At 44.5% G+C, this 72,089-nt stretch overlaps 2 protein-coding genes across 7 annotated transcripts in view; both read right to left on the bottom strand.

Moving 5' to 3' along the window:
* Nucleotides 1-8,117, bottom strand: part of LOC123772869 (neuronal-specific septin-3) — a 55,229-nt gene extending 47,112 nt beyond the window's left edge. The window contains exon 1 of the mRNA XM_069323323.1: nucleotides 7,858-8,117. The gene's annotated coding sequence lies outside the window, so the exon portion shown is untranslated. The remainder of the gene's footprint in view (nucleotides 1-7,857) is intronic.
* A 14,230-nt stretch (nucleotides 8,118-22,347) lies between these two features.
* On the bottom strand, nucleotides 22,348-67,762 carry p115 (General vesicular transport factor p115). 6 transcript variants are annotated; one of them, XM_045766236.2, is made up of 19 exons: nucleotides 67,494-67,762; nucleotides 65,497-65,631; nucleotides 64,267-64,363; nucleotides 62,717-62,888; nucleotides 58,778-58,874; nucleotides 58,403-58,604; nucleotides 58,114-58,214; nucleotides 57,290-57,519; nucleotides 55,804-55,958; nucleotides 49,644-49,667; nucleotides 45,048-45,166; nucleotides 42,563-42,772; nucleotides 38,089-38,380; nucleotides 34,621-34,842; nucleotides 33,271-33,491; nucleotides 32,701-32,802; nucleotides 29,733-29,954; nucleotides 24,710-24,916; nucleotides 22,348-23,314 (listed from the first exon to the last, which is right to left on the bottom strand). In XM_045766236.2, exons 1-19 carry the CDS (start codon nucleotides 67,569-67,571, stop codon nucleotides 23,117-23,119), a joined length of 3,084 nt encoding a protein of 1,027 aa, XP_045622192.2. In that variant the 5' UTR covers nucleotides 67,572-67,762; the 3' UTR covers nucleotides 22,348-23,116. The 6 variants fall into 6 exon arrangements, with proteins under 6 accessions (XP_045622192.2, XP_045622193.2, XP_045622194.2 ...); XM_045766237.2 differs by having other exon boundaries at nucleotides 33,280-33,491; XM_045766238.2 differs by having other exon boundaries at nucleotides 32,701-32,799; nucleotides 33,280-33,491.
* Nucleotides 67,763-72,089: the final 4,327 nt, after the last annotated feature.

Raw genomic sequence — 72,089 nt, 5'->3', positions numbered from 1 at the left:
CGCAGGGCGCCTGACGTGCTACGTCACGCCCAGGGCGCGACGCCATTGGTCAACCTGGCCAAGTCCCCCCGCCACCGACCAATCACGCCACACCTGATGCTGTACCCAGCATGCACTGGGGGTTCGCCCGGAGCGGGAAAGCTCTCCTCTCTCACAAGTTGCTCCGCCATATTTGATGATGGAGTCGTCTCCTAGCCTCACCCCAATTAAACTTAAAATCGATATTTCTTTTAACTGCAGCTTCTTACTTCCCTTCAAGTGTTATAAATATCACTAAACTACTTTTAGATATGTACAAATATGGAAATATGACTTATATGCGGGAATAGGGGAATGCAGGCTGAACTCTGTAACACCACACACACTACCATTTAACCAGTACTACCATCCACACACACTACCATTAACTATTACTACAGTCCACTAGCACTATCATTAACCAGTACTACCATCCACACACACTACCATTAACCAGTACTAGCGTCCACACATACTACCATTAACCATTACTACCATCCAGTAGCACTAACATTAACCACCACTGATGTACAGGCTGGGAGGTGTACCAGAGAGCTGGGGTGACCACAGGAGATAAGCATATCAAGAGTGGATATCCGGTGATGAACAGCCAGGAGCAGAAGCTGTGGACAGGGGCTCTGGGGGCACCCTCTTATATGGGCGGGCTAGGATGTTTATAATTGTTGTTCAAAGTAGGATAAGTTAGATCCTAGCTTATTTGAAACAGAAGTTGGAACCCGGCTTTATCTAACAGTAACCTTCCCTCTCTCTCCCCCTTCCTGTCCCTCTCCACCCTCCCCTTCCCTCTCCAACCTGTCCTGGAAGAAGTCAAGTAGAAGCGGAACTACGTAGCAACAGCATGAAGCTTCGGTAATCCTGTGAAAAGAACGAGTTTGTTTATGTCCAAGGCTAAGGGCCTCAGAGGGGAGGATGAAGAGGCCTTTGGTACCTGTTGTGGAAACTTCTGCACTGGAGGAGGAGTGCTTGAAGGGGAGGTCGCTGCTACCCTGACATTTGATACAGAGAACATTTCAAGCGTGGCTGCAGGAGGGTGGGTAAACGGTGAGGCTAAACAGGAAAGGTAGTAACATATTGGTTGTTGGGGATTCTCAGATAAGATGTGTAGATAGGGCTCTTGTTCCAGAGATACTCGTACACCTGGGGCTGGTGTATACCTGGATCTTATCTGCAGAGGATCTCGGGATTCCTTTTACTCCCCGTGTGGGTCACACGGCAGACAGGATAGACAACATGATGAACAAATCACACACCAGAAGGTGCAGAGACGACGACGTTTCGATCCGTCCTGGACCATTATCAAGTTGATTGATAATAAATAATGGTTCAGGGCGGACCGAAACGTCGTCGTCTCTTCATCTTCTGGTGTGGGGTTTGGTCATATCTTCAGCCACGTTACTGTGACTCACCGTCTGCAGATGTGGAACATTTAGGCCGTCAGTGGGAAGAAGCCTATCGTCAGCCTCTGTTGGAGGGAATAGTGTTGGCAAGGGGGCAGAAGTGAAGCACTTATAAATAGATTCAAGTTAGCACTAGATATGATTAGCAAAAGGGGAGAGAATTCTGTCGTATAAGGAGTTCTCCCGGGGCTCAGTACTGGTGCTGAATGGTTGTCAAAACAACTGGGATAAATTGCTAATTTGAAAAGCAGTTTGTTGTGAAATATCATTCAACAACTGGGACCTGTTCAATGGCCAGAACTGTGTGTGCAAGGGACGGGGTTTCACCTATCTAGGGACGGGGTGGGGGCGACCTTAGCAGACTTTGGAAGAAGTAATTAATTGGACTTTAAACTGTTAGGGTGTTAGAAGTGGGTGCGAATAGAACTAGAGCATCAGCAGAACAGGAAATCTTGGCCTCAGTACTCCCAATACAAAAGAGCGAGCTCTACTGGCTCTTAAATCTTCCAACAATGTATCAATACCAAAAAATATTGGACTAAGACCTGCACCTTCATTCGCCCCATTTTTAGTGGGAAATTTTAGGAGAGGATATTACTACATTTTACAGCTAATTTGCATACCTGATAATATATACATATGAATCAAACCAAATTATAGATAATGTGACAGCTACTTAAGTTATTCTCAAGATATTCCAAATTCTCAGTAATTCTATTGCAATCAATTAAGGCGCCCATTAATCTCATATGACGTCCACAAACTGTTTTGCCACTAATGACAGATAATATTGACAGAGCAAAGGTTGCTGTTGACCCAGTGTCACGACCCCCACCAGTGTGACGACCCCACCAGTGTGACGACCTCTTCAGCGTGACGACCCCACCAGTGTGACGACCCCTCCAGTGTGACGACCCGTCCAGTGTGACGACCCCACCAGTGTGACGACCCCTCCAGTGTGACGACCCCCACCAGTGTGACGACCCGTCCAGTGTGACGACCCGTCCAGTGTGACGACCTCTTCAGCGTGACGACCCCTCCAGTGTGACGACCCCCCGTGTGACGACCCCCCCAGTGTGACGACCCCCACCAGTGTGACGACCCCCACCAGTGTGACGACCCCCTCCAGTGTAACAGTATCATCGTTTACTGATGACACTAGGATTTTTATGAGAGTAGACACTATAAGGAGACACAGCTAACCTCCAATCTGATGTAAATCAGGTCTTACAATGGGTAATATAAAATAATATGATTAGTAAAGATATGTTCCAACTCCTGCGCTCCTTGGAAAATATATTGAAAATATAAAAATGGAAACCATATATAAAACGGAATCAAGTCACACTATAGAACGAAAAAGCAATGTAAAGGAACTAGAAGTAATAATGCCAGAAGACCTTACCTTTACAGACCACCATAAAGTAGCTGTCACGACTCAAAGATAAATGACAGGTTGGATAACAAGGACCTTTCCAAACAAGGGATGACATACCAATGATGACCTTTCAAGACAATTTGTGCTCTCTAGGGTGGAATATTGTTGCACACTAACAGCCCCATTCAGAGCCGGATAAATTGCGGATCTGAAGAGCACGGAGAGATCCTATATTGCTAGAATCCACTCTATAAAATATCTGAATTATTGGACCACTTAAAATGCCTAAATCTGTTTTCTTTGGAGCGCAGGGGTGGAGAGATAGATATTCATAATTTAGTATTAGAAGAAAGTATTAGAGGGCTTGGGACTGTGGCAATCCTTAGACTGTGGCAGTGTGAGGGGGAAGGTTGATGTGTGTGTTGGGGGTGGGAGGAGATAGGGGAGGGGGAGTCGGTGGAGGTTGTGGCGGCATTTCCTGACCTTCCATGATAGCTGTCAGCTTGTCCCTCTGACCTTAGCTACCCTTCTTTATCTGTCTCGTGTGGGCCCTGTCCAGCCAGTACTCACCTAGTTGTGCTTGCGGGGGTTGAGCTCTGGCTCTGGTCCCGCCTCTCAACTGGTGTACAGGTTCCTGAGCCTATTGGGCTCAATCATATCTACACTTGAAACTCTGTATGGAGTCAGCCTCCACCACATCACTTGCTAATGCATTCCACCTGTTAACTACTCTGACACTGAAAAAGTTCTTTCTAATGCCTCTGTGGCTCATTTGGGTACTCAGTTTCCACCTGTGTCCCCTAGTTCGTGTTCCACCCGTGCGAAATAGTTTGTCTTTGTCCACCCTGATAATTTTTTAGGTGGTTGGCATGTCTTCCCTTACTCCTCTGTCATCCAGGGACGTGAGGTTTAGCTCCAGTAGCCTTTCCTCGTAGCTGTGTGTGTGTGCCTGTGTGTGTGTGTACTCACCTAGTTGTGTTTGCGGGGGTTGAGCTCTGGCTCTTTGGTCCCGCCTCTCAACCGTCAAATCAACAGGTATACAGATTCCTGAGCCTATTGGGCTCTATCATATCTACACTTGAAACTGTGTATGGAGTCAGCCTCCACCACATCACCCCCTAATGCATTCCTAATAATTCCTAATGTGTGTGTGCGCGCGCGCGTGCGTGTGGTGGGGGGTCGGAGGCCTTTCGAGTATTAGAAAGTAGGGCGGCGAGTCCAAAAAAGGTTGAGAAGCACTTCCCTACAGGGAACCTTGAACCTAGGTTGAGAAGCACTTCCCTACAGGGAACCTTGAACCAAGTTTATAATAAAGTATAATTATTTCTATTATTATTTATTATAATTCATTGCGTTGAGGGACAGGCAGCCAGTGTATATATACATGTTTGGCTTATATCGAGTTCCGTCCCCCTATGGACGAACAACTGACCCGCCCCAGGATACCCCACACTGGGGCAGCTATTGACTGCTAGGTGAACAGATCCATAAGGTGATAGGAAACACGCCCAATCATTTCTGCCTCGCCCGGGATTCGAACACGCAGCTACCGATTGTATGTCAAGAACAACCCCGACTGTACTACAAGGATCCCCTATGAATATTATATGGAAGAAGCTGGGTACAAATGCAAGCAAAAGCAAGACTTCATTTGAATTATAAATTAGTCAAAGTTAATGCAGGCTGCAGGAAGAGCCACTAGCAGTCCTGTCCTGCGGCAGACCTGCAGGAAGAGCCACTAGCAGTCCTGTCCTGCGGCAGACCTGCAGGAAGAGCCACTAGCAGTCCTGTCCTGCGGCAGACCTGCAGGAAGAGCCACTAGCAGTCCTGTCCTGCGGCAGACCTGCGGGACGAGGACGGAGGAACAGAAGGGGGTGGGGGAGAGAGGGGGACGGAATGAGTGACGGGTGTAGAGAGGAGGCGCGACATGATAACGTAGGAATTACGGCCACCGCACCAAGCCTGGTATCTTAGGCTTGGCGGCTACTGTTACCATACTCGCCCAGTCTCCTCCTTTCCCTCAACCTTATACCTATTGGCTGACAACCGCCCCACACCCCTGTTCCTGGTCGCTCTTCATCCTAGTTGGTGGTCGCTCTCCACCCCAGCCTGGGGGATGAATGCCCCCCCACGACCCCCAGCTAGGGGGGTGGCTACCCCCACCACCAACCCCAGCTGGGGGGGGGCCTGGCCTCACACCCACCCCAGCTGGGGGTGGCTGCCCCCCTCCACCCACCCCAGCTGGGGGGTGACTGCCCTCCACCCCAGCTGGGGGGTGACTGCCCTCCACCCCAGCTGGGGGGTGACTGCCCTCCACCCCAGCTGGGGGGTGACTGCCCTCCACCCCAGCTGGGGGGTGACTGCCCTCCACCCCAGCTGGGGGGGGGGGGGGGACTGCCCCCCACCACCACCAACCCTAGCTGGGGGGAGGGTGGCTGCACCCCCACCACCAACCCCAGTTGGGAGGTGGCTGGCCCCCCACCAACCCCAGCTGGTGGCGGCCGCTCCTCAATTACCAAACCTGTTCCTTCCCGCCTCATACTGTTAACCCTAGCCTGCCGCCCTCCCTCACACTCCTGCTGCTGTTCTCATATTATATATATATTATATGTATATTATATATATATTTATATTACATAAATAGTGTGCGTGCGCATAATAACCACATGTTTTTGTCGACTCCCTTAATTCCACTACGTGAGAAAGGAATATTTGTGTTAACTTTATCCATATTTCAATCTTCCCTACTCCTCTGTCGTCCCCATTTTCCCCATATTTCATCCCCAATTCTTGGTGGTCAGGTGACCTGCCCCTTTCCTGAATTCAGCATCCCTGGAGGATAGTTATTAGGTCTGGCCACCAGGCTTCCCTCTCTCAAGTTACAGCACCGCTCCTGTGCCAGGTAAGTACACTACAGGCTCACCATAGCCCGTGCTACTTGCCCCGCTCCTGTGCCAGGTAAGTACACTACAGGCTCACCATAGCCCGTGCTACTTGCCCCGCTCCTGTGCCAGGTAAGTACACTACAGGCTCACCATAGCCCGTGCTACTTGCCCCGCTCCTGTGCCAGGTAAGTCCACTACGGGCTCACCATAGCCCGTGCTACTTGCCCCGCTCCTGTGCCAGGTAAGTACACTACAGGCTCACCATAGCCCGTGCTACTTGCCCCGCTCCTGTGCCAGGTAAGTACACTACAGGCTCACCATAGCCCGTGCTACTTGCCCCGCTCCTGTGCCAGGTAAGTCCACTACGGGCTCACCATAGCCCGTGCTACTTGCACCGCTCCTGTGCCAGGTAAGTACACTACAGGCTCACCATTGCCCGTGCTACTTGCCCCGCTCCTGTGCCAGGTAAGTACACTACAGGCTCACCATAGCCCGTGCTACTTGCCCCGCTCCTGTGCCAGGTAAGTACACTACAGGCTCACCATAGCCGGTGCTACTTGGAACTTTTTATTCCCAGTAGCTGAATCTACTCTTATCTTGCTCTGATGAAGGCGAATTAAGCAGAAAACGCGTTTATATAATATAATATATATATATATATATATATATATATATATATATATATATATATATATATATATATATATATATATAATGTGTGTGTGAGAAAGCTGCAGGAACACGCAAGCCATAGATCACTAAGAACTCTTAATTGACCCGGCCAGGATTCGAACCCATGCCATCCAGGATCACCCATAAACGTACACAGTACCGTGACCACCGCGCCAATGATCGTCTAGTGTACGTTTAGGGGGTGATCCTGGACGGCATGGGTTCGAATCCTGGCCGGGTTAATTAAGAGTTCTTAGTGATCTACGGCTTGCGTGTTCCTGCAGCTTTCTCATATATAGATTCTTCACACCGACAGTGAAGAAAAGCAAGAAATAATAAAAAAAAATCGTGTTAGAATTATTGATATTACTTTTTCGGTCATATTCACCATACACACACACACACATATATATATATATATATATATATATATATATATATATATATATGTGGTTTATATTAAAATATATAAACTATGGTTTATATATATAAACCACAGGGTTTATATATTATATAAACCCTGTGGTTGACGTGGTTTTATATATATTATATATAACACCATTACCACGTCAACCACAGGGTTGTCACCCATCACCACGTCAACCACAAGGTTGAGTCACCGACCACCACGTCAACAACAAGGTTGAGTCACCCATCACCACGTCAACCACAAGGTTGAGTCACCCACCACCACGTCAACAACAAGGTTGAGTCACCCATCACCACGTCAACCACAAGGTTGAGTCACCGACCACCACGTCAACAACAAGGTTGAGTCACCCACCACCACGTCAACCACAGGGTTGAGTCACCCACCACCACGTCAACCACAGTGTTGAGTCACCCACCACCACGTCAACCACAGGGTTGAGTCACCCACCACCACGTCAACCACAGGGTTGAGTCACCCACCACCACGTCAACCACAGGGTTGTCACCCATCACCACGTCAACCACAAGGTTGAGTCACCGACCACCACGTCAACCACAAGGTTGAGTCACCCACCACCACGTCAACCACAGGGTTGAGTCACCGACCACCACGTCAACCACAAGGTTGAGTCACCCACCACCACGTCAACCACAGGGTTGAGTCACCGACCACCACGTCAACCACAAGGTTGAGTCACCCACCACCACGTCAACCACAGTGTTGAGTCACCCACCACCACGTCAACCACAAGGTTGAGTCACCGACCACCACGTCAACCACAAGGTTGAGTCACCGACCACCACGTCAACCACAGGGTTGAGTCACCCACCACCACGTCAACCACAGTGTTGAGTCACCCACCACCACGTCAACCACAGGGTTGAGTCACCGACCACCACGTCAACCACAGTGTTGAGTCACCGACCACCACGTCAACCACAGTGTTGAGTCACCCACCACCACGTCAACCACAGTGTTGACACAACACCGTCCACAGAGAACACAAGCAAGTCTTGTGTTGCCTGGTAAACATTAACATTGTTTTACACTTACCTTCTTGAGCGTAAAGTTGTATGAGGGATGTATGAGGTGGGTGAGGAGGTCGGTGGAGCCGAGGATGAGGCGAGGCCCTCACTGGCGAGGCAGAGTGAGGCAGGAGTTAGGAGCAGGCCTCACTGGCGTCATGCAGCACCACGCTACACCTCCGTCCTCCACCACAGTCACAACACTACTGAGGCGACGCCTGGCTGGGTGGTGGCTGGTGGCACCTCCTCGCCCCTCGTGCTACAGGCCGGGGTGGCACCACTCTTGCTACAGGCCGGGGTGGCACCACTCCTGCTACAGGCCGGGGTGGCACCTCCTCGCCCCTCGTGCTACAGGCCGGGGTGGCACCACTCTTGCTACAGGCCGGGGTGGCACCACTCCCGCTACATGCCGGGGTGGCACCACTCTTGCTACAGGCCGGGGTGGCACCACTCTTGCTACAGGCTGGGGTGGCACCACTCCCGCTACAGGCCGGAGTGGCACCACTCTTGCTACAGGCCGGGGTGGCACCACTCCCGCTACAGGCCGGGGTGGCACCACTCCCGCTACAGGCCGGGGTGGCACCACTCCCGCTACAGGCCGGGGTGGCACCACTCCCGCTACAGGCCGGGGTGGCACCACTCCCGCTACAGGCCGGGGTGGCACCACTCCCGCTACAGGCCGGGGTGGCACCACTTGCTACAGGCCGGGGTGGCACCACTCTTGCTACAGGCCGGGGTGGCACCACTCTTGCTACAGGCCGGGGTGGCACCACTCTTGCTACAGGCCGGGGTGGCACCACTCTTGCTACAGGCCGGGGTGGCACCACTCTTGCTACAGGCCGGGGTGGCACCACTCCCGCTACAGGCCGGGGTGGCACCACTCCCGCTACAGGCCGGGGTGGCACCACTCCCGCTACAGGCCGGGGTGGCACCACTCCCGCTACAGGCCGGGGTGGCACCACTCCCGCTACAGGCCGGGGTGGCACCACTCTTGCTACAGGCCGGGGTGGCACCACTCTTGCTACAGGCCGGGGTGGCACCACTCTTGCTACAGGCCGGGGTGGCACCACTCTTGCTTCAGGCCGGGGTGGCACCACTCCCGCTACAGGCCGGGGTGGCACCACTCCCGCTACAGGCCGGGGTGGCACCACTCTCGCTACAGGCCGGGGTGGCACCACTCCTGCTACAGGCCGGGGTGGCACCACTCCTGCTACAGGCCGGGGTGGCACCACTCCCGCTACAGGCCGGGGTGGCACCACTCCCGCTACAGGCCGGGGTGGCACCACTCTTGCTACAGGCCGGGGTGGCACCTCCTCGCCCCTCGTGCTACAGGCCGGGGTGGCACCACTCTTGCTACAGGCCAGGGTGGCACCACTCCCGCTACAGGCCGGGGTGGCACCACTCCCGCTACAGGCCGGGGTGGCACCACTCCTGCTACAGGCCGGGGTGGCACCACTCCCGCTACAGGCCGGGGTGGCACCACTCCTGCTACAGGCCGAGGTGGCACCACTTGCTACAGGCCGGGGTGGCACCTCCTCGCCCCTCGTGCTACAGGCCGGGGTGGCACCACTCTTGCTACAGGCCGGGGTGGCACCACTCCCGCTACAGGCCGGGGTGGCACCACTCCCGCTACAGGCCGGGGTGGCACCACTCCCGCTACAGGCCGGGGTGGCACCACTCCCGCTACAGGCCGGGGTGGCACCACTCCCGCTACAGGCCGGGGTGGCACCACTCCCGCTACAGGCCGGGGTGGCACCACTCTTGCTACAGGCCGGGGTGGCACCACTCTTGCTACAGGCCGGGGTGGCACCACTCTTGCTACAGGCCGGGGTGGCACCACTCTTGCTTCAGGCCGGGGTGGCACCACTCCCGCTACAGGCCGGGGTGGCACCACTCCCGCTACAGGCCGGGGTGGCACCACTCTCGCTACAGGCCGGGGTGGCACCACTCCTGCTACAGGCCGGGGTGGCACCACTCCTGCTACAGGCCGGGGTGGCACCACTCCCGCTACAGGCCGGGGTGGCACCACTCCCGCTACAGGCCGGGGTGGCACCACTCTTGCTACAGGCCGGGGTGGCACCTCCTCGCCCCTCGTGCTACAGGCCGGGGTGGCACCACTCTTGCTACAGGCCAGGGTGGCACCACTCCCGCTACAGGCCGGGGTGGCACCACTCCCGCTACAGGCCGGGGTGGCACCACTCCTGCTACAGGCCGGGGTGGCACCACTCCCGCTACAGGCCGGGGTGGCACCACTCCTGCTACAGGCCGAGGTGGCACCACTTGCTACAGGCCGGGGTGGCACCTCCTCGCCCCTCGTGCTACAGGCCGGGGTGGCACCACTCTTGCTACAGGCCGGGGTGGCACCACTCCCGCTACAGGCCGGGGTGGCACCACTCCCGCTACAGGCCGGGGTGGCACCACTCCCGCTACAGGCCGGGGTGGCACCACTCCCGCTACAGGCCGGGGTGGCACCACTCCTGCTACAGGCCGGGGTGGCACCACTCCCGCTACAGGCCGGGGTGGCACCACTCCTGCTACAGGCCGGGGTGGCAACACTCCCGCTACAGGCCAGGGTGGCACCACTCCTGCTACAGGCCGGGGTGGCACCACTCCCGCTACAGGCCGGGGTGGCACCACTCCCGCTACAGGCCGGGGTGGCACCACTCCCGCTACAGGCCGGGGTGGCACCACTCCCACTACAGGCCGGGGTGGCACCACTCCCGCTACAGGCCGGGGTGGCACCACTCCCGCTACAGGCCGGGGTGGCACCACTCCCGCTACAGGCCGAGGTGGCACCAATTGCTACAGGCCGGGGTGGCACCACTCCCGCTACAGGCTGGGGTGGCACCACTTGCTACAGGCTGGGGTGGCACCACTCCTGCTACAGGCCGGGGTGGCACCACTCTTGCTACAGGCCGGGGTGGCACCACTCCCGCTACAGGCCGAGGTGGCACCACTTGCTACAGGCTGGGGTGGCACCACTCCTGCTACAGGCCGGGGTGGCACCACTCTTGCTACAGGCCGGGGTGGCACCACTCCCGCTACAGGCTGGGGTGGCACCACTTGCTACAGGCTGGGGTGGCACCACTCCTGCTACAGGCCAGGGAGGCACTACTCTTGCTACAGGCCGGGGTGGCACCACTCCCGCTACAGGCCGGGGTGGCACCACTTGCTGCAGGCCGGGGTGGCACCACTCCCGCTACAGGCCGGGGTGGCACCACTCTTGCTACAGGCCGGGGTGGCACCACTCCCACTACAGGCCAGGGTGGCACCACTCCCGCTACAGGCCGGGGTGGCACCACTCCCGCTACAGGCCGGGGTGGCACCACTCTTGCTACAGGCCGGGGTGGCACCACTCCCGCTACAGGCCGGGGTGGCACCACTCCCGCTACAGGCCGGGTCTGAGGGTGACGCTCCATACACTACACGGGGCATAACTAAGTACAGTACTCTGTATTCGCTGACATGAAAGGAGCCGTCGATAAAGCACCAGGAATTGCGATCCTAGATGAGTTTGCATACATGAGAGACTCATGAAATGGATTAAAGATCACCTCACAGGAAGGAAAGCCATTATGTTGACCAGACCACACACTAGAAATTGAAGGGACGACGACGTTTCGGTCCGTCCTGGACCATTCTCAAGTCGATTGTCTTGAGAATGAGTCACAATCGACTTGAGAATGGTCCAGGACGGACCGAAACGTCGTCGTCCCTTCAATTTCTAGTGTGTGGTCTGGTCAACATACTTCAGCCACGTTATTGTGACTCATCGCCTGCATAAAGCCATTATGCTTCAACGGAGCAGTCTCGAGGACAAGTGATTTAGAACTCGATACCACCTGAGGAGGAGTGTTAAGCCCACACTATTCTACAGAGTTATGAACGCAATTTCAATTATCGTATTTGCGGAAGGGGGACAGCATGTGCAGATGATGTCCGAACACAAGCTTCAACCTTGGGAAAAAAATTGGACAGTCCATGAACTCATGGAAGTGTGTTGAGCTCCGTTTCATTCTCACCACAAACAAGACAAAGGCATACTCTCGTCATAAGGGAGGAGAAAATGAAGAATTACAAATTAATGGTGTAACACTTGAATGGGTTGACCACTATCGGTACCTTGGCGTCACTGTCGGCTCTAACAAGGGAAAGAAAGAAGAGCTCAGCCAACTCATAGGAACATGTAAAAATCGACTCAGGGCACTGAAAGCTATGACCTGGAATGGGCATGGAGCCTCTATTGCCGTGCTTACAATTATGTACACAGCCTATGTGCACCCAGCTGTTTCTCCCCACTGTTAAAATCAGAATTAAGGAACTGAAAGCTAGGCTTGCAATTAAGATAGCTGGAGACCCCCACTACAAAGATAGTGCCAAGAAAAAAATAGTTCTTTGTTACCTACAGGAGGAAACGGAAACAAAAAAAATGGCATCACTGGTCAGTCTGCTACGTAAAAAAGTGGTTGGGCACCATTCCTTTCCCCCGTCCCATCCTAAATCCTTATCCTGACTCCTTCCAAGTGCTAGATAGTCATAATGGTTTGGCGCTTTACCCCTGATAATTCCCCTTTCCCTGCTACCTCTTAGAACTTCACCTGCTTGAACAAGCCCGCGAGCTCCTGCCTGTAGAGAGGTTACCTTCCTGGGAGGATGACCCGTGCAGGATTATTAACAACGAAATGGCAACGTTAAAGTCCAACATGATACCACAGGAAATGAGGCACAAATATCTTGAGGAAATTTATCAAGAAGCCGGAAATGAATTAGATCAAATCTACACTGATGGGTCATCTAATTCTGTCAATGGCAGGGCTGGTGCAGCATACACAGTAATTGGGAATAATGTCTTTCAAAACGGAAATGAAGAAAAGGCTTCTTGAGAACTATGCCTCTTCAACACAATAACTGCCATTGTTAAGGCATTAAGATTCCTTGCAAGAAACACTAACGGTGCAGTGATCTGCGCTGATTCAAAAGCAGCACCACAAAGCCTTAGTAAGATTCAGGTAGAAATCCTTGCAATAGATGCTGAAATCAAAAGAGCTGTGAAGATACTAACCAATCAGGGAAGAGTCAAATTCCTGTGGATACCCTCCCATGTTAGACTCTGTTTAAATGAACGAGCAGATGTGCTGGCTGCTGAAGGAGACCATATTGAATAGTTCATAACCAAGACGGCTACAAATTGAGTAGGTGGTGAGAGTGACGGACACCGCCTTAATCACTACCTGAGAAAATGTGAACACTAAGAGTCATTAGAAATATGTGTAGAATAATAAGGACCACATTGCTTGAGTTAGGAAAACACTATTTGTCAAATATGCTAACTGTTCTTAAAAGATTCCCCTATTTTGCACCCCACAAGATAACGTAAATTTTAGGGGTTGACATATATATTAATAACCTTGTTCGGTAAGCTGTTCACTTGAGACAGTTAAGCAAGTCTCAGCTGTGTCTGGGTACAAGTGACAGGATGAATAACCCAGCGAGTTTTCTTCCTATTGAGGGTGTTGTACATGCTGCTATGGCGGTGTGTCCACTCACAGGATGAGCGGCGCTGCCCAATATTGTCACTATGGCGGTGTGTCCACTCACAGGATGAGCGGCGCTGCCCAATATTGTCACTATGGCGGTGTGTCCACTCACAGGATGAGTGGCGCTGCCCAATACTGTCACTATGGCGGTGTGTTCACTCACAGGATGAGTGGCGCTGCCCAATACTGTCACTATGGCGGTGTGTTCACTCACAGGATGAGTGGCGCTGCCCAATACTGTCACTATGGCGGTGTGTTCACTCACAGGATGAGTGGCGCTGCCCAATACTGTCACTATGGCGGTGTGTTCACTCACAGGATGAGTGATGCTGCCCAATACTGTCACTATGGCGGTGTGTCCACTCACAGGATGAATGACGCTGCCCATTAAACTTGCCCCTTGGGGCAAAATTTAAATTTAATTTAAAAAGGCTTGGTTGGGGAGGCGGGTGGCACCCCCTCGCCAATCCGGCTACAGGCTGGGGTGAAGGGTGGCACCCCCTCACTCCTGCTAAATACCGGATAGCAGGTAGCACCCTCACTCCTGCTACAGGTCACCGAGGCGGGTGATACCTCTAAGTCCTCCCACTACAGGCCATTGTGGTGGATGGTACCCCTCACTATTTATTTATTTATTTATTTATTTATGCATATACAAGAATGTACATAAGGAATGTGAGGATACAAATATGGTAATTACAGTCTTGTAAAGCCACTAGCACGCGCAGCGTTTCGGGCAGGCTTGGTTGGTTACTTGCTCACTACTCCTGCTATAGGCCAGAGGGTAGACAGTGGCACCCATTACACCTCCCACTACAGACCGAGGGTTGAGGGGTGGCACCCCTCCCTCTTCCGGCTACAAGCCGGGGATGGAGATGCCACCCCGCACTATTTTTTTTTTTTTAAGATATATACAAGTTCTTACATTCTTGTACAGCCACTAGTACGTGTAGTGTTTCGGGCAAGTCCTTAATCCTATGGTCCCTGGAATACGACCCCCATGAAGAATCGTTTTTACAACCAAGTACCCATTTTACTGTTGGGTTAAACAGAGGCTACAGTTAAGGATTTGTGCCCAGTAAATTCTCCCCAGCTAGGATACGAACCCATGACAAAGCGCTCGCGGAACGCCAGGCGAGTGTCTTACTACTACACCACGGAGACTACTACTGCTACAAGCCGAAATGGTGGGTGCCACCCCCGTCACTCCTTCCACTATAGTGGCATCTCTTACTCTCACTACAGGCCAGGTGGTGGGTGGCATCTGTTATTCCTCCTACTGGCTATGGTGTTGAGTGGCACCATCATTTCTGACCCGATAGCTGAGTGGACAGTGCATCGGATTCGTAGTACCGAGGTTCCAGATTCGATCCCCGGTGGAGGTGGAAACAAATGGGCAGTTTCTTTCACCCTGATGTCCCTGTTACCTAGCAGTAAATAGGTACCTGGGAGTTGGACAGCTGTTACAGGCTGCTTCCTGGAGGTGTGTAACAAAAAGGAGGCCTGGTCGAGGACTGGGCTGCGGGATACGCTAAGCCCTGAAATCATCCTAAGATAAGATTCCTCCCGTTACAAACTAGGGAGGCAGGTGGCACCCAACACTCCTTCCTTTACAGGCCAGGTGGCACCCCATCCACATTCTCCTGGATGGTAGGGTAGCACCCCACTCCTCCAACTACAGGGCAGGGTAGTGGGTGGCACTCCACACTCCTTCCGCTACAAGCCGGGGTGGTGTGTGGCACCTGACATTCCTTCTACAGGCTGGGAGTAGCAGGTGGCACCCCTCACTCCTTCCCCCTACATGCCTGGGTAAATGGTGGCATCCCACACTTTCACTAATATGACTAGGGAACCAGCACAATTCAAGTTTTATACCTGCTAAAGATTTTTTTTTTTTTGCAGGGATATTCCTGTGCGGGCCCTAAGCCTGTGACTTGCCCACTAAGTGTTGCTTGTTTCTGTTTTACTTGGGCGGATTATGAGTATTTTGAAGAGCCAGTACAGGATGGAAGGTTTGAAAGACTTCGAGGTCATGGGTGCTCTGCAGGAGTCAACCACAATTACTGAAGAACACTGGTGCATAGAAAGTAGATGACAAGAGAGCATACAGTATAGCATAAACTCTGCTGTAAAAATGCAAGTCTCTAGAGAACAGCATCACACATACAGGTTTGCTCATGAAAATAATGGAATAGCTAATGCTGTCAGCAAACTTTGACCCATCTATAAACACAGCCGTCGAGCACAAGGGGCAGTGAAAATGTTGAAGGAAGAGAGTGTTCATGACTTATGGAGGGGTATAAGCTATCACCACAATGGTCAGGGACTTGCAAAACTTCACAAGATAGGAACAACACAGGGGACACATTACTGATTTTATCCAAGAGTGAATCCCATAAACAGTCTATCATGGCAGCAAAAGAATGTAAGGTAGGAGGAATTGGGCTCACAATGGGCATGAATTATGGCACAGCATGAAGGAGAATGAGGGGGTGTTAAAGGAACCATGCATAGTATCTAAGACAACACCGTTGATGATAATCATGTGGGTAAAGGACACCGGTTTCCACGCATAAACTCTGAACTGGAGAACAGTGAATGACACTAGAGTCAAGGCTCGACCCTGTATGATGCAGAGCATTGAGGTGATGAATGGTGGAGAGTGAAGCTGAAGATTATGAGACCAACCGTAGGCCAGTTTAGACAGGACCAAGCAAAAATGCAAATAAAGAATCTTATATCTTACTACCCCAAAAGGGGTATGTGATAAGGTGTTGAATAAGGAAAGAGCCTAGAAGCACTTAGTATGCAGGTAATGTCCAGTCTCCATGGTGTAGTGGTTCGCTCGTAAACTGCTCGCCTGGCATTTTACGAGCGCTTTGTTCAGGGTTCATATCCTGGCTAGGGAGGATTTACTGGTTGTCTCGAGATGATTTCAGGGCTTAGCGTCCCCATGGCCCGGTCCTCGACCAGGCCTCTTTTTTTTTGTTACACACACCCCAGGAAGCAGCCCGTAGCAGCTGTTGAACTCCCAGGTACCTATTTACTGCTAGGTATCAGGGTGAAAGAAACATTTTGCCCATTTGTTTCCGCCTCCACCGGAATCGAACCCGGAACCTCAGGACTACGAATCCGAAGCGCTGTCCACCCAGCTGTCAGACGCCCCAAATCAATACCCCACTGCAATACTGGAGCACAAATCCTTAACAGTAAAATGGGTACCTGGTTGTTAAACGATTTTTCGCGGGGTCGTATTCCAGGAAACATATGATTAAGGACCTGCCCGCAACACTACGCATACTAGTGGCTGTACAAGATGTAAGAACTCTTGTATAAATAAATAAATAAATGAACATGGATGACTAAGATCGGCAGGTGTCAAAGATCAGCCCCAAGAGCTTTACACTATCTATATATCCAAGGGGACTCCTGTAAAGCAACAAAGCTGCATGGGGGAACACCAAGCCATCTAGTAAAGTTCAGTACTGTACCAGCCTTACCCAGAGAAACCTGGAAGCCATGCAGGTAGCCTACGACAACACACTATCAATCACTAGCTGGAGCATGACACTGATGATGGGAGAAATCACCACTGCTGCGGCAAATGGTGAGGTCTCCACATGAAGCACAGAGAAAATTCCAGGTACAGTCGGAAAGGAAGGTTTGCAGGAAGAGCAGCAAATTGTCTTGGAAGCCTAGAGAATGTAATTTTTTTTTTTTTTTTTTTTTTTTTTTTTTGAGATATATACAAGAGTTGTTACATTCTTGTAGAGCCACTAGTACGCGTAGCGTTTCGGGCAAGTCCTTAATCCTATGGTCCCTGGAACACGATCCCCTGCCGCGAAGAATCGTTTTTTCATCCAAGTACACATTTTACTGTTGCGTTAAACAGAGGCTACAGTTAAGGAATTGCGCCCAGTAAATCCTTCCCGGCCAGGATACGAACCCATGACATAGCGCTCGCGGAACGCCAGGCGAGTGTCTTACCACTACACCACGGAGACTGCTGATTTGGAACTGCGGAATTGATTTAATACATTATACCTCTAGATGGTGCTTTATGCTTTCTCTAGGTAAATAATAATAAAAAAAAAGTCAGAACAGTTATTAGCAAAAAAAATAAAAGGCATGACATTTTTACACCTCAGATATACCAAGATGTCAGTTGTGCAACGACACTTGCGAAAGCCAAATATAGAGAGGGGAACGAGAGAACAATTGTGTTTCAAAATCCACACAACTCCCACTAAAAGGTCAAGGACTCTCATTCTGGTTCCTGTGCAGGCTGGTTCTTTCACTATGAGTCACAATAACGTGGCTGAAGCATGTTGACCAGACCACACACTAGAAGGTGAAGGGATGACGACGTCATTCTCGAGTCGATTGTGCACAATTGACTTTAGAATGGTCCAGGACGGACCGAAACGTCGTCATCCCTTCACCTTATAGTGTGTGGTCTGGTCAACATTCTGGTTCCTATTATTTATCTAGAAGCTGGGCTTTGGAAGGTACATTCATCTGCCCTGCAGAAGAGAAGAGCAGAGCAACACCATCTAATGTCACTGCCGAGTTCACTGTAACACACTCAGCAAAGCCGTCATCTTAGACTGCTACTGTACTCACCTTCCTCTCAGAAGTCCTGTCTTATATTTTCTAAATAACCAATCAAGGGATTCATTTTATGTAAACAAAAAAGTTGATAGTTTATCTTTTTATATATAAATAAATGTTAACAATGCAGCAATACGTAACAAAATCTCATGAAAGATGTGGACTATTTACTACAGTCCACCATCCAGTGCACATTTCAGAACTACTGAACCTCTCTTTTATTAGAAAAACTAAAAGGACTAAACTGAAGAAAATACCGTAGAACGCCTGAACAGCAAGTAAAATAAAGTCACATAAAGACTGACTGACAAAGAGAGACCACATGTGACCCTGTAGCCACATGTGTACAAGGACAAGGCTCTCACGACCTAAAGTACGGTGTATACACAAAAACCTACGCTGTAACTATTCACACAATAAATCCTTTTACAAAAGTATTCAAATCTCTGAAACACTCTATACCCAGAGTACTGTACTGTATTTTCTGACATATAAGATGCAACTATTCTGTGAGGATAGTTTTAAAAAAAAAAAATTTTTGTAAGTTTCCTTGTACATTTACTGAAGGTGAAGTTTAAGATGCTTTGTAGGAGGAAGCAATATTTTGAACCTGGACCAGAAAGCATGCATGCCATCTGCCAAAAAATACAGTAATTCTTTAATACTGTACAGTATACATAAAAATTACAGCACCATTTCTGTGAAGATAAATGTACAATATTAAAATTGATCAATAATGAATATAATTTCCTATACTTACGTTTAAATGCACAACCGTACTGCAGCATTTAGCAGCAAATGCAGCTAGTGGCACACTGCACTTACTGTAAAGAAAACACCCAACACACTATTTCTGTTCAAAATATTACCACTAGGTGATGTAAAGTCGCTAAAACCTCAACACCGCTAGTTTATTACAGATATGTAATTTTTGTAAATCTATACTCGATAGGAGTACTCGCATTCAAATATTTTCATATATAAATACACACGCAGAGTAGTCAGTGCCCGCTTTCTACAGCGACCTGCTCCTATATCTTCTACGGTGTTTCTGTTTATCTAGAAATAAGCGCTAAGGACAGTTAGTACGAGCTAAGTGTTCAGACAGAGGAATAGAAAACTGATACAAGGCAGAGTGGCCAAGGACATGGACATGCCAGTTAGACAGGGAAGTGGTAGACAGGTGTGTACACATACCAGTAAGACAGGGAAGAGGTAGACAGGTGTGTGGACATACCAGCAAGACAGGGAAGGGGTAGACAGGTGTGTGGACATACCAGTAAGACAGGAAAGGGTTAGGCAGGTGTGTTGACATACTAACAAGACAGGGAATGGGATAGACAGGTGTGTGGACACACCTGCAAGACAAGTAGTGGAAATGTATAAGGAAAGAATGACGTGGCGGATACTGCATGATCAACCTGGTGGACACAGGGACGGGGGGACATAACTGGATACATACTCACTAACTTCTATACAAATATAAACACGATGTTAACTAGCCGTCGCTTGCCTGGCAATCACCTGTAATTCAATATTGAATCAAATTTTAATATGGCCTCCCAATCCATAGAAAACGAGCTGTCACTTTGCAATATGCTCCCTTGGCAAGCTCAACACAATTATCATGACATGTGGGTTCGAACCTACGTCCGGGACGATCCCAGACCCACCTTAGTTGACTGCACCACGACATTTCAGACAATGTCGTGGTGCAGTCGACTAAGGTGCGTCTGGGATCGTCCCGATGTGGGTTCGAGCCCTCATCACGGCCCTTGTGGATTTGTTCATTATTACATGTATATTGGATTAAGGCCAAATTCCTATGGTTAATTAATAGCAATTTAGCTTATGAGAAAAGTATAAATAGCAACAAAACTGCTAGACAAAACTATAACCATATTTAAAATCAAAACAAAGTGGTAAATTTTGTTCAATACTTGTTTCAGACAAATGAGACAATACACAATGTAATCTTGAGCTCCTTCAAGTGGTACAAGCTATTTAATGGTAAGGAAAAAGACTTTTGTAGGCACTGCCTATGAAGACCATTCTGTTTGAATGTCAAATATTTTATATATACATTTGTATGTATTAATATGTATACGTGTTGGAACCATAAATGCATGTTAACACATGCACATGTTTTTACTTTGTGTGTGTGTGAGAGGGGGAAAGGGAGCAGTATCTATTGACCTGCTTTTCACTCATACACTTTAGTTTCACTAGCAGTTTTTCCTTTGTCATTCTCATTTTTCATATACGTACTTGTGCCTCTGTCTTCCCATATTTCTATCCTACTTTCCCATGTATGCTGTATGTATTCTGTATGTGTGCACTTTTCTTTCCGTACATTCTTATATTTGAGTGACAAAAGTGACCCCGAGTTTCACATGTGCGTGTCACACCGACACAAGCAATACTTAGGGAAATGTTGAATTATTTCCTCATGTCCTTAACACTTGGGATAATCCATGTATGTAAATCTATGCATACAGTTCTTTATGCAGATGAAGAGTCACAATAACGTGGCTGAGAAATGTTGACCAAACCACACACTAGAAATTGAAAAGATGACGACATTTCAGTCCGTTCTGGACCATTCCAGGATGGACTGAAACGTCGTCATCTCTTCAATTTCTAGTGTGCGGTTTGGTCAACATACAGTACTTTGTATAATTCTTGCTCTCCGGGTCAAGAAGCCTATACTGTGGCTTCTTGAGGGCCCCCCCAGACCAACTAGTGACTGTTCCAAGAAGACAACCCACAACAGTTGGGTGACTCTTGGGGTACATATTTTGCTGTTAGGTGAACAGAGACATAAGAAAAGGATATGTGTTTTTTGCCCTGCCGGGGACCAAATCCCGCTCCCTCAGTTGTGAGCGGAGAATGTAGACTACTGCACTACAGTGGTGCTACCCCTGGAAACACAAACCGAAACCGTCTCTATTTTCCGCTTGTTACAACTTGTAATAAAGTTGTTACATCTTGGCTTAACGTGTTTATGACGTATTAGAACGTTGTTACAACTTGCTATATTGGTTGTTATAACTGGTTAGGTATTAAAACTTCTTCGAACGTTGTACCAACGTCGAAGTTTCGGTGTGTGTTTGGCGGGACCCATTTAAGTTCTGTAGCTATGTTTTTCCAAGGCCCACTGCTCTCCCAGCTCGTGGCAGACTGCCTCATAGTTCAGGTGCTACAGCTTAATCTAACAAAGGCATCCTAGCCTGGCTGATTGGGAAGTCTAAAGCAATGTGACTACTTCCCTTGCAATGTCATTTAGGGGCAAGATGGTAATTCCCACTACATTTCAATAGTGAGAACTGGAAGGCTTTAGAACTTTTATATTTAAAAAAAATGATCTCAAAATGTGCTTACTGGGCCTCTACTACTTACTGATGTACATCAATATGATGATGTACATCACTACTGACTTAGTGATGAATGATGTACATTTTGTACATTCTACAGTGTCTTGTATTCATGTAAGGAATGGTTTCAGTGTATACAATTAGTACCAGTTGCTACAATATATTACATGTGAACATTATGATATATCTTTTAGATCTGTACTCCTCTGAGTACAGTTTAATATGGTCTTGACAAGTGTGTAATAAATCTAAGAAATACCTCATCTTTTCCTCCCCTCTGCTCCTCACCATAGCCAGAACGAAGTAAGTGTATATTAGCTACAGGTTACACTGGAGGGTTCCCTGGGTATTCCTATTGCATCAACAGATAGGTTTTGGTGTTATAAATTAACATATTGTAGATTTTGTAATTACCCCAAGTGTAGTTACAGGATGAGAGCTACGCTCGTGGTGTCCTGTCTTCCCAGCACTCACTTATGCTGTTATACAGCGTAACAGCGAGTGCTGTTACGCTGTTATACAAAGGCTGTTATACAGCGTAACGGTTTGAAACTACTGATAATTAAAGCCTCCAACCTATTTTTACTTAGCTTGTTCCAAATGTCTACCACTTTGCAAAAGGAAACTAATATTTTTTCGTCGTCTTTCTTTCCTTCATTTGAATCTGTGACCTTTTGTTCTGGAAATGGCTGGTGTATGGATTTTTTTTTTGTCAATTTGGTCGATTCCTGTTATTATTTTTGAAGTGATAAACATGTCACCTCTTTTTTTTCTATCTTCTTGCTTTGGCATATTTAACACCACTAACTTCTCTTTGTAAACTCTTTTTTTTGAAATTCTGGAAGCCATTTTGTAGTACTGTATGCCTTTGCCCCTTTTCCAGCTTATTGATGAACGTCATGAGATATGGGCACCATACAACTGCTCCATACTCCAATTTTTGGTCTCACAAGTCATGAACAGTTTCTTTAGTATTTCATCATCCATGTATTTAAAAGCAATTCTGAAGTTGGAAAGTGACGTATACGTTTCTCGCACAATGTTCTGTGTGTGTTCTGTGTGAAAGAGAAGTATCTAGAACCACCCTAGATCACCCTGACAGTGATGGTATACATCACCCCATCAGTGATACATTTATGGATCATGCCTATTGATCATGGTATCGATCAATAGATCGTGGTCATCTGCTACATGCCTATTGCTCTGCCGGTCTTGGGTTTTGCACCAGGCTAGGCCACTGTTGCTTCTATATATAGTACTTTACAGTTTGCTGACCAAACCACACACTAGAAAGTGAAGCGATACTTTATACTTTACAGTTCGCATTTTTTTTTATTCTCGAGACATAGATCCCAAAAACTTCTAAGCAGGAAACGAACAAGCTTGTTCATGTAAGTTGCTATATTATGCTCTCTAACCTTCTGTGATTATTTCAATTGCGATTCAGCTAACCTTTACATACAAAAATTACCAAATAAAATGGAATTAGTTCACAAAATTTAACAATTAGATGTCTCAGAAAACATTACATGTTTATCACAGTTCTGAACTCATTCTCTGATATTTAACTTTTCTGCGTGTGTGTGTGTGTGTTTACATTCCTATGCTCTGGCTTTTATTGAATTAAAAATTTGTAGACTGGAAATGTATGGATGAGTTACCTATGATGTTTCCTGCAATGGGCATATTTACCATTACAAATGATTCAATTATTGTACATATTGGCTATTCAAATGATTCTCCTCCTCTAGGAGAAGACCATTTGTCACTGAAGGTCTTCCAAGTCATCATCATAATCATCACTGATGCCATAATCTCCATCATCGTCTTCATCGTCATCATCATCAGTAACATCCTCACCATAACCTCTCAGCTTCCTTCTGTATTCAGACACTTTGCTATCTTGATCAGTCACCAACACCAGGAGGTCCTCTTGCTCCCGCTTGATAGTGTCCAGTTCCTCCTAATTATTAACAAAAGCAGAATGATGAGTCAAGAACACACATACATCAACTGACATCATAAAGAAATTACTACATAACTAAACTGCAGAAATTGATTTTCTCCTGATTAGTGATATCATTTATATACAATTGCCTAGGAGGCCAGGAGGCCTGGTCGACGACCGGGCCGCGGGGACGCTAAGCCCCGGAAGCACCTCAAGGTAGGCCTAAGTACATTAGAAAGAAGAAACTATCTCTGTAGATACTGACAATATCTATCAGTATTCTTTGAATGATAGGTTTTAGGCCAGAAGCAATATACCAGGACAATGTTCAAGGAAAATATATTAATATTTCAGTTTCCAAAAAGCACCTTATTGAGCTGTTGTTTTGTTGCCGCTATAGACTAGCCTGTAAAGTACGTCAACAAGCAGTTGGCTATCATTATGAATGTGACGAGATTTAATAAGTTTCATTTGTGGGAGGATGACATTTGGCTCGGTCAGTGGATATGCCAGTAATGTTATTCTGAAAATGATTATGATGCCATACCTCCTTACATGTTAATTCAAATGATCTCCAATGTCATTTTATATTAAATCTTGAATAAAAGAAAGTGTGTTGTACTTTTCAAAATGTAAAGGCCTGGGGTCATTGACACATTTAGTAGAAAATTATAATACCTGCTTGATGGGGTTCTGAGAGTTATTCTACTCCCCAAGTCGGGCTCAAGGCCAGGCTTGATTTGTGAGTTTGGTCCACCAGGCTGTTGCTTGGAGCGGCCCGCAGGCCCACATACCCACCACAGCCTGGCCCGAGGCCAGGCTTGACTTGCGAGAGTTTGGTCCACTAGGCTGTTGCTTGGAGCGGCCCGCAGGCCCACATACCCACCACAGCCCGGCCCGAGGCCAGGCTTGATTTGTGAGAGTTTGGTCCACCAGGCTGTTGCTTGGAGCAGCCCGCAGGCCCACATACCCACCACAGCCTGGTTGGTCCGGCACTCCTTGGAGAAAACAATCTAGTTTTCTTTTGAAGATGTCCACAGTTGTTCCACCTTTATCAAATAAGATCAAAGGGCTCGGGCACGGGAAAATAATGGCAATAATGGTGGACTTTTTCACAGTCAGGTTCTACTGGTAGATATCCAACATATCACATGTTGACATTGAGAATTCATTCAATAAAATATGCCTGTAGAGCGTGAAAAATAGATCGTAAATGAAACACATTAGATTCATCCTCAATTAGTCCGTTCGTGTGAGGTGCCACTGTACATCAAACATCTGCAAAGGGTTAAGATAGAAGCATAAAAATACAAATCTTTGAGCAATCAATCAAAAGTTATCACTGATCACGCCAACAAAACTGGCCGCCTTTAAGACATTATGAAAGGAGGATTTTTGTGTCTGGCTTACTTCTAGTTGTCTGCATCTTGCCTCAGCTGCAGAACTGGCACTTGTTCCTACTGATGCTGCTGCTGCTGCTGCAGCTGTTGTTTCCAGCTGAGTCTGAGTCTGTTTTATGTGAATCTCGGCATCCTTCAACTGCTGTTTAAGAGAGATGTTTTCCTCTTCTAGTTTCTTTATCATATTAACATGTTTGTCCATGTTCTCATCAGATATCTGAAAAGAACATTGCAGAACAAAAGCTTTAGAGATAATATTATTATCATATTAAATATCCTATCATGCATGCTTTTTCTCATTCACACACTTCACTCTCAACTTTACTAAACTACTAAGTGCCATCAACCCTGGCGTTCTTTTAAGCTTAGTGGGACCACGAGCAAGAACCTTTCCCCCCCCCCCCTCTAAAGAGGCGCAGAGAGAAGTGGCACAATGATAAAATTGTCTGTTAATTTTTAATCATCTCTGCCATCATCAGCAAAGTGCCCAGAAAGTCAGCAAAATAAAACAGACTACTGTTGGAAGGAAGATCAACACTTCAAAATTGCTAAAAGAACTCCCAACACTGTAAACAAATTATAAAAAATTCACGAAACTAGTGCAAGCTCGTTTACCGCACCTCCTCCTTCGTTTGGGAGAATGAAGGAGGGAGGCAACCAGGTCAGCCAGTTGCTCTACCCTCAGTTCTATGATGATTGAAAAACCACCCCAGACTTCCTGGGGGAGGGAGGGAGGGGTGTCAGGAAGCCACTGTGGCTTATCCAGAAATTAGAGTTTCATTACCTTCAATGATGGTTTTCTGGGAGAGCCCCCTAATGGCTTCCTGAAGTTATCTAACCATAGAGAAGGTAAAGAAGGGGACTTACCAAGGAGGGAGCATCATAGGTATCAGAACGAAGAAGAAACCACGGGCCACAACCCAAAACCTAACAACGCAGATGAGGACCAGGAACATTCATGAGATACCCGACTCCTAGGACTCTGGTTAACCCCTGAAACCCCAGCGCCCAAGACATATTGGCAGACAGCCAATATGTCATGAGAGAGAGTGGCAAACTTACAAACGTCATGGGCACGAGGGAAGATCGCAGACTGACTAGACTTGATAACACTGCGGCCAACCTGAGAAATACGAGCCATGGAACAGAGAACCAGGGAAACGGGACCAACCCACAACAAGTCTACTGAAGCAGAAGCAGTGGCACGAAGGTAGCAGCAAAGAGCCACCACCAGACAAAGAACATGATGTACCCCCTGGCCAAACCAAGCATCAATCACCAAAGGACCCATCCAGAAGTCAACTCATTCTTCACCAGAAAAGAAGGAGCAGGCTGCAGATAAACAAGATGACCCCCAGGGGGTCGAAGGAGAGCGTGAAGCTCACCCATGCGGCAATTGGAAGCAAGGGAGACCAAGCCTTAAGAAAACAATTCCAGACTGAAGGGGACACTATGAAATGACCAGAAGAAAGGATGAAAAGAACACGGTCTAAAGATCAAGCAGGTTCAGGTGGCGCATAAGGCATGCCAAGGGTGAAACAGTGCCTAAGAAAGCTTTTAGAAACAGGGCCAAGGAAGTATCGACCCCAAACATAAGCTAGAGTGGATCCGTTAGCGCCGCATGATACGAGGTGACAGTATTCAGCATAAGATGCCGATCCACAAAAATCCAAGAAAGAAAAAAACAGCCAAAACTGACACCGAAGAGCAAAGCCAAAGGAAGGAGGCAGCGTCAACAATTCCCTCCATGGAGATGGGACAGAACATAGAAAGACCATGGGTCGGGATGTTGGACACTCCCTGGACATTAACACCACATATAGCCAAACCCCGAGAAGCCAGATAATGAACTACTGTATATGTAAAGTCCAGCTGCAAAGAGACAGGGACCGAAGATAGCTTCTATGATTCAGATAATGAATCAGTCTGAAAGAAGCCAGATTACGGATCAGAGAGATTCGAACACTTCACAGCGTATGCCACATGGCTGTAAACCCCTGCACAATACTGTGTGTCTGACAAAGGAAAGGGGACCATAGCCCCTGACCAGATTGGTAAGCACTGGTCACAAAGCCCCAACTGAGAGCCGAGGTAACCATGGAGGCATTGAGTGAAGGTGAAGGAAGGTGCCAGGGAACCGAACCCCAAAAAACCCGAAGAGGGAGTCGGTGACATGGAAGCCGGCGAAGGACCCCTGGAGTCTGCACCCAGTGATCATGTCCACAGTGGAAGCGACAGCTCCGGAGAAACCAAAATAGCCTCCAAAGCCACACCCTGCCCAAGGGGAAAATGAGGAGGACAAAGGCTCCTGCACAGCTGCTCCAGCAACCACTGAGTTACCTGGTGCCTGCTCAACACCAACATATGGTGGTATTGTAGCTAGGTCAAGGATGCCAGAGGCAGGGACACCAAAGCCGTCCCAAAACCCAAACCAAAGTCCCAAGTTTGGAGCCATAAAACGAGGTCCATCCAAGCCCAAACTTAGGACGAAACCAAATGGGGACAAGACTGTTCAGTGAACCTGTGTACTGTGTGTGTAGACTCTTCATGTTAATTTAAGGACACTATTTTCTTTGGAATGAAACTTGATCATTCCACAAGTGCTACAGTTTCAAAGGCAATGACTCGTGCTTTTACCAATCTTGAGGAAAATTGACAAGAATTCTAATTTTCTTTTTGTGATATTTTTGAGGGATATGAAGGTGACCTATCAACTGAGAAAACAATAAAATATGAACCGAGGCAAAAATATGGAGAAGACATTGTTATATCTGTAAACTCAGGTGAACAAAATTCTGACTGATGCTTGGCATGAAAAACAAAGTAATGACGATGAGAAAGAAGACCGGCTTCGGATAGTAAAAACAGTCGTAAAAATCATTGCTGAAGATATGAGGTCACAAATTTATGTGACGGATCAGTATCCACCAAAAGATAAATGCCCGACTGATTTAGAATCTCTTATACCCGATACCCTTAATTGTCTTGTTAAAACTGTTGTCTTGAAGAACAAGAAAGGAGAAAAAGTAAATGGAGCAAGAAGTGTACAACAACAACACATGCTATCCTAGCAGCAGCTAGACCACATTCTTTCTCATCACCTTTACAAATAGGCTTTGCTGTTCATCTTGGTCAAAAATATGGTTCTAAGCACCTACGGAATGTTCTCTCGATTTTAGAATTGTGTGCTTACCATGATAAGTTGGCACACTTTCAAGTTTCAGCTTTGCAACATCCAGACAGGGACGACGACGTTTCGGTCCGTCCTGGACCATTCTCAAGTCAAGTGTGGTCTGGTCAACATACTTTAGCCACGTTATTGTGACTCATCGCCCGCATCCAGACAGGGAGCCTCAAACCGCGTCAACATGTTCGTGGATTGATTTGTTCCACCAGACACACCTTCTTGAGATCTTGAGGTTATCTTGAGATGATTTCGGGGCTTTAGTGTCTCCGCGGCCCGGTCCTCGACCAGGCCTCCACCCCCAGGAAGCAGCCCATGACAGCTGACTAACACCCAGGTACCTATTTTACTGCTAGGTAACAGGGGCATAGGGTGAAAGAAACTCTGCCCATTGTTTCTCGCCGGCGCCCGGGATCGAACCCGGGACCACAGAATCACAAGTCCAGTGTGCTGTCCGCTCGGCCGACCGGCTCCCTCATACTTGATGAAACTATGCCAGCAACAACACGTCAAAGTCAATTTCTTTGAAATGAGAGAAATAAGAGCAGGCTCATCAAAATGACGGGCCTGACAGCCAAGTGGACAGCGCTCGGGATTCGTAGTCCTAAGGTTCCGGGTTCAATCCCCGCGGAAACAAATGGGCAGAGTTTCTTTCACCCCTGATGCCCTTGTTCACCTAGCAGTAAATAGGTACCTGGGAGTTAGACAGCTGCTACGGGCTGCTTCCTGGTGATGTGTAACAAAAAGGAGGCCTGGTCGAGGACCGGGCCACGGGGACGCTAAGCCCAGAAATCATCTCAAGATAACCTCAAGATAAAAAGATGCTCATCACTAAGTTGATCACTGAAGGTTTCACTATAAAACAAGCTACTGAAGATGCACACACACACACACTGATTGTTAATACTGCTATTAAAGAGTCCACCAAGACTGAATCAGTAACACTAATAGGAGAAGATGGAGACCTGGTAATGCTCACAGCTTTGACTGGATCAAACACAAACATGAACTTCCTAAAGCAAGACAAAAGAAATTCAAAAAACAAAACTGTACACACACACCAGCCTCCATGAAGTATGGACCAGTCATCAGGGACAACATTATTGTCTTGCATGCATATAGCGGGGCTGATACAACTACTGCCATTTACACACACAAGAGAAACCAAAGTTCATAAAACTGCAGGAAAAGCATGAAGAACTTCATGAAGTTGTTGTTGTAGTATTTATGGAACCATCTGCTGAACCTGCAAAGATTGCTGAAGCAGGAAAAGCTTCAGCAGGGAGGCCAGACCCTGAGGGAGATTAGGATGAATAAAGGTACATAAAAATGGATAGCTGCAAGTGATTTTACGTGTTCCCAGTATATACAAACACCTAAATTATTGGGAATGCTTTAAACCTCTTAAATTGTATTCCCTGGAATCCAGTTGAGAGAAGACTAGTCTACATCTGGAAAACATTAGAGTCTGGCTAAAAATCTACAGTGTAATATCTTCTTACTAGTTGTGGAAGCATGGAGGAACGGGTGCAATGGGTACACTACAACATTAAGAGCCCAAAGCTGCCACCCACCCACCCACTCAGTAAACATATGGCCAACTTTTTAACACCTAACAAGCACACAGAGATCACACTAACGTGATGCATCAAATGAACAAATCCACAAGGGCTGTGACGAGGATCCTCGTCACGGCCCTTGTGGATTTGTTCACCTAACAAGCACTTAACTAGCAAGACTGTGGGTACCTTGCTTGGACTGCAAGTTACTAGCACAAACAATCTTTGACTGATCAGGAGGACATTCACCAGGTCTGGTCAGACCAGATTGACTTAACCTTGAAACTAACCTCTACTTTATCTGGAACTCCATTTGCTTTCTCTGCTTCTGTTGCTGTTGTTGTTGTTGATGATGTCTCAGTTTGTGTGTCTTTCAGTTGCTGTATCTCGGAGTCTTTGTTATAAAGAACCAGCTGCAGATCTTCTAACTGTTTGCGCAAATTCTCCATTTCCGGGTTAGGGAGCGAGTCAAAGAAACTTGCTGCATTTTGAGAGTTGAGATGATTGTTAAGCTGAAACCAAATGTGTGATTAATATCAATTTCAAATTCTAATACATTACACTATATAACTAAATTTAACTTCCAGTCAAATGCATTCCAAAGAATTGATATACTAAAGTGAGTAAAAATTATTATGTAAACAATATCGTCTCAAATCTTTGATAAAATATACCTTCCAAGCTCTCAGAAACTACCAAACCACATCCCAATGATTAAGTGGCGAGCTTCTATGTTGAATATGTAGTTTAGGAACCCTGTAACAAAAAAATCTTGGATGATCTTCTTGAGATCTTGAGATGATTTCGGGGCTTTAGTGTCCCCGCGGCCCGGTCCTCGACCAGGCCTCCACCCTCAGGAAGCAGCCCGTGACAGCTGACTAACACCCAGGTACCTATTTTACTGCTAGGTAACAGGGGCATAGGGTGAAAGAAACTCTGCCTATTGTTTCTCGCCGGCGCCCAGAATCGAACCCGAGACCACAGGATCACAAGTCCAGTGTGCTGTCCACTCGGCCGACAGTCTCCCCCAAAATGATGCTACACTTGCTTTGTTAAGTTCAATAAATATTAGATTGTCTGACATTAGTATTCTTAGATCCTTTACATGTCATTTCCATTCTATAAAGGGCTATGTCTTATATCCTGTGATTGGGTAAAGTTCCTCGTTCTTTTCATATCTCAGGAGCTGGAATTTATCAATGTTGAATATCACGTATCCTGTTAAACATTAGAAGTTTATTGATATCTGTTGTAGTTTATCAATGTCTCCTGCTGTGGCAACATTAATTTTGATTTTGGTATCGTGTGCAAAGAAAGACATGAAATTGTGATTTGTATTTTAAAACTCTTTGACAAAGCCTGGCAAGACGTGACTAAGAGAACCCTGATTTCTGGCTGGAGAAAATTGTGGCCTGAATGTGTGACAGAACTAGACTTTGAGGGGTTTGAGCCTGTAAATGATGCACCTATTGTTGAGGAAATTGTTACTCTGGGCCGGCAAATGGGCTTGGAATTGGATGATGATGATGTGGAGTTGATGGAAGAACACAACGAAGGACTGACCACCGAAGAACTCCAAGCCCTTCAAAAGGAACAGCAAGAAGACCCAGCTGAGGATGTTTCTCCAGTGGAGGAGGATGAGGCAGTAGCGAATGTCCCGTCTGCAGAAATTAAGGTGTGTCAGATGTGGGAAGAGACGCAGACTTTTATTGAAAAGACTCACCCAGAGAAAGCTGTAGTAGGCCGTTGCCTTAATCTTTTCAATGACAATGTGATGCCTCACTATAGAGACAGCTTGCGAAGAAGGGAAAAACAAGCTTCCATGGACAGATTTGTTGTGAGAAAATCGAGCAGTGAGCCACAACCAGGACCTAGTGGTATGCAGGCAAAACATGCCAGGGAGTGCACACCAGAAAGGTCCTCACTGCCTGATGTGATAATGGAAGGGGACTCCCCTTCCAAACAGTAACACCTCTCCTCCTCACCATCTTCCATACACCTACAGCATTCAACAAGTGTAAGTAATAACTTGAACATAGTTATGTAGGTTTATTTAGATGAATTAGGTATAAAATTTAGTTTGAATGAGGTTTTTGGGGTAGTCACGAACAGATTAATTCATTTCCCAGTATTTCTTATGGGGGAAATTAGCTTCAGAATACGAGCTGTCTCCAGGAATGGATTAAACTCTTAAACCGAGGTAACTGTACTGTATTTGTTACTAGTTGGCTCTTATCTGCTGGCTAAGCAAATTATTTGGCAATGTCTAAGGAGATCTGACGTATTTGATTATTCCTGTTTGATTCCCTGTTACAATGTTACTGTATGTTATCTACCCAGCAAACAATTATGGATATGTCTTCAAGGAAGATACTATCCATCACAGGATTGTCTCGAATTTGTAGACAATCTATTTTTAGAATCTGTTTTGTAAACTGTTTAACCAATGCATCCAGAGGTTTCTACATTAGAAAAATAATAAGGTTTTTGTTTTCTAATATCATTTGGAGAAATAGTCCAGATACTTGTTATCCCAACACACTTAAAACAGCAAAGATTGCACCACTCCAGAAAGGAAGAGTGAGCCAGCCCTCAAGGTGTTTAAAAAGAGAACTTGACAAACACCTCCGAAGGATACCTGATCAACCGAGCTGTGATTCATACGTCTGACTGTGAGCATCAGCACCCGACAGCCTGGATGACCAGACCACCAGCCTCAAGACCTGGTCAAAGACTGGGCTGTCCGGACATCAATCCCCAGGAACCATTTCAAGGCGGCTTCAAGACCTGGTCAAAGACTGGGCTGTCCGGACAGTGATCCCCAAGAACCATTTCAAGGCAGCCTCAAGTCCTGGTCAAAGACTGGGCTGTCCGGACATCAATCCCCAGGAACCATTTCAAGGCAGCTTCAAGACCTGATCAAAGACTGGGTTGTCCGGACAGTGATCCCCAAGAACCATTTCAAGGCAGCCTCAAGACCTGGTCAAAGACTGGGCTGTCCGGACATCAATCCCCAGGAACCATTTCAAGGCGGCTTCAAGACCTGATCAAAGACTGGGCTGTGCGGACATTGAACCCCATGAACCATTTCAAGGCAGCCCCGGGATAGCCTCAACCCACGATTTTAATTACCTTCACGGAGCACAATGATCTATACCATTTGACTGCTTGTGGGGTTGTCTTCCATATGAACCTCCACAAGCACAATCTCCGCCCCACCTAAAAGAATAAATAAATAAGATTTTGAGGGTTTATTACCTGTGTACCATTCGCAGCTGTTGCTTGTTGAGTCAATTGTTCCTGCTGCTGCTGCTGCTGTTCATATTGTTGTTGCTGTTCCTGCTGCTGCAGCTGCTGCTGCTAATAATCAAGATCATATTATCAGTTCTCAAGTGTTGAAGTATCAAATGTGTGTTGTAGTAAATGCAAGCTAATTAGGCATTATACAAAAATGAAAGATAGAGTTCCTTTTCACATTTATGATGAACTACCTAACACACAGCCAGGAGAGGGCCGGGCACACACCCAGGAGAGGGCCGGGCACACACCCAGGAGAGGGCCGGGCACACACCCAGGAGAGGGCCGGGCACACAGCCAGGAGAGGGCCGGGCACACAGCCAGGAGAGGGCCGGGGCACACAGCCAAGAGAGGGCCGGGCACACAGCCAAGAGAGGGCCGGGCACACAGCCAAGAGAGGGCCAGGCACACAGCCAACATTATGTTAATCAAAACACTATGTTAATCTAACATAATAACCGTTATGAAACATTAACATTCCATAACAATCATTCACTTTATATCACCCGTCTGAATAACGTATGTACGTACTGTACTAACCAGTGCTGTCAGCTCGGCATCTTTTTTGAACATTTCATAATAATAGTAATCCCTTGCATGTGTTATCTCTGCTAGCTGCTGTTGGAGATGTGCTACTTGCTGTGCCGACTCCTCTCGGCTCTCACCACTGTTTTCTTGATTGACTTTACATGTACTATCCTCTACAGCTGAAGATGCAGCCTCTACTGCAATACCTTGCTGGGCTTTCAACACTGTTAAGAGAAAAAATAGAAATGCTAATTAGTTATTCTGCCCTTGGTCCATATCGCATTAATTTCTCTTGAGTTTATCTTGAGATGATTTCGGGGCTTTTTAGTGTCCCCGCGGTCCGGTCCTCGACCAGGCCTCCACCCCCAGGAAGCAGCCTGTGACAGCTGACTAACACCCAGGTACCTATTTTACTGCTAGGTAACAGGGGCATAGGGTGAAAGAAACTCTGCCCATTGTTTCTCGCTGGCGCCTGGGATCAAACCCAGGACCACAGGATCACAAGTCCAGCGTGCTGTCCGCTCGGCCGACTGGCTCTCCAATATTAATATCTACTGTTGACATTTTAATACCTGCCACACTGCCACAAGCACTACCAACTATTTCCCAGCTTGAGTGTGTGGGAAAGGTAAATGTATAAATATTAAAGAATATTAGAGAAAGAGCTAATCCGATGAAATGTGGGAGGCATCTGTTCTTGTGATGTTGCTGTCGTTACAGTGATGGCCAGTGCCATCACCGTATACCTGATCAACCAGGCTGTGATTCATACATCAGGCTGCGAGCAGCTGCGTCCAACAGCCTGGTTGACCAGTCTAGCAACGAAGAGGCCTGGTCGAGGACCGGGATGTGGGGACGTTGACCCTTGAAATCATAGCAAGGTAACCGCAAGGTAAGGTAAAGGTACCCATGATCATCAGATGGGGCTTGCTAACCGATTCACCTGCTCCTATTCTTGGTTACTGCTCATCACAGTATAATTGGTGTAATAATAATAACACTCGTGCTTTGAATAGTGTGCGTATTTCTCTGAACTTTGTGGGTGGAGCGATGGTCAATCTCCACCCCCGAGTCAGGATTAGGGTTTGTTCTGGCTCATTTACAGAGTGGTAGATGATTGGAACATGTTAAGTGAGAAAGTGGTGGATGCCGCCGGTGGTTTCAAAGTGTCATATGACAAAGAGTACTGGGAAGATGGGACACCACAAACATAGCTCTCATCCTATAACTAAACTTAGGCAATTACCACCACATATAGAAACATCTGCTACAATAACACACACCTATTTTATTTAAATGTATTTTTATGAATAACGATGAATAGCAAACTATAAATATGCTTTGTACACAAACCCGTGTTTTCATCAAGCAGCTGTTGAACTTTAGATGACATCTGTTCCTTTTCACTTCTAAATGCCTCCATCTCTTTTTGTAATTTAGTCAAAGACTCTCGTACCCGGGTGATCTCGGCATCCTGGTCACGTATAATTTCTTTGTACTTAATGACTTCTGCTGGACACACTTCGGCACTGCTGCTACTCATCAGCTGGGGAGTAACTGCTCGTACACACGACACTGAAATATTTGTCGTTAGCAACATGACGAAGTTAAATTTGTACTGTAGCATTTTCTTTACCCCCACCCTTGCTCTATGGCAATATGTGTAATCAAACATTAATCAGTGAATCAACATATTCAAACATTAATCAGTGTGTCAACATAATCAAACATTGAATGTAATGAAATGCCTTTCTCTGGTTGGCCACTCAGCAGCTGCCTGATGCCACTACCTAGAAGCACCCAAGCCACGAGGAACACACCAGGACTCGTGAATGTATCCTGGGACCGGGACCAGAATCTGGACACCCTCAGAGGCAAAGGGAAGCCTGGGAATCACATCCATACAGTACCAAGAAAACCCTTCAAGAAAGCAAACAAGCAATTGCTTAGAAAAAAATAGTAACCCTCACAATGCAAACAACGGTTTTTAAATCGGCGTTCCAAAGAGAATTCGATAAACACCTCTAAAGGATACCCGATCAACCAGGCTGTGAATCATGTCAGATTGTAAACAGCTGCATCCAACAGTCTTACTGACTGGAGCACCAACCAGGATGCCTGATCAGAGAATGGGCCACAGGGACATTGCTCTTCGGAATCATCACAAGTAACACATTTTACTTTAGCCTTACCCAATACTATACTGTACCTTTATTTAACTCATGGTTTTATCATTTACACTTTGAGCAATATACCACACTGCCTGTTGGGTCAGTGACACCTGTGACCATGAGTTCTATGGTGTCTGTTCTCCCCTCTGTGGCTCTTCTCTCAGACCTTCCAAGCGAAGTTCAAGTTTATTAGGCAATTCCCATCTTCTGGGATCAGTTTACTTGCCTTCAGCACTCGTGACTTTGTGCCCTGTTGGATTCCCAAAGTAGGCACTTCTTGTTTTTATGGACCTGGAATTGGAGATGTTGATGAATTCCACCTTGGATCCTTCTGCGCCTCCTCTTCCTTCCTTTTCGGGTGTGGTGTGCCCAACTACAGTTCCTTCCCTACCCTTTGCTTCTGGCTCTGAAACATCCAAGGTTTTCAGATTCAGGGTGGGATTTAGCTCGGAAAGTGGCTTGCCTTCTCTTTGGGTGCTCTGTCAGTTTCAGATGCAGAGGCAGTCGAGCCACTAGGTCCCACCAAAGTTTCAGGGGTTTTCTTCGTTCCAGCCGGCCTCCTTTCCGAGACCTCTCCTCTGGACTCTTGAGGTCTACTCTAAGGACTACTCTGCCCCGGAGTCTTTGCTTCCGGCTTCCAGGGATTAGGGGAGTCCAATAAGGGTCTTAAGATTCCTTTCGTCTCCAGTTGATCCTTCATTCCTTCTGACACAGTTCTTTTGATTCAGTGGAAGGAATACTGTTCCTCCCCTTCCCTCCTTGTATGATTTTGGTTTTTATGCAGATTCCCACAGGATTTATTTCCACAAACTTTATGGTCCTTCAGATATGTTCTACCAAAGGTTTCCTTTCTCTCAGGTTTCCCTTTTGGAGGCTCGGGCAGATCTGATCCCCAAACCACACATCAGAAGATGAAGAAATACTACATTTTGGTCCATCCTGGACGGACCTAAACGTCTTCGTTTCTTCATTTTTTGATGTGTAGTTGGTCATCATATCTTCAGCCACGTTATTGAGACTCGTTATCTGCACTCGGGCAGATCTCTTTAAGTACCTCCTGCATGACCTGGCTTTTGCCCCTTTGATGAACCACTGCCTCTTTCAAGTTTGATTCTTCTTTATCATACTGGCTGAGCTATGAGGTTCCAGAGTCTTTCTGGCTAGTGGACAACACTCTTTTCATCAAGATTTTGATGCAGCTTCTGTCATTTCTACATGTTCAAGTGGTGTGAGCTTTCAAGCATTTTTTTCAGGTGATTTTGGGAGGTTTCTCTCTTGACCCACTCAATCAGTACCTGTTTGCATTCTCTTTTGCAAATGTGGGGCTCCCAGAAAACCTGATTTAATGTAATGAAACACCTCTTTCTGGAAGAGCCCCAATGGCTCCTCGATTCCCTCCCTCCCTCCCTTCCTTCCTTCCAGGGTCCTTGGCTGGTGTTTGTGATCTTCACATATGCTTCAGAACTAGCTTGGAAGGCTGTGGAAGACCTGAAGCTCTGCTTTTCCCTTACTGTCAGGGGGTTTGTGCTAATGAGCTCATGTAAGTTTTGAGATTTGATAGTTTTGTTTAGTGTTTGGGGAGCTCATTTGGTAGTTCCAAGGCTTCAGTGCTGTCAATCCCAGCAGTGGTTTGTATTAGTTTGCTGACTTTCTGGATGTTCTTCCAGTGGGTCACTTGTTTTCTGCACCTGTGGGAAACCGGTCATGGGAGTGGGAGCCGGTCGGCCGAGCGGACAGCACACTGGACTTGTGATCCTGTGGTCCCGGATTCAATCCCAGGCGCCGGCGAGAAACAAGGGGCAGAGTTTCTTTCACCATATGCCCCTGTTACCTAGCAGTAAAATAGGTACCTGGGGTGTTAGTCAGCTGTTACGGGCTGCTTCCTGGGGGCGGAGGCCTGGTCGAGGACCGGGCCGCGGGGACACTAAAGCCCCAAAATCATCTCAAGATAACCTCAAGATAACCTGTGAGGGAAGGGGGGGGGGGTCTGTCTGGTTCTGGTCTCCAGCAGGCCAAGCACAACTCCACTGCTGATGTGACCTAGTAGTTTTGAGCCATCTTGGCAAGCTAGCTACAGGGAGCCGCTGTGGCTCACCCAGAAAGAACCATTTCATTCAACATTTGATTATTTAAATCTAAGAAGGCAAGGGGAATAAAAATGAGGAGCACTTGAAAAGCACTTGTGCTGCACCTCTTGACTGCTAACTGGTAAAACTAGGCCTCTTGTAATGTACCCAAGAACAGCTGTAAGCTTCACCGTACAACTTTTTAGATAGACTTGCCAAATGGACAATGCTATTCAAACAAATCACAAAGCAGGTAAACAGTCAATATAGTTAAGTGATGTTCAAATGTGACACAAATGGTTGTAAAGTAATTGAGATATACCAAAAGTCGATTATTCAATTTACTTGAAAGGCAGTTAATTGATATGTGGGATACATATTTCACAACAGTGAATGATACATTTTAGAGAAATAATACAGCTAGCTAAGTACATAAAAGATAATAGTTCTCTTTTTGGGGAAATTTGTCTTTAATAACATAGTTAATTACAATAAACAAAAATATTTATATATATTGAGAAGGCCAAACTATGCAGCACGAACAGATTTTTCACGGTAAGTGAGGAACACACAAAATTCGATACCTTCTAAACTCTTGAAAAGCCGGCAGAACTCGTGATCAAATACTAGGTCTGAGGGTTGCTTGGCCGCCAACTGAGGTGATTTTGCTGCCTTGGAGTACACTTCTGTTCTTGAGATGTTACTTAACTTATCACCAAAGTTTTCTGCCCCAATACGATCACTCACAAGTTGTTTGAGAGACTCTCTTGAAAAGTTGCTTCCACTGCCATCATTAAACTGGACACACAAGCCAAGCAGGAACGCGCACAGGCCCTGACAAACCACTTCGAGTTCATCGTGTTCATTAGCGCTCACCTGTAAAAATAAGTCAAATCCAATGCATCATTCCCCATATCACTTTTAGATTCAAACTGTCTATGACGTATCAAGTAATTCATATTGCCTAGTAACAAACTTGCAAGAATTTCCCCGACGGCTACCACGTCACGTGGCATTGACATGACAGGAAGCTGGCAGCTTGTTGAATCCCCTCATAATTCCTGAAAATATTTTCTAACAGAATTTCTAATTGGATTAATATCTTGACTTACAGCTTTTTGAAGGTAAGCAATTCAATGGATTTATAATGCTTTAAGTGTAAAGGTATCTCTTTGATGGGAAACTTCACTGTGGATTGTTGAGCCTGAAGTGGTCACTACTTGCGTGAATAACACTCAACCTTTTGAAGAAATAGTTGGACTTGGGTGGATGCTGGTTCGGTGGCAGGGTTGTTGGTTTGTGGAACCAGTTGCCGCGTAACGTGCTGGAGGTGGGGTCCCTCGATTGTTTCGGGCGCGGGTTGGACGGGTGTATGAGTGGGATTGGGTGGTTATAAATAGGAGCTGCCTCGTATGGGCCAATAGGCCTTCTGCAGTTGCCTTTCTTCTTACGTTCTTATGTTCTTAGTTCTGACAGATGTGCCACACCAACCAGGATGTGATGGATATGTGGGCCTATGGGCCGCTCCAAGCAACAGCCTGTTGGACCAAGCTCTCGAGATTCAAGCTTGGCCTCAGGCCGGGCTTGGGGGAGTAGAACCTCTCCCAGAGCCTCATCCTGGTACAATCCAGGATTAATATCCGCCAACTTGTTCAGTACTGTATTTCAAAGGTCTCGGCGAGATCAGTCCCGTCGTATGTACTTACATTTTGATACCTGACCAAGACTATCGTGAGTTACGTTTTGATACCTGAACAAGACTACCGTGAGTTACATTTTGATACCTGACCAAGACTGACGTGAGTTACGTTATGACACCTGATCAAGACTAATGTGAGTTGCGTTTTGATACCTGACCAAGATTAACGTGGGTTACGTTTTGATACCTGACCAAGACTGACGTGGGTTACGTTATGACACCTTATCAAGACTAATGCGAGTTACATCATACTTGTCGAACCATAATAAGACAATTGCAGGTATGCCGTTGAGAGTCTACTCTAAATATATGAGGACAGCTCTCAAAGGGCCACACTTCCCACTATGCCTCCCAAAGCGTAAGAATGTCCTAGGGAAAACAACCATAGACATGATTTTAATGGAGGAGTTACCAGATAAAACTGATATGTTGTATATTTATTAAATATTATTAAATAAAATATTGACAAGATAATGTTGTTACACATTTTTTATGTGTAGCATTACATCATCACAAAGCCACTGACACGTGGCATTTCAGGCATTAAAGCGAACAAAGTGTGATACTGTACTTGATAAATACCTGTACACTCAGAATTTGCAGTGACTTTCAGGTTTAAGTTATCACTTTAGCATTCCAATGACGCGAGTACAGTACCATAGACTGATAATGTGTGTACTGTACTAAAGAGATATGTGGAGAAAAATACTGTACAAGGAATGCTGAAATGTTAATACAAAATTTGTATATTCATCAGTCACTCAAATTCTATTATCAAACCACATTTTATTTTCTATCTAGAGTCAAACAAATTCATTTGCAAACACTGTGACAGTACACTGTAATAACCAAAAACTAACTGAGAAAACTTCGAGAGTGAAGCATTTTAGGTGTCCTGAGCGGGACCTTGATATTCAGTACGTGAAACGTTTACGGTGAGGAACGAACCGACAGGTTGGGTCGTTACAGTGTTTAAGAGAAGCGGACACACCTTAATGTGAAGTAATTAAAGCTGGTGGACATACTATAGTTAATATATAAAAATATGCATGCTGTACACATTCAGGTTATGACTAGTGCACACAACATTTAACACTTGTGAAAGGTGATGCCGAGACTCGATACCGATGGAGATTGTGTTAAAAGGGGTCGAGATGTTAGATATCAGAGATGTCTGAGAAATGTGGTTTAAAAGGGGTCTGAGATGTTAGGGAGGGATAGTACCTCTTGACGGGAAACAGTTGCACCTTCTGGTGGTTCATCTGCTTTGGTCCCCACCTGCACTCAACTCTCACCTGTGGCTCCTAGTAGCAGTTTGCATGGAACAGCAGCCACACCCTGGCTAACCGCTTCGACTGGCAAGCAAAACCAGGTGAGGGTAGTAGACAGTCTGAGACCCCTCAGTGAGCTAGAGCATATTTACCTATGCAAGCGAAGACTGAACCAGGTGGACTGAGTGGAGGAAAACACCAGAATGGTTCATTGGGTAGGAAGGTGGACCCAGCAAAGTAATGTGGAGCACAGCTAGGGTAAAATGAGACACGTAGGATACAGCAGTTAGGATGCAGTGGCCATCCACTGCATCCTAACCTATCACCAGCCGTCTCGACTTGTCTTGCCGCTGGATCCAGTTGGGCCAGGGTGAGAGAGGTTGCAACTTTCCCTCACTTTAATCCAAATCAAGTGCAAGTCATGACCTCAACTCATACTGCACAACCCCAAGTCCCGTGGCAATGGCCAAGTTACAAAGCAGCAAGAGTGGATACACTGGAACTTGTAGTCACAGACCTGCACACAGGAGGCTTAGGGCATAGGGTCACTCTCTTTTGGAAAGCAGCAGCAGAGCTCGGCAGCCCCCCTGGGTGTCTGAACAGCCCTCTTCAGGACACACACACACTGTTCATCTCCATGGAGGAAGGGGCTATGGAATGTGTCTTAAACATAGCCTGCTTCAATTCACCCTGGCAAGCAAGCTGGCAGGGATACCTCACAGCAGTTGAACAAATACAGTCAGCCACGTGCTTTATGAATACCTGTTATCCGAAAATACCCGATATTCGATTGGGGTTTGTTCGGATAAAAACGTTCAAATAACTGGTGAGGGCAAGCAGCAGTCTGAATACAAATGTGCAGTAAAGATGGAATTAGTTTGCCCAGTGGCCGTACACAGCACCACTTGAGCAATGTTCATACACTAATGGATGGCTCAGAAGCATAAAACTCTGCCATGGCATTAGGTACATTGGTGTATGTGGTGAAAGGCAGTCTGCTGAGATTACCTCATCATCATTAATCTCCACTTCAGTCAACTCAACACTATCATCATCTACCACCACCTTTACTATCTAAATAACAACTACAATCTTCAAGTTAAGGAGTTAGGAGCAGGTAAAAGAAGAAGGTAAGGTGTAAGGTGAAGAACCGGTTAGAGAATATGGTAATGTCTAGAAGGCAAGAATAAGGTGAAAGGTAAGAATAGGAGGATAAGAAGGCTGTAAGCTTAGGTCAGGTCATGTTTGTTGAGAAGGTTAGAGCATTTAAGTATGTACTGTGAAAGGGAAGAGTCAACAGCAACAAAGCCAGGAAGGTCGACTCTTCCCTTGAAGATTGATTGCGTCATAGAGCAATCAAGTTTGAGAGGCCCAACTTTTTCCTTTTGAAAACATGTTGCCTATTCATAATAAACCTATTCCTCTTTGAGATCTCCACCATACTTTTCCTGATTAATTTTCAGGAACTTTCACCAGATACATTAAAACAATGCAGACGAAGTCACAATAACGTGGCTGAAGTATGTTGACCAGACCACACACTAGAAGGTGAAGGGACGACGACGTTTCGGTCCATCCTGGACCATTCTCAAGTCGATTGTGAGAATTGACTTGAGAATGGTCCAGGACGGACTGAAACAATGTCGTCCCTTCACCTTCTAGTGTGTGGTCTGGTCTCCACATTAAAACAATGATTTTGATCAATAATTTAGTGTCCTTTGTCTTGAATAATAGGACTATATTTGCAACTTTTCAGATTTCCTGCTTTCCTTGCAGTGAGACATGTTGGTTAACAAATGATTTTCAAAGCTGGGATTAATTTATTGTATAAAGTTTGCTGCATACATAAAGCTGATTAAAATGCAGCAACTTCATTAACTTTATACATTATACATGAACTTTATACATTATGTCTTCTGCAATTTCCATTAGAATATATAGTGTACAGTCACTAGTGTGCACCGGGGCAAACAGGCTCGTAGTTTCATCAAGTGAGAGAGAGAAAGAAGTTGAAAACATCATTATTTTGAGATTGTAGCAACATTACACATAAAGTTATGTAAACTGTATACAACCTGGATAACTTACATGAGTAGTAAGATATGGAACTGCAGTTGGTATGGCCAGGAAAGTCTGCACAGCGACGGGGCAGTGAGCCAGCCATGTGGAAAGAAGCATAAGAATACCGAAACGTGTGATAACCTTCGACCCGGCTTGTAGGATGGACGTGCACTGTTGCATGAGTGACACGGGTGGACTCCCCACACTGGTGGCTAGCTGCACTCGCAACATATTTTCCTGAAAATAAAATTTGCAACATGTTATTGTAAATTTTGTTTACAATATTGTAAATATTGTACTGTTGCAACACAATACTGAATATGCCTACTTTATAGTACAATTTTTAATATGACAACTTTACAGTGCAATACTAAATATAACAACTTTAACTGCACAACTGGAGAAACAAACTGTGATGATGTACAAACTATCGGCCATGTCAGGGAATACATCACGATTACACTAGGATACAATATCACAGAGAAAATATACATTAACTTTAAATTACCAATTGGATATACAGTACTGTACTGTACTACCATCCTTGACCCATTTACTGCCACTCCTTGATGAGGCACTTTTCCAAGTATGATGGAAGAGTTTTGTTGGTTAAGATGGCAAAACATATTCAATAACACCGTGACTCCCCACCCCTGGCAGGGTCTTGGCTGCGTCTCCCCACCCCTGGCAGGGTCTTGGCCGCAACTCCCTAACCCTGGCGGGATCTTGCCCGCAACTCACCACCTTAAAAATTGTGGGTGAAGTTGGCTGCGAGTCCCCATCTTGTAGGCGGGGTGGGGGTGACTTTGGCCACAAATCCCCATTTTGAATGGGAGTTGGCCGCAAATCCCCATGTTCAAAGGGTCTGGCTACGACCCTCCAATCTCCAAGCAGATTGGCCACAACTCCCAACTTCTGAAGGGGTGATCATGACCCCCCCATTCTTGAGGGGGCAGTGGCTAGGACTTCCCATCCTTGAGAGATTGGGATTTTATAGTTTAGTGTCTTCTTTGGTCCAGAATTCCTTTTCTACTCCTCTCTTTTTAGTGGCTCTTGTCTCCAGTTGTCGGGTCGGGGAGTTTCATGTTACTGTATCTTCCACAGACAGGGTTTTTGTTCTTTTGAACCTGGGTGGGGTTTTGGTCATTTGCAGTCAGCTCCTTCATTTCTGGCAGAGCCAGTCGGCTGGAATTCAGAGGGGGTCCTTTGGTTATTGATGCTTGGTTGGTTCAGCCGGGGGTGCATCACGTGCTGCATCCATTAGTGGTTCTCCGTCATTAGTTTCATGCCACCGATTTGGCCTCGGTGAATGCTCTGTGGATGGCTCCTATGTCCTTGATTCCCTGTTCCAAGGCTTGTATATCTCAGGTCATCTGCAGTGTTATTAAGTCTAGCCACGCTGCTGTCTAACCTCATGCCCATGATGTTAGGAAGCATGCCCCTCTGGTGGCTGTGTTTGCTTATATGACCTGGGTTGATATTCAAGCACAAGGTTCTGGCAGCCTGGTATTTAGTTGATGTTCCCAGGCCTTAGCTTCCTAGGGTGGCCTTGAGTTGGGTCTCTCAGCTTCAATTCTCGTCTTCGTCTTGGCTGCCTGTATTTTTTCCTCCTCCCTATTAAGGTCCTGTATTTTCTTCATCTCTTTGGGTAGTTAGCTTCAGTAAGCCACAATGGGGCTTCCCCCAGAAAACCAGCATTGAATGTAATGAAATGCCAATTTCTGGGTAAGCCCCTGTGGCTCCCCAAATCCCTCCCTCCCTTCCAGGTTGTCGGGAGGGAATTTGTGTGTGCATCTGCTCCAGAACTGAGAGCTAGAGCCCCTTGCAGAGTGTGGACCCCTTCCCCCAAATGAGAAGGGAAAGAAGAACTATCAGGGGGAAAGCGCCAAGTCATTACGACTATATAGCACTGGGAACGGGTCAGGGTAAGGATTTTGGGATGGCACGGGGGAGGGAAGGAGTGGTGCCCAACCACTTGCACGGTTGGGGATTGAATGCCGACCTGCATGAAGCGAGACCGGCGCTCTACAGTCCAGCCCAAGTGGTTGAGCAAAAAATGAGAAGGGAAAGATGGGGTGAATGAGCACACGCTAGTTTTGAGAGATTCCAATGTTTATTTACATAATTGGGGGTGCTTATTAGGATGATTGTGAAGCATGGGTCTCTCTTGAATCCAGCAGTTGTCTTTTTGGTTTGCCGACTTTCTGGATGCTTTCCTCATTGAGGTGACGGACTATCATTATCTCCCTGCGCCTCTCTGGGGAGGGCCAGGTTCTGGCTTCCGGGGCTCATCCAGAAATTTGTGTTTCAATACATTCAATGCTGGATTTTCCAAACGTTTCAGATTTAGGAAGTTTTGGGTTTTTCTAACATGAGATTTTTGACACTTTTAAACGGTATTACAATATAAAAAAATGAACATTTCAATTACATCTCAATTTTCATATGAAACTTGACATTATTTTGCATATAATGCATAAATATTTGACATTATAATTCTGCTTTTACTTACCTTTTGTGTACCATTATCAACTAGAGAGTGACTGAGAGCTACTGCGGCAAACCAGTTAGACACTGGGTCCGGAGAGAAGAGTCCGCTGCACAGGAGCTGACCCGCCGTCACCGAGTTGGCTGGTAGGAAAACAAAAATACGGAATTTTACTTTCTTCGTATTTTTATTGCTTTTACAGTGTTGTATTTTTCTCAAGTGCAAAGATGCATTGGCTTGTTAATAATGTTATACAGTATACTGTATATCAAAGAAAGTGTAGAAGTGTAACTAATATGTGTACCTCGATATAATACAGTAATAGAACAATAAAATATTGTTTTTATTATCACACCGTATTCACGCATAACTTACAACTACTGTATCTATATGTTTTTGCACCATTGCAAGCCTCTAAGTTTTGGCGAGTAAGTAAGTAATTATCAAAAGAAGGCACCAAACCGGGAAGGCTATGTAGCACCATCAAATGAGCAGAATAATCAGAGGGCGCTAAATATCACCAAGGATGCCAATACGAGAAAAAAAACGCATAAGGCGAACGATATCAAAAGTATCCGAGTCACCAAGAATTCTATTGAGGGACAGGTGACCGCGAGTAAGTTTTGGCGAGTGTGCCAATCTTGTAACCATTGATTCATTAATGGAATAATCATACACACACACTTGCCTATTGCTGACAGCACCTGATAATGCAAAGTGCCACTTGATACACTACACACACATCGCTAACTCAAGCCTAAATATTTATTTTATCAGAATCCTGGTCACTAAATCCCGAATATGAATAATTTTTCACGTGCTCATTTTCTAAAGGATTATGAGGTCCGTTGTGTGATGCGCAGAGGCAATAAATGCGGCTGTATGCTGTGGCTCTGTCTTGCTTTGGGATCATCATCGGCAGGAACGAGTTCACGGATATCTGAACTTTCTACGTAATCTTTTTCTACGTCAGGGGTCTTCTATGTCACAATGGTAAATAATTGCTGATACTGAACTTATTTGTTTCCTCATTAAGCGATAATGTAGGCACAAGCTGCATGGTGGTGGTGGTGTGAGACGGATGCGCGGCGATTGTGGTGACGTCATGTTTGTTTCCTTGTTTTTAATCGGAGTTCTGTTTGCTAGTTCAGCTTTCAGTTTGCAATTTTTGATCAGCAGTAGTTTGTTTTGAGATTCCTACCTTTCTGGGTGCCTGACCTGGTAGATGGCAGACAAAGACTGTTTCCAATTACACGGGGGTGTCTTTAGGCCATTGTTCCTTGTGCCTCTCTTGAGGGGGGCCAAGGTTCTGGCTCTGGTCCCCAGTAGGCTTAGAACTCCTTCGATTGACTGTTGCCACGGTCTAATATATACACATCAGCCCGGTATAGCTCCTGGGAGCCGAAGGGGCTCTCCAGCCCGGTATAGCTCCTGGGAGCCGAAGGGGCTCTCCAGCCCGGTATAGCTCCTGGGAGCCGAAGGGGCTCTCCACAGAAAAACCATTTTGTTGGGCATTTGAGGTGATCAAAGGGGGAAGATTCCTATATTTTGCCTTTGAATCATTTCTTTAGTATTATTTTAGTTTATTTATGACAGTTGTAAATTTAAATTATATATAAAATTAAGTTCTATTATATTTTTATTTTATATAAATATATTTTTCTTTGTATGTTATGACTGGTTATATGTGTAATGGAGTCTCGAAAAGGTTCAACAGCTACGAAAGTTTTGCACATGGACTTTCTATTAACAGTCATGAAAACTTACCACCTCGACAATTGCCAACAAAATGACACATAATAGAGAAGGGTCTTCATGTCAAGAACTTTTGTACGATGGATGCTGCTGCAAACGACATTGCCAAGGAGGATTTCATGCAATGTCTATCCTCTTCATCAGTACGTTGTAGAAAAAAAAAATTGCAAGCATTGATGACATCTTTTAGTGCACTTGACTTTTGGGCAAAAAACTCCCCAGCGTTGAATGTAATGAAATGCCATTCTTCTGGGTGAGCCCCCGGAGGCTCCCTGAAGATATCGGACTGTAGGCAGATATCGGGAGCAGATAGAACTCCCTGGAGTTCTGCCTACCTGGGACCACGAGCCAGAACCTGGCCCCCTCAGAGAGGCACAGGGAGCAATGGCCTATGGAAAAAACCCATGTGCTTGAGGACATTCCATGTCTGCCATCGACCGAGGTTAGGCACCCAGATAGCATAACAAAAGTCCCACCTGGTAAGAAATTGCAACCAAAGACCACACAGAGACAGAACTCCCCCATAAACAAAAGGAAACCAAGCAAACAAGCAAAGGTCATTGATCGCCGCCGCGCCACTTGTCCGAGCAGCCCTCCCCTCCTTGGGAGGGGAAAGACCCGGACCCCCGCGTTGGCTAGTCATACCTCGGTTCGCATTAGTGTTGTCTCGGTGTCTCCCGATTTATGTGGCACCTTTCCCTGACTGTGGAACCGTCGTGGCGGATGCCTTTCGGCAGGACTGGTCGAGATGAGGTTACCTATACAGTACCTCTTTCCCCCGGTGCCCTTGTTGTTTCGGGCTCTAGCTCTTTTGGAGTCTTACTACGAGAACGTAGTCCATACGGCCCCTTGGTGCCTGGCCCAGCCTTGGTTTTAGGCGCTTCTTACTCGATGTCCATCACAGTTACAGCCAGGCAGCCACAGTCATGCAGTCACAGTCATGCAGTCACAGTCATGCAGTCACAGTCATGCAGTCACAGTCATGCAGTCACAGTCATGCAGTCAGTCATACAGTCAGTCATACAGTCAGTCATGCAGTCACAGCCAGGCAGTCACAGCCAGGCAGTCACAGCCAGGCAGTCACAGCCAGGCAGTCACAGCCAGGCAGTCACAGCCAGGCAGTCACAGCCAGGCAGTCACAGCCAGGCAGTCACAGCCAGGCAGTCACAGCCAGGCAGTCACAGCCAGGCAGTCACAGCCAGGCAGTCACAGCCAGGCAGTCACAGCCAGGCAGTCACAGTCAGTGTTGGCCTGTCTATATTTCAACTACAGTATATGAGGCTGCCAAAGCAGTTGTTGAGGCAGGATTACAGGGGTGTTGGAGGGAAAAGGAGGGTGATGGGGGTGAAGATGGGAGGGAGGGGTCCTTAAAGGGAGAGACTAGGAGTGTGAGAAAAGTATGGAGGGGAAAAAGGAGGGAAGGAGAGGGGGAGGTTAGAGCATTGGAAACTTGTTTTAGCTTGTCAGTAGGTAACCAGCCAGTCGGGAGTTTGTCAGGAGTGGGTGGGTGTCGGCGCCACGGATGAGCTAAAGTGTTAACACCATCACATGGCAGTGCTGCAGCCAAATCAAGGCCGCCAGAGGCAGGGACAGAGAGGCCGACTAAGAGTCCCAAAACAAAGCCCTGCAAATTCTGAACTTGGGACAGAACCAAATGGAGCTTCCGCCAGTTCATCAGGAATCTTAACCCTGTGAGCTAAGAAAGAACCAGTTCCCTGGCCTACAGAGAAGCGGACTGGCAGAGTCCACATCAGCCAGTCATCTAGGTGTACCAGAACACCAAAAGATAAATATAGGTCACTATGACCCAGGACAAATGCATAAGAATACAAGAAGCCAGATTGAGCCCTAACAGGAGGACATGAAAACAGTAAACCTGTCATCTTATGACAAAGCCTAACCAATTCCTGAACCCCGGAAGGAGAGACTTGTCAGGCCAGCGGAACCTTGGTCCATGAATGCCCCAGAGTACGGAGTTTTCGGTGTACGACTTCAATTTCATCACAAAGTTTGACCCGATGTACAACATTTGCTTCAGAGTATGACTCGTTTGTTGATACTGTACTCGTATTCATCAACATAGCTTATCATTTATAACCAACATTGTTGACTTAATAATAAGGCAACCATCATTGACTTCTACAGCTGTATGGTACATGCAACACATGGTTGTATATCATCACGTTGGGGGAAGCCAGTCGGCCAAGCGGACAGCACGCTGGACTTGTGGTCCTGGGTTCGATCCCAGGCGCCGGCGAGAAACACTGGGCAGAGTTTCTTTCACCCTATGCCCCTGTTACCTAGCACTAAAATAGGTACCTGGGTGTTAGTCAGCTGTCACGGGCTGCTTCCTGGGGGCGGAGGCCTGGTCGAGGACCGGGCCGCGGGGACACTAAAGCCCCAAAATCATCTCAAGATAACCTCAAGATAAGATAACGTGCAAGGGGTTAGAAAGTCCCCCAAATCATGACTTGAACTAGAAGAACTATTCTTAGAGAAACTATATAAATACCAATAAAATATTGCCAATTAATTATTTGTGAAAACTAGAAAAGAATTCACAATACTGAATATTACACTTATATTAACCTTTTTAAGGAGTAAATTACAGTTGTTTACATGATAAACAAAACAATATGATAACATGCATTCAGAAACTATAAGCAACTCCATTAATGGGTAATGCATGCACAAACACACAAGCTTCAAAACAACAGTCTTTGATAGAATTGTGGCAAGAAAGAATTCGTCTTCACAACCACGTCACTTGTGAAATACGTCGTGGCAAACATTGTGTAAAACACATGACTATGTATAGTTTGAAAGGGAGTGGTATGTGTGGTGCACAAAACAACTGCAACTTACGAAAAGGTTTAGCTCCAGGTACAACTGAAAAGAACACACACTAATTGTTAGCAAAAGCTGTAACACACATCAAATTATCCATAAATTACCATTCTTTAGCTAAATAATAGATTTTACAAAATGATAAAATCTCTATAACTAAAACATGAACATTTGGAATTAATAGTCCAATACAACATAACCATTAGGCGCACCATGGGCTATACAACCGCACCACTACCCTCACCATATACATTTTTTCTTCAGCTAAGTTTTTTGTCAGGTATACAGTCTTTGGCATGGCTATTAAAATATTGAATCCTAAACCATCTTTTAAAACTGGTAAAATTTCATCTAATAATATGAGTGAGAGATTCATAGCTATACATAAAATGGAGTATATGGGTCGGCGTAACACACTGCCACATACCCAGGTCATAATTATAATTAACTAAACTTTAAGTCTATCTCAAATCACCTTATATCCATTATGAATTTCAATAGTGCAAAAAAAAGTGAGCAACACCTTTATTTTTTTACATGTTCTGGTACAATATAACCCAATAGATCAACTTTATTAACCATTTCGCTGTGACAGTTAATTACACCACAAGAAAAACAGCAGTTGTTCCAAGCATGATCTGTGTCCACGTACTGTACTACTTAAAATTAACCTCGGTACCACCAGGATTTAGGCCTGGTGGTACCATGGTATGTACAGGGTATGTATGCCACATACCCACATACTGGGTATGTGGCAGTATGTGGTAACACATCAGGCCTGCAAGAACCATTCATCACCTACCTGAAGCCAGGACAAGAATCTGGCTCATTCTTTGATGCAAAGAGAACCTGCACACTCTAGATCCATCTGTGCAATACTTGGGACCCACCAGAATAAGGGGCCAGATTCACTAAAGCACTTACGCAAGCACTTACGAACCTGGGGCCAGATTCACGAAAGCAGTTACGCAAGCACCTCCGAACGTGTACATCTTTCCTCAATCTTTGACGGCTTTGGTTACATTTATTAAACAGTTTACAAGCATGAAAACTTGCCAATCAACTGTTGTTATTGTTATAAACAGCCTCCTGGTGCTTCGGAGCTCATTAACTGTTTAATAATTGTCAACAAAGCCGCCAAAGATTGAGAAAAGATGTACAGGTTCGTAAGTGTTTGCGTAAGTGCTTTCGTGAATCTGGCCCAAGGAGTTTCATTCCATTCAATGCTGAATAATTCATCAGGTGGACTAGAAAGAAGTGTCACCTGGGGAGAGCAAACCCCACAGTACTCAGGGTCGAAGGTATCACTGACCAAAAAAAGGCAGCATGCCGGGGGCAGAACAAGTGATCATTGTTGCATGGCATGGACGATAAGCAACACTTAAACTCGTGCAATGAAAGAGCAGGTCTGGGAGGGGATATCCATAGGACCACTGAACCCATGGGAAATTTCCAGGCTCTTCGGGGTAAACCAAGACGAACACCCAGGCACTGGGGATGATATGCTGGTCCTAAAAGTAAACAACACAGCCTGAGTTACAAAGTTGTGAAGGCTGACCTCAACATGCTGAAGGGAGGGCTATGAACCACCAGTGTGCCCCGCCAGTCAAAGTCACACCTTACTCGGGTCAAAGACACACAAACCATAAGACTTCCGACTCGCTCTACATAATGGCTGCCACAAGCAAGGACCTCTAAGAGAACAACCCTCTTGAGAAGATAACTCTGGCAATGCAAGGGAGCTGGCGGCTGAGCGGACAGAGCACTGCACGCGTGATCCTGTGGTCCCGGGTTCGATCCTGGGCGCCGGCAAGAAACAATGGGCAGAGTTTCTTTCACCCTGATGCCCCTGTTACCTAGCAGTAAATAGGTACCTGGGAGTTAGTCAGCTGTCACGGGCTGCTTCCTGGGGGTGGAGGCCTGGTCGAGGACTGAGCCGCGGGGACACTAAAGCCCCGAAATCATCTCAAGATAACCTCAAGATGCAAGGGCAGTACTAAGGAGCACACAGGGAAGATAACCAGGAGCACATACAGCTCCAAGCACTCTTAAAGCCAGGCTCATGCTACACCACAGAGTACAGTAACAGACAAACCACTAAGCTGAACAGGGGAAGCCGCATGGAAAAAGAGGCGAGTGGGAACCACTACATCAGCGACAGAACTGACAACTCGGACCTCGGTAGACAGTGAGCCACCTCCCACCTCCCTTCAGACGAGTGGGTCAGTAGGGGTAAATGAGCTCTCACTAGTCTCGAGAGAATCTGATCATGTGTTTACATAGTTAAGGGAGTTCATTAGGTGGGTTTGAGGCTTTTTTTTTTTTTTTTTTAACCCAGCAGTGGTTTGTTTTGACTCGCTGATTTTTTGGTTACTTTCTCTGGTGAGGTGGTTAAATATCACCACTCCCTTCACCTCTGAGGTGGCCAGGTTCTGGCACTGGTCCCTGGTAGCCCTAAAGAACTCTATGAGTGATATGACCTGGAGGATTGGAGCCATCTTGGTGTATAGCTTCAAAAGCTATACACAACAAGAAAGCCAAGTTCACACAACAAAACTAGATAGGAAAACTGCGCGTGAAGAAAATACTACAGCATACTGGAATGATATACAAACAAATGCTCTCCCTCAAGAAAAATTCCAGGATGGCTGACTCTGAGCTCAGAACAGAAGTACTGGGAACCACTGTCAAAGGTGGCGACAGGAGCACTACTATGATGCATTACGCAACACATCAGAAACAGAACTAAATGGCGAGTTGGAAGAGAAACAACCTCCGAGCCACTTTATGACACTGATCGATACTAACGGGTCTGAGCTAGCTTTGAGTAAATTATATTGATTCATTTCAACTGTTTTTGGAGAGTTATTTGGTAGTTTTGAGGCTTTGGTTCTTGTGAACCCAGCAGCTGTCTGTAAAGCTTTGCCGATTTTCTGGATGTTTTCCCGATAGAATGACAGAATGCCCTTTGCTCTCTCTGCCTCTGCGAGGGAAACCAGGTTCTGGCTCTGGTCTCCTGTAGGCCAAACAGAACTGCTGCAACTGATGCGACATTGTAGCATGAAGCAATCTTAGCAAGACGGCTGCAGGGGTCCACCAAGGTGAGGGGGGTCCACCAAGGGAAGGGGGGTCCACCAAGGGAAGGGGGGTCCACCAAGGGAAGGGGGGTCCACCAAGGGAAGGGGGGTCCACCAAGGTAAGTGTGAAAGCAGAGTAAACTTCATGAGAAAAGCAAAATTTTAAAGCCATCAATATATATAATATAAATTTATTAGAATTAGTTTTTAATTTAAAAGGACAAAGAATGCAGAATAACAAAGGACAATTTCATTCAATATAAACAGGGAAACAAAACACAATCATTACTAAGAGACTACTACCGCACTTACACTCGTCAAAACATTAGTCACGACACCATCACACCAACACTGATCAAAGCATTAGTCATGACACCATCATACCAACACTGATCAAAATATTAGTTATGACACCACACTAACACTGGTCAAAGTATTAGTTACGAGACGACTAACAAGCACCAAACCTGGCACCAGACCTGTAGTCCTCTCACCAAGTACCTTCTGCACTCGACACCATCCATAAGGGAAGAATTGTATAAGTCATCACAAACTCATTTTATCGGCTATAAATGTCAAGCAAAATATAACTATTACAACAATAAAGTTGTTGGCAATGATTTATATACAATAATAAAGTTGTCGGCAATGATTTATATACAACAATAAAGTTGTCGGCAATGATTTATATACAACAATAAAGTTGTCGGCAATGATTTATATACAACAATAAAGTTGTCGGCAATGATTTATATACAATAATAAAGTTGTCGGCAATGATTTATATACAGTACAACGATAAAGTTGTCAGCAATGTATAGAATCATTTACTGTTCCATGTGCAGTATCATGCACAGTACAGCATTATGTACCAAGTGTCACGCACAGTACAGCATCATGTACCCAGTATCACGCAGAGTACATCATCACGTACCCGGTATCGTGCACAGTACAGCATCACATACCCAGTATCACACACAGTACAGCATCTTGTGCAGCATTATGTATCCAGTATCACGCACAATGCAGCATCATGTTCAGAATCATTGTGCAGCATGCATAGCATCATTAATACTATTCTATACACAATCATGTGCAATATCATTAACAGAGTCACACATACACACAAGCGCGCACACCATTATATACCATCCCGTTCTCTGGATTTGCCATACCATACAAAATACAGTTCTAACCTAACCAGGAATATATATAAACCCCCTAGCATCCCACCTAGCCTACCATGCTGATGCATAGAAAACGTGGATATTTGAGTGTCGCTACTTTTCATAGTACTGTACTGTACATTGTAAACTGGGGACTATAATGTACAGAATGAGATGTACTAGCTGAAAGGTTGTATAAACCACCATCATGCACAGCATAATCGGTATCGAGTAAAGCACCATTAACAGTATTATGTACAGCTTTGTGTCCACAATTATGTAAATCGTTATGCAGAGAAGAGTGGGTATTGTTTGTCATACTGACCCATGGTATATCAAATGCCACGGGCAAGTGACAACCAAACAGGCAGAGAATTGCAGAAAACGGTTACAGTATTGTCATGAGCTTTGAGCCTAACTGGACGACATGTTACCGAGAATGGAGATAATTTTGTAATTAATATTTTGGGTAAGTAATATCACAGATATCCAAATGATGTATTGTGATTTTGGAGTAATATATATAGGGGTTTAATTAGCATTTATTATAGTACTATACGCAAGTGAATATTATTGGCTATGCATGATAAAGAGTGCAGTAAACCAAGATATTACAAAATTTCAGTGGTACAGTTCATCAACCAAGATAGTTGGATTAGTAATGCACCCATTATTTTCCATAGATATTTGTATTTTTAATAATTTATACTCGATTTGACTGGGTTTTTGATAACTTAATGCATAACAATTAATGTACAGGGTATCCCCCAACTACAAGCAAGTTACCGTCTGAAAAGATTTTCATGACATATTTGTTTGGAACGTGCAGCGAGATTTCTCACAGGGGCATACCCCACACCCAGGCACCGAGGCCGCTCGGCAGAGAGAGGTGCCACACACAGTTACAACCACCAGGCTAAGACTGGCATCAATTAAATAAACACTCGAGCCGCAGCATGCCCCAGCTACACCAACGAACATCACGAATCAAGGGCCCAAACAGAGAGGTCAAAGACTAATGAACAGCCATAGGCGAGGCTTTCCACAACAGCGGCCTGGCCTCCCGGGAGCCATCATGACTTGTATTGTACAGCATCATGTATATTGTGATGTACAGCATCACTTATTGAGGCCACTATAGGCCATTACTGAGGCCGTATTGAGGTCACTATTGTGGCACTATTGAGTGTTCGTGGCCCTCAGGTAAATTCAGGCACAGCATCACGTATATTGTAACTAAAAGCCTATGAATACTTCCAATAATACAACCTGTACAGATCAAATTAAATAAGGAGCAAATAATAATGTTTCTGAATATCTTCAAGTCAGCCTGCACAAGTTGCTTATGATTATGGCTGCTTATTATTATTATGAGAAAGATTATTTCAGCTGTATATGTGTGTGAGGGCATAACCTATCATCTTATTCTTCAGTCACCTAATACACACACATGTCCAATAATTTAACTTGAATTATATCAAGATCTATACTGCAATATGTTTGATAACACCTTAACAGGCAAAACAACACACACAATATAATCGTCTGTCGACTTGGAATTACTCTACACGAAAATTATTTCACAAAGAAAACTTCAAAAGAACAAGAAAATATGTACGCTAATTTAAATATTTATATACAGTACAGTACATGCAATTAAGGTATATATTAAGCATATTTAAGCTATTCAGAGGTGAGGGAAGGGAGGGAATTATCAGGGAAAGTGCCAAGCTATTAGACTATATAGCACTTGGAAGGTGTCAGGACAAAGATTTGGAATGGGACAAGGGGACGGAATGGTGCCCAACCACTTGGACAGTCGGGGATTGAACGCCGACCTGCATGAAGCGAGACCGTCGTTCTACCGTCCAGTCCAAGTGGCTGGAGTCCAATATTCAGAAGTGAATTGCAAGCTATTTAACCAAGTCAACCCACCATCAGCAGTGTGAGGCAGCAGTGTCTGGATGATCTGGGCCTGGCCTGTGTGGTTGCGGTAGAGGAAGCACTGGAAGCAGTACAAGACGGCACACCTCAGTATGAAGGGCTGCTTGTCGTTTACCATCGACATCAATAACACCACGATGGCAGGTCTGCAAAACATGACATTTATAAAAGCTATTGCTCTGCGTCTCTTCACTTTCCAGTGTGTGGGGTTTGATCAACATATCTTCAGCCACGTTATAGTGACCAATCGTCTCTACTATTGTTCTTATAATGTGATCTCGTGTTTAACAGTAGGATTCTCCTGATCAATAATCAAGAAACACCATTTAAAAACAAATCAACATTTTGTACTATTAATTTTAGAGGGCCAGAGAAAGATTGTAACTAAACCTAACTTTTCCTATGCATATTTTTTTTTTTTTTTTTTTTTTTTTTTTTTTTTTTTGAGATATATACAAGAGTTGTTACATTCTTGTAGAGCCACTAGTACGCGTAGCGTTTCGGGCAAGTCCTTAATCCTATGGTCCCTGGAATACGATCCCCTGCCGCGAAGAATCGTTTTTTCATCCAAGTACACATTTTACTGTTGCGTTAAACAGAGGCTACAGTTAAGGAATTGCGCCCAGTAAATCCTCCCCGGCCAGGATACGAACCCATGACATAGCGCTCGCGGAACGCCAGGCGAGTGTCTTACCACTACACCACGGAGACTGCTATTATAGTATAGGATATTATAGTACATATATGTAATAAATTAGGCCTAAGACTGTAGTGCATACCGCCCACTATTTTTTACTAGGAAGTTACATAATATTAATGGTAGCAATCGACCTGATAATGGTCCAGGAAGGACTGAAATGTCGTCATCTTTTCATCTTCTAGTGTGTGGGGGTTAGGTCAACATGATATTAATGTTTAGATAGGTTTATTGTTTAGTGGAACAACTCTGACTTTATGATATCACCGGAAAGCACACATTTTTCCTGTACTGTATAACCTAACGTTTTATCTTTACACATGTTGAGATTCTCCTGGAATGCGTCCCTTATCTATAGGGAGGACATATTGAACATTTTATGCTAGGGCATTCGACTGATATTTAGTGGGAAATATTTACTAGGGCGAACAAATCCACAAGGGCCGTGACGAGGATTCGAACCTGCGTCCGGGAGCATCCCAGACACTGCCTTAATCGACTCTTGGACGCTGGTTCGAATCCTCTTCACGGCCCTTGTGGATTTGTTCATTTGATGCATCGCGTTATTGTGATCTGTGTGTGTGATTTACTAGGGCATTCGACTGATATTTACCGGGAAGGGTCTACCGGGAAGGAAGACATAATTTGTAGACTAAGCTTCTAACATGAATTATGAATGAACAGGACTTAATTAACATTTATATATACAGTACTGTATAAAATAACTTATGAATAAATACTACTCTATTATAATTACATGATAATTATAGGAACCAGTACCTGGGTGGAGAAGACGGTGCCAGCATACTCGCAAAAAATTCTTGATTAGCTTGACTTCCACGAATCATGTCCGAGACGGTGGTAATGGTATCGGTGAGAATGTCAACAGGCACACCTAGGGCCATCAGCAGACCTGTGAGCGCCTGCAGTAGTCCACATTGATTCATTACCTTCTGGCAAGATGTCACTACTTGTGCTGCATTCTGAGGGGCCACTAGTGTTTGAACAAGCTGTTGGAAAACAACATACCACTATCTTTGTATACAATCAAATTTAACATTTTGGAATCTGAGGAGAGATTAAATCCTAGTTTACAAAGCTACCGTAGAACTCGTCTTACTGGAAACAGCTCCTAAGATTTTTCTTATTTTGCAAACAATATGCTTATGTGTACATCCAAGACTCCTTGCTGTGATTCATCATTTAGTTAAGATTATTGCACAAGTACCTATAGGATGCAAAACCAGATGCTTGTACATGATCATGTCCTATGATACAGTGGATTGTACCTTAGGAAGGTCACAGGAGTAAATGACTCCTGAATCTTGTTAGTATTTTTAGAGCTATTCCTCACCCCAAACTCATCCTAAGTCATATCCTACTGGGTTTTTTTGGAACATGATTTGCCATTTAGTATACAACCAGGTCCCAAATTACTTCTGGGTGAACAGTAACGGAACTATGCCTAATCGTTATTCTCTGCCCATGGCTTGAACCCGAATCAATATCCCTCACAAGGATTGTGGGTTAAGGGTGCTGTTCCAATGGTACCTGTGATTGAACCAAAATGAAAAAAGAAAGAAAAAGAAAAAGACACCACAAACCTGTAACATGTAGTGAATGTTAGTGACCTTCTGTGCCGACCAACCATCTCTCGAATCCAAAGGCAGTGAAAAGAATGATGCAAGTCGCTGAATATAGCTTCCTGAAAAGTGTACACTTTATTTTAAACTTGAATTGAGTACGTTCTATAATACAGAAATCATCAGTGTTTCTTAGACAGAAGAGAGCCATAGTCTTCATTTGATTAGCATTGGAAACATGATTTTTAATGCAGAATGTTTTGTGATTAGTGCCAATAATCAAATGACTGCCCTTTGTTTCATAACTCACCTTCCTTAAAAAACGTCTGATTTGAAGGGTTGTTACGCAGAAGATTGAGCATTAGAATGAGACAGTCTTCCACGACAACGCCGCCATCAGCAAATCCTTCTCCTTGAATTATCTCAAACATATGATCATAGCCATTTTCAAAAGCTACAATCTTTTGAAGGTTGGTATTGCTTTTTGTAAGTTGTGTCAAAAGCAATAAAGTCTGAAAACAGTAATTTTAACCGCATGTACACAGGAATCACTATATCCAAGAGTACCAGTTTTAATACTCCAGTAAGAACTATATGAAGAAAACTGTTATATATATCAAATCTTTAAACATACTGTAAACAAAAAATATGCCTAAACAATATATTTTCAATGAGATATACGTACATCATTCCTGATGACTTCCCGGCTGTCTGAGAGCAAATCCATAAGCTTGGAGACTCCACTTGGAATAACAAGGATCACCTCTTGTAGATCTCTTGGTCTGTACAGGAATACACCACCACAAACATTTATTGCATTTCTACCTACAGTATTTGTAAAAGTCTGGTAATGAATGTAATGAACTAGAGGAGTCCCAGTGACTCCCTGAAGTGATCTGGCCGAGATTGCTTCATACTAAAAGGTCACGTAAGTCACAGAAGTTTTGTTTGGCCTACTGGGGATCACAACCAGACCCGGGTCAATAGAACACAACCATAGTGGCACAAGGAGCGAGTGACAATTCACCGCCCTATCAGGAAAAAGCCTCCACAAAGTCGGCAAAATTTTACAGACAACTGGAGGGGTCACAGAAAACGAAGCCTCAAAACTGTCAAACATCTCCACTAACGATTCACATAGAACAAAAGATTCACTCAAACTAGCTTGAAACTCATTAGTACCAATTACCACCACCAAGTGGCCTGACCCCGGCCGGCTCCCTTAGTCCTGGAGCTGATGAACCACCACAATGACAAACTAACGAACCAGGAGGGTTGGGGGGGCGGGGGATATCAGAGCCACTGGGGCTTCTCCAGAAAGAAGCATTTCATTACATTTAATACTAGATTTGTATTGGAAGCTCCTGTTAACTCCCTAAAGCTAACTAACCACAGAGAACAAAAATGAGACTTACCATGGAGAAAGAGAGGGAAAAGGCACAAGCATGAAGACAAAACCCAAGCCAGCAAATATAGGCCAAAACAACAAACAAAAATAAACAAATAAAGCATTCTGGCAAAAATAAAATAACATCCTTAATAATACAAGAAGAAGCCTCAAGCCCATGCCTACGGGAAACTGGAGCAACCTGACAGGCCACCAGTGGTGAGGGAATACCATAAAAGAAAACAGGGAAGACGTATATTGTGCCCCCACCAAACAAGCAACCACCCGCCAAACACACACCGAAACTACGACGTTGGTACAACGTTCGAACAAGTTTTAACACCTCGTAACCTGTTATAACAACCAATATAGCAAGTTGTAACAACGTTCTAATACGTCATAAACACGTTAAGCCAAGATGTAACAACTTTATTACAAGTTGTAACAAGCGGAAAATAGAGACAGTTTCGGTTGGTGTTTCCAGGGCAGGTCCCAGAGAACCCAAGCTAAACCCTTAAGGAAAAAAGAGGGCATGTTAGTTAGGCAGCACAAGCAGGGACCAAACAACACAGTCAAGACAGAAACGAGATTCAATTCCTGGGAGATTCAATTCCAACGCTGAACCGGTCAAAATCGCATCCAGATATTTGAAAACTTCACCATCTGGACAGGAATCCAGATAACTGGAGGGTTGGTCAGAGAACCAAGAACAGCATCGGGCTATACCGCATTAATCCCCATACAGCAGTGGCTTGAGGGGGCAGGGTATGGGAGGTGTTGGAGCGAGTGGTGTTGGGTATAGGGTGTCAGGGGAATAGTCAGGACCATTATGGACCATCTGGGGGATGAGAGGCATGTGGAGGCATATGATTACCGTATAACCAAAAATTATATTAAAACAATTCATTTATAATAAAAAACATACAAATATTAATACTGTATCATAGCAACAGAAAATATCTTAAAGACTGTGTATACAAGCTGGAGTGTGTAGTTCCCTGATAAAATTAGAGGTTTATTTTTCCTCTGCTGGTCATGCACCCCAACTGGACCTGTCCAGGCTCGGTCAACGTAAATAAGCCATGTGCTCTCCCCCCCCCCCCCCCACCCTCGCATTATACCAGAGTGCCATGCCATGACTGAAAAACTTTTTGTTTTTTGTTTTTGTAGAAACGTTGATAATTTTTTGCCGACTTGGTTTGGTATCGGCAACAATTATCCCGGTGGTATTAAGAGAAAGAAAGCTATGCTAAAAATTAAAGACAAGTTATGTGTGATTGAACTTTGTGAAAATAGCTGGTCAATTGTAAGTGTTGGCAAAGATTTTGGTATAGGCATGAGTATTGTCTCATACCAAATTTTGGTATAGGCATGAGTATTGTCTCTGATATAGGAAAACAAAGATAACTACATGAAACACACAGCTACTAGTGAGTGAGGGAGCTTGTGCTAGAAGGGGGTGTAATAGAAAGAAGCCTGCACAAAAATGCATAGTTGGATGAGGCTGTGTATAAGTGGTTTGCACAACACTGCACAGTTTGTGTGACAATTCGTGGTGCAGAAATAAGAAATGCTACGAGCAGGTTTGCAGCCAGCCTTGGAATGATGCATTTCAAGGCAAAGTAAAGATTAGATTTCCAGCTTCAAAGCGAGGAACAATATTGTGAAGAGGAAAAGTAAAGCCTCACCAGAAAGCAAAGAGCCTTTAATCAGTGATGCTTCAGCAGCTAGCAGTCAGAACTGACCATTCCAGGCTCATGTAGTGTACAGTAATTTTAGTGCTGTATGTTACCTTGAGGTGCTTCTTAGGTTAGGTTACGTAAACCCAACCATATGCACACTGTACAGACCTTTTCCGCCAAACATCTTGCAGGTCATAGCAACAAGATTGCCTAGTTCCTCAAAAGAGTGCGGAGGATGCGGAACATTTTCAAAATGTGTAAACTACGAACTACACCAACAGTATTTATGAGCCCGAGTCCTCAACTTGGAAGGTGTTGCATACATAGTCTACTGAGAAGGAGCCAAGAAAGTCCCCACACAAACACCACAAATGTCACCCACCCAGGGGGGAAATATAACTGAAAATGTAACAGGATGAATGCAGGAGACAACAGGAGTGACCATTTGTATAGTAATATGTTCTCCATTCACCAATCTTGCATGCTGCACCATACAGCAAGCTGTGGATTCTCCGGACGCAGAATAATACTGCACAACGCAAACTGGCGCATGACTAATAACAGGTCACCAGGGGCCCTGCCTTTGCCAGAATATAGGAGCAAATCTTAGCTGCACAGGCAAGATATCATCATTCCCCAACCTCATGATGTGATACTCTTGGCAATGAAAGGCAAGTGAAACCTTAAGGCCTAGTCAGGATAGGACCTGGTGGGAAATCATGCACTACTATGAAAGATGAATGAAAGACACCCAGTATGAAGCACTAATCATCTACCTCATATATCAAGCTGCCTGTGGAATAATGGTATACACTCCAAGCAATTCTGTGTAAGCATGACCCCATTCCAAAAAACTTCAATGTATTTAACAGCCACAAATTTAATATGGTTCTCCAATATGAATGACTGGCAGGAAAATGTGACACAGTATGGTGGTATATATATACGTTGTGGCTCAGGCACTGCCACCATACAGTTGAACCATGACAAAGCCTAACGGTAGTCAAGATGCTCCACGGTGGTCACAGGGCTGACAAGTAGGGACCGCAAAGGTTTTAAGCGAGTATGATGTCGAGTCTTGTAGCTCACTTTAGCTGGCTGATCTCTTCCGGTGCTCCCTAATACCAGTACTGACAAGTAGGGACTGCAAAGGTTTTAAGCGAGTATGATGTCGAGTCTTGTAGCTCACTTTAGCTGGCTGATCTCTTCCGGTGCTCCCTAATATCAGTACAGTATGTCCCTATGTCAATAGTTAAAGTGTTTCCAGTAGTGCCACTAATTAGAATATTACCCTACTTGACTTCAATATTTACTGCCATATTGCAGCAGAATGTTGTATTCACCTTAGAAGTCAACAAAGTGGGAAAGCTTAAAATACAATAAAACTACCAACAATATACAGCAAATACTATACTGTATTTTACAATTCTCTCTCTCTCATTACTGCAGCATTTTTATCAACTGATAAGAAACACCTTATAACTAATTACTGTACAACCAAACTGAACTGCAAGACAAAACTAATAAAGAAATTAAAACAATACAGTTTACTAACCGATTTTTAAGTAAATTTATGAGTAGTTTTACTGCAGGATAGCGCACTTTGAAATCAAACTCATCCAATAGGTTGACCAAGAGCTCTATGTTCTCCTGCCGCTTGGTGAATATCTCGGTGAACTGCTCTCCTACTGCAGAGGCGTGACCAGTTAGAGTTGCACCTTCATCTTCTGTGTGGAAAAGATTACATTATAATCTCGTGAAACAAATTTATTACAGCCGAGAGCCTTATTTTCCTTCGGAAAGACATAATTATTAAGTTATGAAAAGTCAAAAGTAAAGCAGCAGTATTAAATGTACTTTCCTTGTCTCACTGTTATTTGAAAAGTCAAATGTGCACTCATCATGCAACAGGACCTCATGCTCGCCTAGAAAAAAAATTCCTTTTCGGAATTTTGTCACCAGAATTCTGATAATAACAGCAGTATTTTGGCTAATGTTAGCAGTGTGCATAGCGATATCAGGTGCCATTTTCCTTCAACAGGTGTTGGGGGGTAGGCTGTGCTTGGACAACTGGTTCCAGGATTTTCACACCCACCTGAACTGTTTAATGTTTGTAATGGTGCATAAACATAAAGATAGTTACATGTAATGCATGTATACAGTGTGATATCAACAAAACTAGTATGATTTATTATTTAACCCATATTAGTAATGTGAATATGCTGTATTTATGAATACCGATGTTCTACAAGTTTCGTGATACAAACCCAGTGTTGAATGTAATGAAATGCCTGTTTCTGGTAGAACCCTGGTGGCTTCCTGTAACTATCGTGCTGAGATTGCCCCATACTACAGGTCACATCGGTTGTGGAAGTTCTGCCTACTGGACACCAGAGCCAGAGCCTGCCTCCCCCACCCCCTCCTTCCAGATAAATGAGAGTAGTCAAGATATATACCTTGTATAACTTTTAATGCAAGATATGAAAAAAACCCAGCGTTGAATGTAATGAAATGCCATTTTCTGGATAATCCCCCATAGGGTCCCTGAGGCTATCCAAACTGACATGTGACATCGACCAGGGAGAGCACCCAGAAAGGTAGGCAAAACAATACAATCCCTCTACTGGTGAAAATTGTAACTTTTGTCCAAACAAAGACAAAGAACTCCCCTCAAAAGAAAACAAACAAACAAACAGCTAGCATCAACATCCAACTAGTGCGCCCGCTCGTTAGTGCTCCTCCCCCCTTCCCCATGAGGGGAAGGGGGGAGCAAAGTTTTGCCTACCTTTCTGGGTGATTTCCCTGGTCGATGACACAAATGACATACAGTACTGTATTCTAAATGTAGAGTGAGTGCTAATACAGCCATAGTTCCCTGCGCCTCTCTGTGTGGACCAGGTTCCGACTCTGGTCTCCAGTAGGCACAGAACTCCCGGGACTGATGACACCAAACTAATTTGGCATATGTCAGTTTGGATAGCTTCAAGGAGCCGACGGGACTCCCCACAGAAAATCATCTTAAAACCAATTCATTAATATGATGGAAAGGTAAAACCAATATAAATAATACAAAAAGCCAAGCTGGTTCATAACATAACTTCCTACCTATTTCTTCTGGATACTCTTCTGGAGATGTGATATTAACCAGAGTCTCTAATGAGTAATTAACAATTTCATGGTCACTTCTGTCAGCCTCCAGAACCTGAAATGGAGCAATAATAATACTGTACACAAAGAAAAACATGCACGATATATAATCTTAAACTAAATAAAGAATACAGATGACAAGTCATCAAAAAGGCACTGAAATAGTTTTTAATCCCTCAGAGTGTAGTTATATTATTAAGTATTGATTAAATTATATGTTGATTATAGCATTGCAATCATCATCAAATGACAATTTGTTTTGATTCAAAATACTGATGACCACCTGAAGGTTGAGAATAACAGTCAGTATGAACTTGGCCCAGTTCACCCGAGGCTGGTAGAAGTGAATAACTTGATCAAGTAGCAGTGCTTGCTTGCCTATGGCTGCTAGCATAGTCAGGATGTTGGAGAAGTTGGTATATGTGGACAATGCAAATGTTTTGTTGGTGCTATCACCTGGTGGTGGGTTTGGTTAACTGGGCATGTGATTGGCTGATGGATCAGTAGGCAGTCCGTCTGTCTAAGGTTTCCCAGCATCAAGAAAATAGTCAAATTAAAGTGTCCTCTCCTAACCTACCAGAGAACCCAGGACAGTACGTCACTTTCGCGAGATGCTTCTATTTCCAAATACGACAATTTTTGGCCTCACGTAACACACATGATTGAAATACGATGTTCTTTGTAAGAGGACAGGTTGCAGTAGTAATTGTCCATTGGTTGATGTGGTCTATGCAATTGATGGAGTTTGAAATTAGTGCTTGCAAACTCAACTCACAAGTACCTGTACCTTAAAATAATGGTGCAAGGACAACCATAATCCCTATGGCATTTATGCCATATAAATTCTGTCTGTCTAATGATCCCGTAAAAATGCAGATCATACGATATACCTTCGGAAATAGTGGCATGCAAACTCAAAAAATAGACGCCTATTGATTTTTCTTACTTTAGGCCAAGCTGGCATTACAAAATTAAGCAAGCAATTGGTTAACATTTGCATAATCTTGTCTTGGCCAAGTTCACAACCTAGAAAAGGAATTCACGTACTAAGCACTAGTCGTGAAATTTACATGAAAGATTACAATAAAACCAATTAGTTTATTACATTTGAAAACAAATAAGGAAAAAATTTTAGTTAGAAAATTATGGATAATATATATATATAGGTAAATACACACACATACTAACTTGTATAAGTGTATCCATCCCATAAGCACCAACCAAAACTCTATATTTCCGAGACATGGCCTTAAGTGCGCGGCAGCCATCACGACGATCTTCTAGAAGAGTAGACGACTGGACCCTGTCTATTAACCGTTCTACCTGAAAATAAATTACAATTCCGTACATATATAGATCTATAACGCTATTATCACAAAATAATCACAGTTACTTATTTTATTCAACATTATTAAGCAGTGCGAGTGAGCTCTTGCTGCATGTGCCTGCCTTTTTTCCCTCTGGCAGCACTGAGGTTCTCTTACCCAGGAGGGATACAGACAATTTTTTTCAAAATGAAGTCCTGAGGAACAGAATGCAAGTCCCATGTACCCGCAGGCGTTCTGAATCTTACGAAATACTAACAAACATGATATGTTGGTGTGCGCACTCCCTTTTCTCATGATATCATGGTGGGCACACTACAGTGGTTAAGGGCCCTAGAAATATATTGCTTACAGTAACACCTTAACACATTAAGTAAGTACTGCAATTATTTAAAGAAGGCACTAAACTAGGGAGACTATTTATATACTGTACATTTATAAGCCGTTCAGGCTTGTCTGCATATACATTTATTTATTTATTTATTTATTTATTTATATACAAGAAGGTACAGTGGGTTTATGAGAGTACATAGCATTGATTTTTTACATCCTTGCATCCTTGTAAAGCCACAAGCATGCATAGCATTATGAGAAGAGCACATATAGCAAATACATTAAATGTGTACTCAATAGCATTACGTATACACTCACTCACACTCTCAACATGAGCATACAACACTCATACACCAACCCATAATCTCTGTTATATTATTATTAACGTATTGAACATGTTTATACCACTAGAACTATGTACAAATTGGGTTAAATGCACACTTGTCTGGAGACCAGCATCAGGAACTTCAAATATTTGGCTCACAATGACACTTCGGATGTTGTCAGCTTTCTGCTAATATTTCCTGCCCGAAACGCTTTGCGTAATAGTGACTTTAGGCATTGTATGTACTAGCTCTATCTATAAATCTATCAATTTTTGTAAAACCTATTGTAAGTATGTACTTTACCTGAATAAACATTTATTTATTTATTATTATTTATTTATTTAATATCTTCGTATTAACTGCACATACAGCGTCCATTCCAGAGTCATTATATAGAATGTCCCCTTTCTCTGTTCATAACTTTTTAAAATAAAACTATATGCATGGTGCGTGCAATAACTTTCTTGTGGTCAGAGACCAACGACATCACAATAATAATAATGTTTATTCAGGTAAAAGTTTATTCGCAGAAAATGAGTTACAAACAAAATGTTGGATTTCTAGATAAAGCTAGTGTATATACTCTGCCTAAAGCCACTAAGTATATACTCAGCAGCCAGCAGTCCCCGTGGTGCAGTGGTAAGACACTTGCCCAGCGTTTCGTGAGCACTTTGGCCTGGGTTCGTATCCTGGCCGGGGAGGATTGACCGGGCGCCAATCCTTAACTGCACCCTCTGTTCACCCAATGGTAAAATGTGTACCTAGTTGTTAAACGATTTGGCGGGTCGTATTCCGTGGAATATTAGAATTAAGGACTTATCCGAAACGCTATACATGCTAGTGGCTGTACTAGAATGTAAGAACTCTTGTATATATAATTAAAAAAATAATACGTACAACACTTCGGACAAACGAGAACAAAATAAAGGAATATTGAGACGATAAATAATTTAATGTAGCCCAAGGTGTGTGCCATTTTACTTATACATTTATACGCACACAAGAAGGTACATAGTGGCTGAGAAAGTACACATACAGTACATATGTGACTGTGTAAGTCTTACAAAGCCATTAACATACAGAATTTCTCACAGCTAAACAATAAAAATGAACAAAAATATGTAACAATATCCTAGCCAGCTTGTACACCAGTAGCCCCCCGCCCCCCTAATGATACATGAGACACATAAAAGTATCTTACTGTATCAGCGCCAGTAGGCTGGTGTCCCGGGGGCGGCGCCCCCAGCACGCTCTGGGTGACAGACCTCAAGTAATCCATGTCCTGGCCGCCACCTCACACACACACACACTCTCACCACTCCTCACAACCCCTACTGCTGCCTCACAGGCGGGTTATGGGGCTAAATATGAGGGAGTTGTGACGGAGCAGCTGTGAAGGAGCCGCTGACGGGGTATAGTGTCCACGTAGGTGCAGACGACCCGCTCCTCTCACTCTCCACTACTCATAATATCACCAATAACAATATTTTACGCTTACAAGTGGGGGTATATATGATACATGAACATTGCAGGACACGTAGGTGAGATTGCATTATGCCTGGTGCCACTTTTTTTGTTTTTTAACTCAGACGTGGCCACTCAAAAGGATAACATCAGCGGCGTATGCAAGGCTGACGAGCATAAGAACTTCCTTCAGAAGCTGCACCGTGGGTGATTACACCCTTTCCATATTTTGCCCAACCCCCCCTGCAGTTTTCAAAATATCTGAAATGTCCGAAATTTGACTCCTGAGCGTGATTTTTGAGCCGAATTCTGACTCTCTGCATCTATTTTCATTTTCAAATTACGACCTTTTATACCGAAAATATGCTAATTACTGAAAACTGCGATGGGTCATATTTTGCCCAACCCCCCCTGCAGTTTTCAAAATATCTGAAATGTCCGAAATTTGACTCCTGAGCGTTATTTTTGAGCCGAATTCTGACTCTCTGCATCTATTTTCATTTTCAAATTACGACCTTTTATACCGAAAATATGCTAATTACTGAAAACGGCGGTGGGTCATATTTTGCCCAAACCCCCCTGCAGTTTTCAAAATATCTGAAATGTCCGAAATTTGACTCCTGAGCGTGATTTTTGAGCCGAATTCTGACTCTCTGCATCTATTTTCATTTTCAAATTACGACCTTTTATACCGAAAATATGCTAATTACTCAAAACGGCGGTGGGTCATATTTTGCCCAAACCCCCCTGCAGTTTTCAAAATATCTGATATGTTGGAAATTTGACTCCTGAGCGAGATTTTTGAGCCGAATTTTGACTCTGCACCTGTTTTCATTTTCAAATTACAACATTTTTTACCGAAAATATGCTAATTACCGAAAACGGCGATGGGTCATATTTTGCCCAAACCCCCCTGCAGTTTTCAAAATATCTGAAATGTCGGAAATTTGACTCCTGACCGTGATTTTTGAGCCGAATTCTGACTCACTGCACATGTTTGGAGTCTGAAAATAAGCCTTACAACTTCACCATTGTAATCACTGCTATCATCTCATATCATGTTGTTATATTGAATGCAAATTTTACTACAATGTATCTAGAAATAATCCTCAAATTATGCTATATTGTACCTATTGATAATCTTGATATGATTATCTTGTAACGAAAATGATATCTTGTAACTATCATCGTTACCTAGCCTCAAAACCTTACATTTGTCTTACATATCCTCAACAGTAGATACAAAAAAATGTAATTGCAGAATTCTAGTTACCTAATACCAGCATGGTATAAAACCTTATTATAAGCTACCAGACGTATAGATCAGTGTTTAGAGCAATAATAATACATTATTAATAATGTAATAATATTATTAAAATAATAATAATACAGCTGATGCCATCTATCGGCAGATAATAACACTTTCAACTGGCAGGTCAACAGTGGCCATAAGATACAGCTTACGCCATCTGTTGACATCAAATTACACTTATAACAAATTACCCCACAAAATACAACTAGCGCCATCTGTTGCTTTTCCAACGCACTATTAATAGTCAAACAGCAACCCATAAGGCGGGTTGTTGTGCTCGGGTAGGAGGTTCCAAGCTCCGCCCACAGATGGTATGGGGTGCATAATAAATGGCATATCATTGGTAGATATTCTTTGTTGACATTCACACAACAGCCAATCACAGGAAGGGATCAGCTAAAGGTGCCATCCACTTAATAAATCATCTTTATTCAGCACACCATCCTTGCTTATGACATTCTGTTTCAACTTTAATCTACCTAAAAAGTGAAATGTTAAGTGTTTAAAAGTATTAATATAGTGATAATTAAATACTATAGGATGTAACGGGTGTTACAGAAACATGGGCTGGCTACCTAACTTGTGACGTCATCAGTGGGTGTTAATTGCCTCACACAAATAATGATACACTGCTCTGCCCTCTTATTCGAGTAAATTATTCAGTTAGATGGAGATTTCTGTCAGGTGCAAAACAGAAATTGTTGTTCTTTTTCACAACAACCTTGTTGTTGTGCACAAGGACCTATTTCTTAGTTTAAATTTTATTCATAAAAGAGTGTTGGCATTCCCCGCAACAGCCAATCACAGGAAGGTATTTCTGGAAGCTCCGCCTCCTTATGGACTCAGCACATCGCTCTAGCTCATGGCTCTCTGTTTCATCTCTTGTATATACAAACTATGACTTTTTTCGATTACTGTTATAATTATTAATATGAGATATAAAAGTTTTTACACAAAATGGCTAAATTCTGCCATTAAATGGACTTTGTCTGGTATACATACAAACATACACCAATTTATTACCATTCATCCATTATTAATTTCAAATGTAATGTATACTGTCTAGTTTTTTTCCTCTCGCCATTACTTGGTGCAATATTTGAAAGTTGTCTATTTATTTATCGATCTATCTATAGTTTCTGTGCTTGGAAGAAAACTCTGCATTGAATTGGGACTAATTTATTAAATAATATTATTTAGTATTAATTAACAATTATTATTAATTACAATTATTTATAGCTTAGTTACTTTCATGTAACTCACAATCGTACATTCTTCCCGTTGATTGATTGACACATTTGTCAATCACACTCCACACATTTGTGAAGTGTGAATTTAATCCTTAAGTAAACAATAATCATAGTCTAAGTTAATTATGGGTTAAATGAGTCACAGAAGTTAACTAAGCTATGTATACTAAGGCTATGTACACAACAACGTTTCAGTCCGTCCTGGACCATTCTCAAGTCGATTGGGAATCGACTTGAGAATATACAATACAATACAACACAATACAATTTTATTTAGGTAAGGTACATACATACAATAAATATTTACAAGGATTGTTTGACTTATAGGTATAGCTAGTACATACAATGCCTAAAGCCACTATTACGCAAAGCGTTTCGGGCATGATAAACTTAAATGACAAGCTTAATACTAATTGAGCATAATGAGTAGAATGAAAACAAGAAATGAAAACATAGATGAAAAAGCAGCACAAATACAATTATGTCGACAAACAGCGCTCATTAAAGAAAAAAACAGACATTGGTTGACAATAGAAGGGTAAGGTAGGTTACAGGGAATTTATTAGGTATAGCTTCGCTTTTATCTTAAACTGGTTGAGAGAGGTACAGTCTTTAACATGGTTGGGAAGGTCATTCCACATTCTGGGCCCCTTGATTTGTAGAGCATTTCTAGTTTGATTAAGTCGTACTCTAGGAATATCAAAACTGTATTTATTTCTGGTGTGATGCTCATGGGTTCTGATACAACCTTCTATGAAGCTTTTGAGATCAGGATTGGCATTATAGTTTAGCGTTTTATATATGTATAATACACATGAGAGAATGTGCAGTGACTTAATGTCTAACATATTCAGAGATTTAAGTAGGGGTACCGAGTGATGTCTGGGGCCAGAATTGGATATTGTCCTAATAGCAGCTTTGTGTTGAGTAATTAGAGGACGTAAGTGATTTTGGGTAGTAGAGCCCCAAGCACAAATACCATAGTTGAGATATGGATAGATAAGGGAGTAATAGAGAGTCACCAGGGCAGGGCGTGGTACATAATATCTGATCTTAGAAAGAATGCCCACAGTTTTTGAAACTTTTTTGGATATGTTTAGAATGTGTCCCTGGAAATTAAGCTTGTGGTCAATGAGAATGCCAAGGAATTTGCCATCTAATTTGTTACAAATTTGGGTATTGTTTATTTTGAGATTTATTTGATTAGAGGATTTATTGCCAAACAGAATATAAAAGGTTTTGTCAATGTTAAGGGTGAGTTTGTTGGCAGTTAGCCACAGATGGACTTTATTTAGCTCAGTATTTACTGTGGCATTTAGAGCAAGGGGATCAGGACTGGAGTAAATGAAGGTTGTGTCGTCAGCAAATAGAATTGGTTTGAGGTGTTGGGAGGCATTTGGAAGGTCATTAATGTAGATGAGAAAGAGGAGAGGGCCAAGTATGCTGCCCTGGGGAACACCAATGTTGATGGGTAGGGTGGGAGAAATTGTGTTATTCACAGAAACATATTGGAGCCTGTCAGTAAGGTAGGATTTGAGGTATTGTAGGGAGTGTCCTCTGACTCCATAATGATGTAATTTAAGAAGAAGGTTTTGGTGGTTGACAGTGTCAAAAGCTTTACGCAGGTCCACAAACAACCCAACAGAGAACTCATTTTTATCAAGAGCTGTATGAATCGAGTTAAGCATACTAATAAGTGCATCGTTAGTGCTTTTGGTCCAGAATGCTAGAGTGCTAGAATGGTCCAGGACGGACCGAAACGTCGTCGTCC

The sequence above is a fragment of the Procambarus clarkii genome, chromosome 12 (assembly GCF_040958095.1).
Source record: "Procambarus clarkii isolate CNS0578487 chromosome 12, FALCON_Pclarkii_2.0, whole genome shotgun sequence".
In the NCBI taxonomy this organism is placed as follows: domain Eukaryota; kingdom Metazoa; phylum Arthropoda; class Malacostraca; order Decapoda; family Cambaridae; genus Procambarus; species Procambarus clarkii.
Note: the sequence above shows the minus strand (reverse complement) of the source record. Positions and strands in the feature narration are given on the sequence as shown.

What these genes read in the sequence shown, in the direction of transcription:
- p115 (XM_045766236.2), bottom strand. Translation starts at nt 67,571, where the DNA reads ATGGATTACTTGAGGTCTGTCACCCAGAGCGTGCTGGGGGCGCCGCCC. An exon ending in GCACCGTCTTCTCCACCCAG is followed by an intron (nt 55,959 to 57,289) that starts GTACTGGTTCCT and finishes CATGTTTTGCAG; the next exon opens with ACCTGCCATCGTGGTGTTAT. An exon ending in TTGATAATGGTACACAAAAG is followed by an intron (nt 42,773 to 45,047) that starts GTAAGTAAAAGC and finishes TTTTATTTTCAG; the next exon opens with GAAAATATGTTGCGAGTGCA.